Below are 72,089 nucleotides of genomic sequence, written 5' to 3'. Positions count from 1 at the left end.
TGGGAATATATACAGGTGGTTGGGAGAGCAGGGCGGGGAGGGGGGGTGCATGTGGTGAGGATCAAGAACAAATGGCAAATGGGAGGAGTTGGGAGAAAATAGGCTGGGACTGTGGTGCAAGGCAATGCATATCGTAAATGCAATTGCCTCCTGTGCGAGGATTAGCTTGATTCAGTTCAAGGTGGTACACAGGTTACATATGACCCGGGCGAGGATAAGTGGGTTTTTCCAAGGGGTGCAAGAAGTGTGACCAAGGGCCGGTGAATCATGCACACATGTTGTGGGGCTGCGAGAAGCTGGAGGGATACTGAGAAGTGGTGTTTTGGACGTTATCTAAGATCGTGGGGGTGGAGGTCAGACCGGACCCAATGGTGGCGATCTTTGGGGTATCGGAAGTGCCGTAGCTGCTGGAAGGGAAGGGGGCCGATGTTGTGGCCTTCGCTTCTCTAATTGCCTGGCAAAGGATCTTACTAAATTGGAGGTTGGGTATGCCACCGTGACTGGGGGCCTGGCTGGGGAACTTGTAAGATTTTCTCCGGATGGAAAAGATCAAATTTGAGTTGAGGGGGGGTCAGCGGACGGCTTATAATTTAATAAATGTAAAGTCGTAAAATGAAATGCGCAAAATCAATTCAATTGAGCAGAAAATCTTTTACCTGGTTGGATTTGCTGCAATTCTCAGGTGAAGAATTTACCCCATCAATTTCTGCCTGATTACCTTCCTATATTAAAGGCACTATGAAAATGCAAGTTATTGTTAAATTTTGCTGGCTATCTAGAATCCACCATATCAGCTGTTGTACTGAGGTTGTTGTGAGTATTGGGACAAGGGGAGGTTTGGAGGTGGGGAGTGATCCGGTGAATAACCCCAGCACGTTAGCAATTTAATTGCTGTGGGATTGGACCGAGCAGCTGAAGGTTTAATGCTGCGTTTCTCCTTAATATCAAATGCTTTGCAGAATAACAAAGGTTGCCATTGTTACAGTCAGGAAGCACAAATCATACGCATTTATAATTGCCACTTTTCTGTGTCTCCTTTCAGGTTTAACCGAAAGCCAAGTGCAGTGCTTTGCCAAGAGTCGTGGAATATCTGAATATTCTGCAAGTAATAAATCTTCTATTACTTCAGTGCAGTGAAACAAGTTCTGCATATTTGCCACTTGACCCCTGCTTTTCCCTTGTGATATCACTTCTGGAGACAGTACAGGTCCACTCCAGCACACAGCTTCCCACTCAGGTAATATTTTACACGTGTCTCATCCACTGCTTTACTGAGGTACAATGATTACAGTCTGTTAGGACAGTTTAGGCTTAATTGCTTTAAATGGACTAATTTGGACAATATGAGGCAGAATATTCCCTCAGCTATTTTGAAATTATAATTTCCCAACACAAACAGATACCACGCTGCACAGTTCTAATTCATTTTAATGCATATATTGCTGCTTGAAAATCTATACACGTGTTTCTTTAACCCTTTCAACATCATTTGCAGTTTTTGAAAAGTTTACATTGAGTTTGAGCCAAATAGCAGATTTCTCTATTTTTTGTGGACATGTGTTCCTCTGCTAGTTATGAGCTATAAATTGCTGAAGGTAGAATTTTTGCACAGTGGGCCCGTGTTCACTGGGAATTCTATTAAGACTGACGAAACTAATTTCCTTTAGCACCTTGGACAGCTATCAAAGTGAAAGGACTTTCATCCTATTCCAAATCCCAGAGGTGAAAGGACTACATTTTAATCCCCGCACCTCGGCATTATGCAGTCCATGACTGTAAATTTATAATCCTCAGTACCATAAAGTAAACCACAAAAACATACAGCATCACCAATCATTTCTTAACAGGGAAACTAAACTCCAGAGGTCAAGTAATTCCTCCCTTGCTATTATTATGAATCTTCTCTTTAATTGCCATGAATTTTTCTCATCTGTTAGTTAAACCTTTGGTCCTGCAGTCCTTGTTCAGTTATTAAGTCCACCTCAGTTGTCACAATAGCTTGTTCCTGCTCAGGATTGTGGGTAAGTAATATAAGTCAGGATTTTTAGTTGTCATACAAAACTCCCATGACTATAGTTTAATTACCTGATATTTTTCTATGGCCTGGAATTTCCTTGATCTCATTTACAGTGAAATTACAATGAAATTTATGCTGGTCCCTATGCCAACTTGGCTGACAGGACCATATGCCGAAATTACCAATTGAGCTTATTTGTTTACACCAGAATGCAAAAACTGACATAAGACAATTGAGAATGAAACACAGGAAAATAAGTCTCAATGTATGACAGGCAGGAGTGAGTGGGAGTGCTGGAGGCAGGGCAGTGGGCTGCAGGGTTCCATAGCTACTGACAGCACATTAGTTAAGTATAGTTCAGCTGGAAATAAAAAATTGTTTTTTAAACATAATTAACCTTTACTTTCTCTTTTGGCTTTTTCCATGTTGCATGTGATCACCAAATTGCCCATGTGAAACAGCCTTCATACCAACCACCATATTTTGTTGGGTCATTTTACAGCTAAATCCCTTCCTGTTCATCATTTATCCCCATTTATCAGGGCTGGAGACCAGTACCAATACAAGCTGGCTTGCCAGCACCTGAGTCTGTTTTTTCTAAGTGGTTAACACTGTTGCTTCACAGCACCAGCGTCCCAGGGTCGATCCCTGACTTGGGTCACTGTCTGTGCGCCGTCTGTATGTTCTCCCTCTATCTGCGTGGGTTTCTTCCGGGTGCTCCAGTTTCCTCCCACAAGTCTCAAAAGACGTGCTTATTCGGTGAATTGGACATTCTGAATTCTCCCTCAGTGTATCAGAACAGGCGCCGTAGTGTGGCGACGAGGGACTTTTCACAGTAACTTCATGGCAGTGTTACTGTAAGCCTACTTGTGACAATAATAATAAATATTATTATTAAAGAAATATAATTAACAAATTCCAGAAATTTTGAGACTTTTCCAAGGCCAGTAACTTCTGAGTAAGGGCAATATCAGGTGACTTTGGGCTGCTGTGCCTGAACATTATTGATATTAGGGCAGAAAACCATTTTTTTATTGTTCATGGGTTGTGGGTATCATTGGGCCAGCATTTATGCCTGTAGGTATTTTTTTAAACATATTTTTATTCACATTTTCCTTCAAAATTTACACCCTCCCCTCTCCCCCCCCCCCCCCCCCCCCCCAACAAGCAGTAAACGGTAACAAATACAAAGTCAATACCCTTAACATCAACAATGATCCCATCCTCCCACCATCCCAACCAACGGCCCACCTGTCAATATATGCATCAAATAAAACAAACCTTCCCACGGTGGAAAGAAAACAAAGGAGAAAAAGAAAAAGGAGTCCAGAATCACCCATGGTCACCATTAAACCTATAGAATTCCCCCCCCCCCCCCCCCCATCCCCGACACTCAATGCCATCCAACCTCCAAAAGAGTACTGTAAATGACACCCAAGAGTTGTAAATCCCCCCCTCAACTTCTCCCCTCCACTTCCTCTTGTAAAACTCCTCCCCCCAACCTCGGTTCCTTCCCCCCAACTTTCCACCCCGGCTAGACTCATCGGACCCTGTGCTGCCAGGCTCCGATGGCCGTAGCCCCACCCCCCTACCTCACCCCCGTTCACTGGCCGGATTAAACCGGCCAGCGTGGAGGCCCCCGCCTGGGCCTCTTTCCCCCTTGCCTGGCCCCAGGAAAACCCAGAAGTCCCCTTTAGCACACAAACCCCGCGTACACACCCACACCCCAAAGAACCCTCATTATGACTGAAAGTCCCATTTCTTCCCTTGCCCAAATATACACAACATCGGCTCCTGTAGCCCTTATACCAGCACGCAATGAAACAAAAAGAAAAAACGCAATCATGAGGCTACATCGGTACATGACCATTTCTCAATTCTGCCACAGTCCTTCTGCCTTTGCAAACTCCTCCGCTGCTTCCGCCGTCCCAAAATAAAAGTCCTTGAACTTGTAGGTCACCCTCAGCTTCTTGGATATACAATGCCACTCTGCACCTTGCTAATGTACAGTGCCCTCTTCACCCAGTTGAAGGCAGCCCGCCTCCTTGCCAGCTCCACCGGAAAGTCCTTGTATACGCGTATACCAGCTCCAGCCCACTGCACCACCCGCTTCTGCTTAGCCCAGCACAGGACCTCCTCCTTTACACTGTACCGACGGAAGCACAGAGTCACTACTCTTGGCGGCTCACTCGCCTTTGGTACAGGCCTGCACGACCGATGAGCCCGATCCAGTTGCTATCGGGGGGGGGGGGGGGGGGGGGGGGGGGGATTCTCTCCCTCCCCCAATAGTTTCGCCACCATTGTGGCAAAATACTGAGTTGGCCTCGGTCCTTTCACTCCTTCGGGCAGCCCCACAATACTCAGATTCTGTCACCTGGATCTGTTTTTCAGGTCTCCCATTTTGCCTCACAGATCCTTGTTGATCTCTATCACCTCCTTCCCCATCAAGGTAAGTTGATCACTGTGCTGCAGTAATGTCTCTTCCACTACCTTCAGCACCTCTCCTTGCTCCTGCACCTCCGCCACTGCGCTCGCCACCGCTGTCCTCACCGGGTTAATCGCCTCCTCCACCAGCACTTTCAAAACCGCTCCCATCTCCTTCCTCATTGCCTCCATGTGTTTTGTGAACTGCCTTTCAAATTCCACGGCCATCACCGTAGTTATTGCTTCAGCTGTAAGCAATGCGGCCTCCCCTGGTGGTCCAGCCTCCATTTTCTTTACCGACCCCACGGTGACCTTTCCACTCCCCGATGGACTTTCACAGCTTTTTTCACAGCTGTTTTTTTACTGATCCTCGACATATCCCTTCCCTGTGCTTTCTCCCGGCTTTTACTGCCTTTGCTGCCCCTAGGACCGGGCGTTAACCCCCGACAATGCCGTTCCCGAATGGGAGCCCTCCAACGTGCGGCTGCCTCCCGCCCGCCGTCACTGGAAGTCACCCATGCCTGTGGGTATTTAAGAGTCAACCGCACTGCTGTGGAACTGGAGTCACATGTAGGCCAGATCAGCTATCATTCAAATTTTTAATTCCAGATTTTTATGTAATTCAAATTTCACCTTTGGCCAGGGTGGGATTTGAACCCCGGTCTCAAGGTCTTGCTCTGAGTCACTCGATTACTAGTCTAGTGACAATACCATCAGGCCGGCGGCACTGTGGTGCAGTGGTTAGCATTGCTGCCTCAAGGCACTGATGACCCAGGTTCGATCCCGGGCTAGGGTCACTGTCCATGTGGAGTTTGCACATTCTTCCCGTATCTGCGTGGGTCTCACCCCCACAAACCAAAAAGATGTGCAGGGTAGGTGGATGTACCACGTTAAATTGCCCCTGAATTGGAAAAAAGAATTGAGTCCTCTAAATTTTTTCAAATACCATCACTCCTCCCCTGTGTAAGATGCACTTTGACATGGGGATGGAGTTATGTTTAATGAGCAACAGGTAGTTGTATAGAAGTGGCAGGATTGATTGTGGAAAAATATGACGTGTAATGATTCACCATAAATCAGTGACGCATGAATTTCCTGGCTGAAAATTGCCACAATACCATCCTCACTTTGTTGTTATGCTGAAAAAGTGCACAGGCGTTCTGGACTTGCATAACCTATTTTGTAGGACTGGCAAATTTTCCACCCATTGACTATTTTAGCACAGTGGGCTTGTAATGCAGAACAATGCCAACAGCTCGGGTTCAATTCCCGTACCGGCCTCCCCGAACAGGCGCCGGAATGTGGCGACTAGGGGCTTTTCACAGTAACTTCATTGAAGCCTACTGTGACAATAAGCAATTATTATTATTATGAGGCAAGAAGTCTCAGTTCAAGCTTTAAAGTTAACCTGGGTGATGTTATTACCAGTTCATATATTCAGATGTAGATTTAACATGGTGGTAATTGTTTTATGTTTGTTTGACCAATTGAGCCAATTATTAGGGTGGGGAGCAGCCCATCCAATTAACACCAGTCACGCAACATATTCTGATTTGTTGCAAGATGTGCTAAATCAACACTATAAATCACACTAAATTCAGCTTTTTAACAACACTGACAGACTAAAACCAATACAAATCTAGACAACTTGTTAAATATCTTGACAGATAGGCCAATAAAGAAAATAAGCGTGCATTGCATACTGAGGTAGATGGAGTTGGCGTGATGACGAATATTCTTGCACACTGTTGTCTGATGCAATATGTGAGACGGAGAGCCTCTATTTATTGCATTACAGTGAATGTAGATATTGGAAATAAATATAAGTGCAATATTTAGGAACCTGGGGCTGGATTCTCCGCCAACCGGTGGGACAGGCCGTACCGGCGCTGAAGAGTTGCGTGAACCACTCTGGTGTTGGGCTCCCCAGAAGGGGGCGAAATCCTACGCAGGGGGATTCTTCTCCACGTCAGCCATGGCGGACCGTTACACCGACCGTCGCGGAGGGAAAGACTGCCCCTAAGGCATAGGCCCGCACGCAGATCGGTGGGCCTCGCTCGCAGGCCAGGCCACCGTGGGGGCCCCCCTGGGGCCAGATCCCCCCATGCCCCCCCCCCCCCCCGAGGACTCCGCAGGCCACCCTCAAAGCCAGGCCCCGCTGGTACAGACCTGGTGTAATATACGCTGGCGGGACCCGGCCGAAAACAGGCGGCTACTCGGCCCATCGTGGGGCTGAGAATTGCCGGGGAGGCCACTGCCAACGGCACCTGAGCTGCACGGCGGATTCCCGCCCCCACCGAAAGACAGACGCTGGAGAATCCAGGGCAGGATTCACGCCGGCCCCTGGCAATTCTCCGTCCCGGCGGGGGTTCGGAGAATCCCACCCAAGATTAAGTTATACTCCTCCGTGTGCCTGTTCCACCATTCATTTAGATCGTGGTTGATCAGTACCTGAAGCCTGTGTATCTGTTTATGATCCATATACCGAACAAAAATCTATTAATCTTAGTCCTGAAAATCTCATTTCGCCGATCGTCCACCGCCTTTTCAGGGAGAAATTCCCTGATTTCCATTATCCTTTTGGTGAAAATGTATTTCCTAATTGCTCTCCTCTGTGACCTTGCTCTAGTTTTAAGATTATTTATGTACAGAAAATAATTTCTCTGTTACAACTAGTGTAAGCCAAGATGCCATTGACGTGAATATATTCAAGATAGCAGAAGCCACAGGCCAAAAGAGGACCATCTGTGATTGAACTGTCCAGAAATGGCTGCATTTAAAACAAATGTGCCGACGGCATCCACTTAATGTATGAAATTGGATTCGAAAAAAAACCCACATAACCAGGAGGTAAACAAAGAAAAAAACAGAAGTGGGAACAATAAATCCCAACCAGCATGAAATCAATAAGGTAACATAATGTTTAATTTAGACTTTAAAAGTAATCTACATATCAATTTCCTTGCATGTGTTTTCAGTCCGCACACAGGTACAAACTTCTTCAACAAGGCCAAAGCTGCCACTTTACAAAGCTGCCAACCTAACTGTTGAACATACTGGAGGAAACCATTGTCTGGCTGACTTGTCCCCTGGCCTGTTGATTCAACCTCAATCACTGGGACAGTATGATCCAGGGAGAGTCATTGAAAAGTCTGGCTGGTTTGCCCGTTAGCAGTCTCTTATAGTAATGGATGGAAAATATTCCTGAGCCCACCACAATTCTTCAAGCTTCTGCTCATTGGTTTGGTGGGATTATCTCCATGTGAAGCTGTCAGCGTTTTGGAAACAAAAAGTACGCTGATTAATGAACAGCATTCGATGCCAAATGTCTATTTGATTCCACAGGTGCAGCACAAAGTGGAAAATCCAGTGGCAAAGATCATGTGACCACAGGGAACCTAAAGGATTGCTGTGATTTGAATTTGGTAGGAATGGGAATTTAGAAAGGATTGCTTTCAAAGCACAATCACATCACGGCAGTGTGGTGAATCATAATAGCATGATTCACACTGTTATCACACATGTTGTACCATGCCTCTGTAAGCTCGGCACACGAGCAGTTGCGCGGCTCTGCCCCTAGGGGGAGGTGTACTGGGAATGTACGGAAGTTTGTACTGGGCTCCACCCTTGGCTCCGCCCATGACTCCTCCCCCCACTGGTTGTATAAAGTTTGGCAGTCGGAGCCTGCCTGCCAGTTCATCTAGAGTTCATCTCGTCACAGGCAGGCTCTGTTGTAAGACGATTAAAACCACTGTTCACTTCTAACCACGTGTTGCGTGAATTGATGGTCTCATCAGGCAGTCTAGGATTTGTAAGGAGTAATCTGGAAGATGAGATGAAAACAAACCTTTCGAAGATACTGATCCTGTCAAACCAAAGCAGGTAAATCCAGCATCACATACAAAATCTGAACTAAAAACTGAAGTGTGTCATTAGCATTGTACCTTGGATCTGTTCTTTGCTGTCCCTCACCCTCCCACCAGCCCCTCACTCTCCCTCACCCACCCACCAAATCCCACACTCTCCCTCACCCTCCCACCCAGCCCCACACTATCCCTCACCCTCCCACCCAGACCCACTTTCTCCCTCACCCACCAAATCCCACACTCTACCACACCCTCCCACCCAGCCCCACACTATCCCTCACCCTCCCACCCAGACCCACTCTCTCCCTCACCCACCCACCCAGCCCCACACTCTCCCTCACCCTCCGGCCCAGCCCAGCACTCTCTCTCACCCTCCCACCAAACCCCACCGCACACTCCCTGACCCTCCAGCCCAGCCCCACACTCTCCCTCACCCTCCCACCAAATCCCACACTCTCCCACACCCTCCCACCCAGCCCCACACTATCCCTCACCCTCCCACCCAGACCCACTCTCTCCCTCACCCACCCACCAAATCCCACACTCTCCCACACCCTCCCACCCAGCCCCACACTCTCCCTCACCCTCCCACCAAATCCCACACTCTCCCACACCCTCCCACCCAGCCCCACACTATCCCTCACCATCCCACCCAGACCCACTCTCTCCCTCACCCACCCACCAAATCCCACACTCTCCCTCACCCTCCCACCCAGCCCCACACTATCATTACCCTCCCACCCAGACCCACTCTCTCCCTCACCCACCCACCCAGCCCCACATTCTCCCTCACCCTCCGACCCAGCCCAACACTCTCTCTCACCCTCCCACCAAACCCCACTGCACACTCCCTGACCCTCCAGCCCAGCCCCACACGCTCCCTCACCCTCCGACCCAGCCCCACGCTCTCCCTCACCCTCCCACCAGGCCCCACACTCTCCCTCACTCTCCAGCCCAGCCCCACCGCACACTCCCTCACCCGCCCACCGAGCCCCACTCTCTCCCTCACCCTCCCACCCAGCCCTACTCTCTCCCTCACACTCCCACCCAGCCCCACCGCACAGTCCCTCACCCTCAAGCCCAGCCCACATGCTCCCTCACCCGCCCACCCAGCCCCACACTCTCCCTCACCCTCCCACCCAGCCCCACCGCACAGTCCCTCACCCTCAAGCCCAGTCTCACACACTCCCTCACCCGCCCACCAGGCCCCACACTATCCCTCACTCTCCAGCCCAGCCCCACCACACACTCCCTCACCCTTCCACCCAGCCCCACTCTCTCCCTCACCCTCCGACCCAGCTCCACTCTCTCTCTCACCCTCCCACCCAGCCTCACTCTCCCTCACTCTCCAGCCCAGCCCCACACTCTGCCTCACCCTCCCACCCAGTCCCTCCGCACACTCCCTCACCCTCCGACCCAGCCCCACGCTCTCCCTCACCCTCCCACCCAGCCCCACGCTCTCCCTCACCCTCCCACCCAGCCCCACACTCTCCCTCACCTTCCGACCCAGCCCCACTCTCTCCCTTACCCTTCCACCCAGCCCCACTCTCTCCCTCACCCTCCCACCCAGCCCCACACTCTCCCCCACCCTCCCACCAAACCCCACATTCTCCCTCACCCTCCGATCCAGCCCCACACTCTCCCTCACCCTCCGACCCAGCCCCACACTCTCCCTCACCCTCCCACCCAGCCCCACACTCTCCCTCACCCTCCCACCCAGCCCCACTCTCTCCTTAACCCCCCTACCCAGCCCCACACTCTCCCTCACCCTCCCACCCAGCCCCACACTCTCCCTCACCCTCCCACCCAGCCCCACACTCTCCCTCACCCTCCCACCAGGCCCCACACTCTCCCTCACTCTCCAGCCCAGCCCCACCACTCTCTCCCTCACCCTCCCACCGAGCCCCACTCTCTCCCTCACCCTCCCACCCAGCCCCACTCTCTCTCTCACCCTCTTACCCAGCCCCACCGCACAGTCCCTCACCCTCAAGCCCAGCCCCACACGCTCCCTCACCCGCCCACCCAGCCCCACTCTCTCCCTCACCCTCCGACCCAGCCCAACACTCTCTCTCACCCTCCCACCAAACCCCACTGCACACTCCCTGACCCTCCAGCCCAGCCCCACACGCTCCCTCACCCTCCGACCCAGCCCCACGCTCTCCCTCACCCTCCCACCAGGCCCCACACTCTCCCTCACTCTCCAGCCCAGCCCCACCGCACACTCCCTCACCCGCCCACCGAGCCCCACTCTCTCCCTCACCCTCCCACCCAGCCCTACTCTCTCCCTCACACTCCCACCCAGCCCCACCGCACAGTCCCTCACCCTCAAGCCCAGCCCCACATGCTCCCTCACCCGCCCACCCAGCCCCACACTCTCCCTCACCCTCCCACCCAGCCCCACCGCACAGTCCCTCACCCTCAAGCCCAGTCTCACACGCTCCCTCACCCGCCCACCAGGCCCCACACTATCCCTCACTCTCCAGCCCAGCCCCACCACACACTCCCTCACCCTTCCACCCAGCCCCACTCTCTCCCTCACCCTCCGACCCAGCTCCACTCTCTCTCTCACCCTCCCACCCAGCCTCACTCTCCCTCACTCTCCAGCCCAGCCCCACACTCTGCCTCACCCTCCCACCCAGTCCCTCCGCACACTCCCTCACCCTCCGACCCAGCCCCACGCTCTCCCTCACCCTCCGACCCAGCCCCACACACTCCCTCACCCTCCGACCCAGCCCCACACTCTCCCTCACCCTCCCACCCAGCCCCACACTCTCCCTCACCCTCTGACCCAGCCCCACACTCTCCCTCACACTCCCACCCAGCCCCACGCTCTCCCTCACCCTCCCACCCAGCCCCACACTCTCCCTCACCTTCCGACCCAGCCCCACTCTCTCCCTTACCCTTCCACCCAGCCCCACTCTCTCCCTCACCCTCCCACCCAGCCCCACACTCTCCCTCACCCTCCCACCCAGCCCCACACTCTCCCTCACTCTCCAGCCCAGCCCCACACTCTCCCTCACCCTCCCACCCAGCCCCACTCTCTCCCTAACCCTCCCATCCAGCCCCACACTCTCCCTCACCCTCCCACCCAGCCCCACTCTCTCCCTCACCCTCCCACCCAGCCCCACACTCTCCCTCACTCTCCAGCCCAGCCCCACACACTCCCTCACCCTCCCACCCAGCCCCACTCTCTCCCTAACCCTCCCATCCAGCCCCACACTCTCCCTCACCCTCCCACCCAGCCCCACACTCTCCCCCACCCTCCCACCAAACCCCACATTCTCCCTCACCCTCCGATCCAGCCCCACACTCTCCCTCACCCTCCGACCCAGCCCCACACTCTCCCTCACCCTCCCACCCAGCCCCACACTCTCCCTCACCCTCCCACCCAGCCCCACTCTCTCCTTAACCCCCCTATCCAGCCCCACACTCTCCCTCACCCTCCCACCCAGCCCCACACTCTCCCTCACCCTCCCACCCAGCCCCACACTCTCCCTCACCCTCCCACCCAGCCCCACACTCTCCCTCACCCTCCCACCAGGCCCCACACTCTCCCTCACTCTCCAGCCCAGCCCCACCACTCTCTCCCTCACCCTCCCACCGAGCCCCACTCTCTCCCTCACCCTCCCACCCAGCCCCACTCTCTCTCTCACCCTCTTACCCAGCCCCACCGCACAGTCCCTCACCCTCAAGCCCAGCCCCACACGCTCCCTCACCCGCCCACCCAGCCCCACTCTCTCCCTCACCCTCCGACCCAGCTCCACTCTCTCTCTCACCCTCCCACCCAGCCTCACTCTCTCCCTCACTCTCCAGCCCAGCCCCACTCTCTCTCTCACCCTCTTACCCAGCCCCACCGCACAGTCCCGCACCCTCAAGCCCAGCCCCACATGCTCCCTCACCCGCCCACCCAGCCCCACACTGTCCCTCACCCTCCGACCCAGCCCCACACTATCCCTCACCCTCCCACCCAGCCCCACACTCTCCCTCACCCTCCCACCCAGCCCCACACTCTGCCTCACCCTCCCACCCAGTCCCTCCGCACATTCCCTCACCCTCCGACCCAGCCCCACACTCTCCCTCACCCTCCCACCCAGCCCCACACTCTCCCTGACTCTCCCACCCAGCCCCACATTCTCCCTCACCCTCCCACCCAGCCCCACACTGTCTCACCTCCAGCCACACCCCCACATTCTCCCTCACCCTCCCACCCAGCCACACCCCCTCACTGGACAATATCCGCAATTGGGCTGACAAGTGGTAAGCATCTTCAAGCCACATTAGTTCCAGGCATCGCCCCTTGACCTTCAATGGCATTACATCACTGAAACCCCCACTATCAACGTCCTGGGGGTTACCATTGACCACAAACTGAACTGGACAAGCCATATAAATACTGTGGCTACAAGAGCAGGTCAGGTGCTCACAATCCTTTGGTGAGTAACTCACGTCCTGGCTCTCTAAAGCCTGTCCACCACTTACAAGGCACAAGTCAGGAGTGTGATGGAATAATCCTCACTTGCCTGGCTGAATGAAGCTCAAACAACACTTGAAAAGCTCAACACCAGCCAGGCCGAAAACCAGGACTGGAACTCCTCCCACAAACTCCCTCTACCACCGGTGCACAGTAGCAGCAGCGTTTACCATCTACAAGATGGATTATAAGAACTTACCAAGGCTCCTTCGGCAGCACCTTCCAAACCAATGACCACTACCATCTAGATACCTGTGGACACCACCACCTTGAAGTTCCTCTCCAAGTCACTCCTGATCTGTACTTGGAAATATAAAGCCATTCCTTCACTATCACTGGGTTGAAATCCTGGAACTCCCTCCCTAATAGCATGTACCTACACCAAATGGACTGCAGTGATTCAAGAAGGCAGCCCGTTACCACCTTCTCAAGGTCAATTAGGGATGGGTAGCAAATACTGCCCTAGCTAGTGAAGCACACATCCAGTAACAATTAATAAATAATTCAAAACTCTCCCTCAACCTTCCACCCAATATCCCCCACACTCTTCCTCACCTTCAAGCCAAGTTCCCTCCAACACTCACCCTCCAGCTCAGTCCCCCAACATTCTCCCCTTCCCTCGAGCCCAGTACCCCTCAAACTGTCCCTCACCCTCCTACCCAGTCACACCTGACAATCTCCCTCACCTTCTATCCCAGTACGCTCCCACAAACCCCATCACCCTCTGACTTATCCACCCTCACACTGTCCCTCACCCTCCCACCCAGTCACACCCCATACCATTGCTCACCCGCCCACCCAGTCCCCCCCACACTGTCCCTCACCCACCCACCCAGTCACACCCCATACCCTTGCTCACCCGCCCACCCAGTCCCCCTCCCACACTGTCCCTCACCCACCCACCCAGTCACACCCCACACTCTGATACGACCATCAATTCACACGCGACGGAGAGTTGAGTGAACAGTGGTTTTAATCAGCTAGAACTGTGCCTGCCTTCGAATGCTCTGTACTGATTTCCGCCTACAGGCTGCAGATCTATATACCTCCCTCGAGAGGCACCAACATAATACAATGTAATGTAATGTAATACAATGGTGAATGGTAGCAGTTAAACATTCAGCACATTCAACCCCTGTTAAAAACTGAAGTCCATCAGGGGTGAAGTGGGCTCACAGATCGAGTCTGTCTGGCGCCTTGACCATCCGCTACAATCGCCTGAGCTCTGGTTTCGCTGCAGGCACGGGTGTTGACTCCGGGAGCGTGTCTTCTGGATCTTTCTCTCTAGAGGTCATCAATGGCAGAAAGGGGGTAGGCCATGTCGGGGCGGGGCGGTGTTCGGCGTAGGATGGGGCGGGGGGGGGGGGTGCAGGTGATGTTCACAGCGGAACCAGTGGGTGCCAGGTCCCGGAGGGAGACTGTATCTTGTCGGTTGTCGTGGTGCACACCACATAGGCATACTGGGGGTTGGCGTGAAGGAGCTAGACCCTCTTGACCAGGGGGTCGGACTTAGGGCTTCTTATGTGTTTTCGGAGGAGGACAGGTCCCGGTGACGTCGGCCAGGATGGAAACGAGACCCCGGAGGTGGATTTCCTGGGGAAAACAAATAGGCAGTCATGATGGGTCTCGTTCGTGGCTGTGCAAAGGAGGGACCTAATGGAGTGGAGCGCGTCGGGGAGGACCTCCTGCCAGTGGGAAACTGGAAGATTCCTAGATTGTAGGGCCAGAAGGACGGCCTTCCATACCATTGCATTCTCCCTCTCCACCTGTCCGTTTCCCCGGGGATTGTAACTGGTAGTCCAGCTCGAGGTCATGTCCTTACCGAGCAGGAGCTCCGGTCACTGTGGACGTAAGTGGGGAAACCGAACAAGGTGAAGATACTACGCAGGGCCTTAATGACAGTGGCCGCGGTCATGTTGGGGCATGGGATTGCAAAGGGGAAACGGGAGTACTCATCAACGACGTTAAGAAAATACGCGTTGTGGTCAGTGAAGGGGAGGGGCCCTATGAAATCGATGCTGAGGCGCTCAAAGGGCCGGGATGCCTTCACCAGGTGAACCTTATCTGGTCGATAGAATTGCGGCTTAACTCCACGCAGATTTGGCAGTCCCTGGTCATGGCCCTGACCTCCTCGGTGGAGTAGGGCAGGGTGCGGGCCTTGATGAAGTGGAGAAGCCGGGTGACCCTGGGTAACAGAGGTCATTGTGGATGGGACAGGGCATCTGGGGTCTCGTTAAGCTTCCCTGGACGATATACAATATTGTAGTTAAAGGTGGAGAGTTCGATCCTCCACCTCAAGATTTTTCCGTTTCTGATCTTGCCCCGCTGTGTATTGATGAACATGAAGGCTACCGACCGTTGGTCAGTGACGAGGGTGAACCTCCTACCAGCAAGGTAGTGCCTCCAATGCCGCACAGCTCCACAATGGCTTGAGCTTCTTTTTCGACTGAGGCGTGTCGAATCTTGGAGGCATTGAGGGTACGGGAAAAAAAAAGCTACGGGCCTGCCTGCCTGGTTAAGGGTAGCGACCAGGGCGACCTCTGACGCATCGCTCTCCACCTGGAAGGGGATGGACTCGTCCACCGCGCGCATCGCGGCTTTGGCAATATCTGCCTTGATGCGGATGAAGGCCTAGCGGGTCTCAGCCATCAGGGGGAAGATGGTAGCTTTGATCAGTAGGCGGGGTTTGTCCGCATAGTTGGGGACCCACCGGGCGTAATAGGAAAAGAACCCAAGGCACCTCTTCAGGATCTTGGGGCAGTGGGGGAGAGGGAGTTCCAGGAGGGGGCACATGCAGTTGGGGTCGGGCACTAGGACTCCGTTTTCCATGACATAGCCGAGGATGTCCAGTCGGGTTGTGCGGAAAACACATTTCTCCTTGTTATAGGTGAGATAGAGGGCTTGGGTGGTTTGGAGAAACTTCTGAAGGTTGGCGTCGTGGTCCTGCTGATCGTGGCCGCAGATCATGACATTGTCCAAGTACGGAAAAGTGGCCCGCAGCCCGCACTGATCCACCATTCGGTCCATGGCTCTTTGGAAGACCGAGACCCCATTGGTGATGCCAAAGGGGAGCCGGAGGAAGTGGAAGAGTTGACCGTCTGCCTCAAAGGCCGTGTAGTGGCGATCTGCCGGGCAGATTGGGAGCTGGTGGTATGCGGACTTCAGATCTACCATGGAGGACACCCGGTAAGGTGCAATCTGATTCACCATGTCCGTTATCCGGGAAGGGGTACGCATCGAGTTGCGTGTACCGGTTTATGGTTTGGCTGTCGTCTACAACCATCTGGTTCTTTTCCCCGGTCCTGACGACTGCCACTTGAGCCCTCCAGGGGCTATTACTGGCCTCGATGAACCCCTCCCTTAAGAACCACTGGACCTCTGACTTGATAAAAGTCCTGTCCTGGGCACTGTACGCCTGTTCCTAGTGGCGACGGGTTTACAGTCGGCGGTGAGGTTCGCAAAGAGCGGGAGAGGAGCGACCTTAAGAGTCGCGAGGCTACATGCAGTGAGAGGGGGTAAGGGCCCGCCGAACTTCAGGGTCAGGCTCCTGAGGTTGCACTGGAAGTCCAGTCCCAACAGGAGGGGAGCGCAGAGGTCGGGGAGGACATATAGTTTGAAATTGACGTACTCGGCGCCCTATATCGCGAGGTTCGCGACACAGTACCCCCGGATCTGCACCGAATATGATCCGGAAGTGAGGGAGATCGTTTGGGATGCGGGGGAAATTTGGAGAGAACAGCGCCTTACTGTGTCTGGATGTACAAAGCTCTCCGTGCTCCCAGAGTCAAACAGGCAGGGCCGAGTTCCTGTGGTGCTTGGGCCATGACTGGTTGATGGTGACAGCACGAGCTGCGGGTCGCCGACGTGGTCGGAGGTGGTGGGGTGGTCCCAAGATGGCTGCCCCCGTCGGTCGCACGTGTCAGGCGGCGTTGGAGATGTCAGCCAAGGTGGCGGCCCCCGTCGGTCGCACGTGTCGGGTGGCTTTGAAGTTGGTGGCCAAGATGGCGGCCCCCATGTGTCGCATGTGTTGGGTAGGGTTAAAGATGGCTGCCACCACGGACAGCACGAGGCTGATGATGCGTCCGAAGGGGGCGGTACCAGCAGATACGCAGCTATGCTGCGGGGTCTGCGGGCCTGTGAGTCTGAAAGTCAGGCCTGTGATTTAGAAGATTTGGATCTGGCCAGGCAGACTTTGACAAAGTGACCCTTCTTGCCGCAGTCGCTACAGTCGGGCAACGCTGCCTGAGGTGCTGGTTCTGGCCGCAGAAATAGCAGGGCAGCTCCCCAGGTTGGGCGGGCAGCTGCGCTGCACAGGCCTAGGGCACCCTCTGATTGGGTGTCCACGAGGGGATCGCGTAGTCGGAGAGGAAAGCATTGAGGCTCTGAAACACTACTTCTAAGGAGGTGGATAGTTTTACCATCTCTTCTAGATTGGGGGCGCCCTTTTCGAGCAAGCGCTGTCTGACGGAGTTGGTCCGGACTCTAGCCACATAGGTTTCCCGGCTGGCGAGTTCCATGTGCTGCGAGGCCGTGACATCCTTGTAGTTGCAGTTTCTTGCGAGTACCTTTAGGCCGCGTAGGTATTCCTCCAGCGATTCCCCGGGGCATTGACGATGAGTGGTGAGGAGATGCCACGTGAACACTTAGTTCACCGGCCTCACATACTGCCTTTTCAGGATCGCGACCGCGTCTGCGTACGTGGTCGCTTCCTCGATCTGCACGGAGATTCTGTGTCTCATCCGGGTGTGGAGAAGACTCAGTTTCTGTTCCTCGGTAACGGTGGGCGAGGAGGAGGCGGCGAGGTAAGCCTCAAAACAGCGGAGCCAGTGCGAAAAAATTTGTTTGGCTTCAGCTGCCTGTGGGTCAAGTTCCAGTCGATCAGGTTTGAGGGCTGCTTCCATAGCAATACTGTAGCTGATTTAATTGATGCGACAATCAATTCACACGAGACGGAGAGTTGAAGTGAACAGGGGTTTTAATCAGCTAGAACTGTGCCTGCCTGCGACTGCTCTGTACTGAGTGCCGCCTACAGGCTGCAGATTTATATACCTCCCCCAAGGGGGGCGGAGCCATAGGCGGAGCCCACAAGGGCATCAACATAATACAATGTAATGTAATACAATGGTGAATGGTAGCAGTTAAAAATTCACCACACACTCCTTTCACCCTCATACCCAGTCCCAACTATACTGTCCCTCAGCCTCCAACCCATTCACCCTCCCACACTCCCCCTCACCCTCACAACCAATCCCCCTCACATGCAGCATTCCAGTCTAATTTTCCACACACGTAGTGAGATAATGGGTAAGCGGGAGGTTTGCAGAGTATAATGGCAGCTGGATATTGTACCTGCTGTTAATTCTATCCATGGTGAGGTGGGCAGGAAAAGAACCAGCGCTGTGACTTAAATGGGTGGGTGTTATAACCCGACCAGAGACCACGGGGTGTGCAACCTCAGAGTGCCTGTGGCCTCACCTGAGTATGATCCCCTGAGATGAGGGGACTGAGCCACCCCCTTCAGCCACGAGCCTCTGGGACATAAATTCCACGGTCCAAGTGTGGGCCGGGCTTGGGAGAAGCTTTGGGGAGTAGGAGGTGTAATATAAGAGGTAAAATTAAGTTGAGTTTTTCTACAGTCATCGCTGGCCTGTAACTTTACAGCGGGTAAGGAGAGGCAGGCGGAACAGGTTGTATATATTAGTCCTGTTCCTCAGCTTTTTACATAATTGAAGGCCTACGATAGTATGACAGCACATTCAATTAATTTAGCATCATTATAAGATCATAAGGAATAGGATGCCATGTATTTGAAAATATACAGAAGAGGTCTGCCAAGCACACTCCCATGAAGTTGTTACCCTTTCCAGAAACATTAGCAATGTTAATTAAGTACCTCAGGTTCCTTTGAAAGCTTCAAGTCCTATTAAAATACTTCCGTGTACTGTAAAACTCACTATTTGAGAGGAAGATATTTTTGCAGCTAACTTAGAAAATCTTCCCCCTCTGTGTTTATGAAGCCACTGAGCTTATGGAGGAGTAGCCAATTTTGCATTGAAATATTTTGACTGCATTATGTAATATAATTAGGGGGTGCTATAAACAAAAGCAGTAAGCACAAAAAGCTGTATGCAAATAAAACTGAAATAACTCTGATTGTGAAATGTTACCAATCTAATAATATTTACAGAGATTTTAATTAGCAGTTTCTTTTAGGTGTTGTTAAACTTCTTTCCAAAAACTATTGAAGTTACACTTCATTTTTGCACTTTCAGAGGGAATCACGTTTAAAAATATTGTTGAATGTATGACACTGACTTAAGTTTAAAGGATGAGCTACTGCTCTTCAAAATTTGTTGAAGATTTAAATCGGCAGTTGACAGTTTATGCTCCAACTCCCTGCTGGCATCAGGATCGTGGTTCGTGCTCCGTGCAAGCGAGGGGATGCGCATGGGTCATTAAGATCCAGTGTAGGGGGACTGGGTGGGAGGGTGAGGGATAGTGTGGGGCTGAAATGAGATGTGGTTGGGGGGGGGGGGCTGAATTACGATGTGGTTTGGGGGGGGGGGCTGAATTACGATGTGGTAGGGGTGGCCAGCCGAGAGACCTCGTTGTCAGACCGCCTGTTCAAAATGGTGGCTCAATAGCGGGATTCCCTAGGGAATCCCTTGCAATCCTTGCCGTGCATAAATTTGCATGGCGAAGGATTGGGAATCATAGAACATAGAACATAGAACAGTACAGCACAGAACAGGCCCTTCGGCCCTCAATGTTGTGCTGAGCCATGATCACCCTACTCAAACCCACGTTTCCGCCCTATACCCGTAACCCAACAACCCCCCCTTAACCTTACTTTTATTAGGACACTATGGGCAATTTAGCATGGCCAATCCACCTATCCCGCACATCTTTGGACTGTGGGAGGAAACCGGAGCACCCCGGAGGAAACCCACACACACAGGGGGAGGACGTGTAGACTCCACACAGACAGTGACCCAGCCGGGAATCGAACCTGGGACCCTGGAGCTGTGAAGCATTTATGCTAACCACCATGCTACCCTGCTGCCCTTTTTTATAAATATTCAAAGAAGACTCATTTCCTCATTTTCACTCCCAGTGGGAGCGTAAATCAGGTTCAGTTCAGCTCCTACGGGAATTCTCCGCCGTCGGGATTCTCCGTTTTTCCGGCAGCCAAGGGTTTTCCTGACGTCATGGGGCTGCCCCACAATGGGAAACCCTATTCGCCAGCCGGTGAAATGCAGAATCCTGACGACGTCCCACTACAGAAATCTGGCGCAGCGGGACGGAGAAACATGTCCAATTTCTCCAAAATGGAGAATTGCGCCCAGGAAATAAAAAACAAAAATTCTGGAGATAATTAGCAGATCAGGCAACACCTGCGGAGAAACATAGTTATTGGTGGTGGGTAACTTCAATCCTCAAAAAAAGGATGGGTTGGGGGTCACGTGAAAATTTTAAAATGTTTAAATCTCAAACCTGCCTCGAACCTTCCCAATTCTCACTTGAACATTGTGGCACAGGTTTTGATGAGGCTTCACTTACTCAGTGAGTGGCTTGGAGATAGTCAGTGTTTTGTTTTTCTTAAAATATTTATTTATACTGTTTACAAAGGCCTCATGGTAAGTATAATAGAATTATAGAATCCCTACAGTGCTGAAAGAGGCAATTCGGCCCATTGAGTCTGCACTGACCCTCTGAAAGAGCACCTAACCTAGGTCCACAACCCCACCCCATCCCCGTAACCTCACCTAACCTTTTGGACTCTCATGGGCAATTCAGCAAGACCAATCCACCTGATTTGCACATCTTTGGACTGTGGGAGGAAACCGGAGTCCACAGAGATAACCCACGCAGACACAAGAGAATGTGTAAATACCACAAAGACAGTCACTCAAGATCAGATTCGAGTCTGGGTCCCTGGTGTTGTGCGGCAGCAATGCTAACCACTGTGTGCCACTGTGCCGCCCATAGTATATAGTTCTTTGGAAACAGAGGCCTGGATTTTCATTCTTGAGGTGGGTGCGGGGAGCCAAAAAAATTCCCCAATCAGCCCACCTGTCTCGGAGGAAAATTCCAGCCAACGCGGGGTTTACATAGCTGGGGACCCTCTGGGGGCTGGAGTCAGGACAGCCAACCTGGAAAGAAGTGTGTGTGTGAGAGGGCAGCCATAGGGGCTGGTGGTACTGAGATGGAATGTCTAAGATGCCCATTTCAGTGCCATTGGGCTTTATCCCAGTGAAAAAAAGTCAAACACCCTCCTGTTCTCATTCCTCACACACACTTCATGCTTCAAATACTCTTGATGTCCCACCCATGCCATCTCATGCCCTGATCTTCCCCCTATGTGAGCTCATACCACCCATGCCAGGCTCTGCCTGTTCAGTCACACACTATGTTCCCTTCATGTTCCCTAAGCTCGGCCTGTCAATTCCAAGCCCAATGACACACTGTGTATTTCTGGAACCAATGAATACCACAGTATAAAATGGGATGCATAACAAAACGCTTTGAAAAAATGTCATCCTTTGATCACTTTCCCCTATGCTTGAAAGAAAAGTCTGGAGCAGTTAATACAAGTGTCAATCATCCAGGCCCTTTGGAGTTCAAAAATCATAAACCACAAACACTTTGAAAGCACCTGAGCTGTCAATTGAACAATTTTACTCTGGGGAGCAGGTGTTCTCATATTGTAATAGCTGCACAGGGTTAAAGAGCTGGCTTTTAAAGCAGACCAAGGCAGGCCAGCAGCACGGTTCAATTCCCGTACCAGCCTTCCCGAACAGGTGCCGGAATGTGGCAACTAGGGGCTTTTCACAGTAACTTCATTTGAAGCCTACTTGTGACAATAAGTGATTTTCATTTCATAGCGAAGTGCAGAGAATGAGGCTTGGCTGAGCAGCAAGAAATTAGAATCAGGATCTGATCCCTGCATTCAATGTCACTATGTTGGACTTTCAATTGACTCAGTGAAAATCCAGGCCAACCTGTTTTCTTAGATTTTCTTGGTCATCTGACCCTGATGTCATGTTTAATTCATCATTAACATAATTGTTGCCTTAACTTTTGACTCTACAGAAAGGATTCAGGCAGCTAACTAACTCTAAATGAGGTTTATCAAATGAAGTATTATAATAAGACTGGGACCTCACATTTAATCCATTCAGTGAAGGTAAGGACAGCTTCGGGAAAAAGCAAAGTGCTTTTGCAGCACTGCTTGTGGGTCCAAATGATCAGGAGTGCTTCCTCCCAGTCCACCAAGCTATCCTATCCCTGCTAGTGGAACTCTACCTCACCCAAAGACACCACCCCCACCCCTGCACACTGCCCCTCAAGCCCGCAAACCCAAGGTCAGGGATTGGGGCTAACTACACCATTCCTCCCCCCGCCAGCGCCCCTCTCCCAAGCCCACCAGATAATCAAGGACAATGCTCCTGGTCATTGACCTTGCATCAGAATTGACAAAAGCTAGAGATGAAATTAGGTGTAAGCAATTATAGAGGCGGAAAAATGTTGAGTGGGGGTGTAGGATGCAAAAGAATGGAAATATTTCAGATATGGCGGAAGTTAGGAATGAGTGCATGACAAAGGAGATGATGCTGCAAGGAAAAAAGAGATGGTAATGGAGAAAGTGAAGGAACAAAATATAGCTCTGAAGAAGGAGATGTAAATGGCAATAGCAGAAATGTTACAATCAGCTGTTATCTAACAAAAAAATGGGAGCAGAGTTTATAATCTGAAATTGCTGAATTCAATGTTGACTCCAGAAGGCTGCCTCATCAAAAGTTGAGGTGTTGCTTCTCAACTTTCTGTTGATCTTCATTGGATGAGTATAGAAAGATGAGGACACAGAGGATAGAATGGGATTGAGGTCGGGAATTCTAATGATAAACAACCAGCTCGAGATCATTCTTGGAGACTGACCATTAGGGATGGGCAACAAATGCTGGCCTAGCCAGCGAAGCCCACATACCATAAAAATTAATTTTTAAAAAGATGCAATCAGTAAAGCAATCACCCAATCTGTCTCAGCCAATATCTATCATACACCCACTATTCACCACTATCTATTCTAAATCCACTGATTCCCAGATCTACATTTCCTGGTATCCTGCTCCTGGTAAGGACTCAATTTCATTCTCCCAGTTTCTCTGCTTCTTTTGCAAATGTTCTGATGACACCACCATCTATACAAAGGCTTTATTTCTTCAGTGTCCTCCTTTTACTTCAATTTCTATCTTCTATGGCTATCAGAGCCCTCAACCTTATCCGTTCAGTTTCAGACATTTCTTCCCTTGTACCTCCTCTTCCCTTCTGAACTGTGATAAGATTCCCTTTGCCCTCAGTTTTGACCTGACCAACATCTGCCATTTCCATTGCCTCCAACGTGAAGCCAACATCTTCCCATATTCTTCCGTTTCAACATTTCAATTGCACTGTTCCTTTCACTATACCCTGCTACACTTTTCAATTACTCCCAACAGTCTCAGCCCTTATCATGGTACCTTCCCATGTAAGCATGGGAGATACAACATCTGCCCTCTTAAATTCTTCCCTCTCACCACCCAAATCCCCAAGCACTCCCACTAGCTGAAATAGCGATTTACTAATATATCTTTCAATTTAATATACTGTTATTTGCTGCTCATGATCATGTGTCCTCTGTTAATAAGAGCCAAGCCAGTTGGCGAAACTGAAATCACGACACAGACCTTTTTGTAACAGAGAAAGTTTATTGACTTATTCAGTCTCACAAATCTCCTCCCACTCAACCCAGTATTTCGGCTAGCCCTATCTATATGTGCTGAAAGACAATTCGGGCCCATCACCTGTTTCTCTTAAGCTTAATAATGTAATTTAAATGACATTGACAAACTTTAACAATGGGCGCAATCTACCGGCCGCGTTATGCCTGAAAGGCAGTGTGGCATGGTCAGTAGATGCCGGGAGATCTCTCTTCCGGGATCTACCCAACTCGCCATGCCTCGTGAAATCTAACACGATCTCATAGAAGATACATAGAAGATAGGAGCAGCAGGAGGCCTTTTGGCCCTTAGAGCCTGCTCTGTGAGATAATTGAAATAGCGTCCCATCTCGTGGTATGTCACGTCAGAATCCCACCCATTGTGAACAGGGTCACTATTTCTGCATATTAGAGCAAGACTGCTTGTCTCATTTTAATATACACACCCCTGATCTACCAGAGGCATTGGAATCTAACCTCTTCACCTTGGACACCTCGACTGGTCTCCACAAACGGGACCATGGAATCATAGAATTTCCAGTGCAGAAGGAGATCATTCAGCCCATCGAGTCTGCACCGGCCCTTGAAAAGAGCACCCTACTTACACCCAGGCCTCCACCCTATCCCAGTAACCCAACCTAACCTCTTTGGAACAGTTCAGCATGCCAATCCACCTAACCTAACATCTTTGGACTGTGGGAGGAAACCGGGGCACCCAGAGGAAACCCACTCAGCCATGGGGAGAAAATGCAAACTCCACACAGTCACCCGAGGCCGGAATTGAACCCGGGATCCTGGAGCTGTGAGGCAGCAGTGCTAACCAGCTGTGCCACTATGCCGCCCCCGATGGAATGGAATTTGCAGGAGTCTCCCAGGGGATTTGAAGCCCCAGGTGCTTGCCCTCTGGGCAGGGTAGCACCCTGGCACTTCTTGTGCCATCTGGGCATATTGGTACTGCCACCTTGGAACCCTGGCAGTGCCACCTGGGTGCGAGCCTGACACTGTCAAGGTGCCTGGCTGGCATTACCAGCTGGCAGTGGCACTGCCAGAGTGCCATTTTTCCCCACGCCAGGGAGTGGGCCTGCGGGTGCCCTACCCATGTGAAGTGCGATATGGGGGGCCCGAGGACGCTTTTATACGGGAGATGAGGACGTAATTTAAAAATGGCATCCCGATCTCTTCCTGCACTGAGGAGTTCTGGCGAGCGGAGCCACTCAGTGCAGGAAACGAGATATAAGTGCGGCGTCAGCGGGATGTTCCCCTTTGAGACCCCGAATTGAAATAGCATCCTAATAGATAGCATGGTGTTTCTCGGCGCTGGTCACGAGACACTGTTTACCAATTCTAATGGCAGGTCATTGACCTGAAATGTTATCCTTATTCTCTCTCTACAGACGCTATCTGAGATGCTGAGTATTTTCAGCATTTCCGCTTTTTATTCATATTTTCTACTCATATGAGCACAACCTCCGGAATGCTGAACTGACTGTTGTCACCCTTGCAGTGTACAGTTGTTCGGTGTTGTACTATGTATGTCTGTTGAATGTTGACTGCTCACAATGATTAGTTAGCTGTGGATGTGGTTATTAGAGAGTGATTGAACTGAGGCTACATTCTGTAAGCATGGGAGTGGACATTTTAAAGCTTCTGCACACACAACAAGTGGTGTATCACCCCTGCATGTCTCCAAGGCATTAAATGCAGCAGCCATTCCTTACCACTGACCGGAGTCTCACGTCAGTAGTAGGAAAACTATTGGAGAAAATTCTGAAAGGGAGGATCTATCTCCATTTGGAGAGGCAGGTTTGATCAGGAATAGTCAGCATGGCTTTGTCAGAGGGAGGACTTGCCGAACAAATTTGATTGTTTTTTTTCAACATGGTCACCAGGTGTGTAGTTGAGGGTAGTGTAGTTAATGTAGTTTACATGGATTTCAGCAAAGACTTTTACAAGGTCCCACATGGGAGTCTTATAAAGACGGCAAATGCAGATGGAATCCAGGGTAACTTGATGAGGTGGATTCAAAATTGGCTTAGCTGTAGGAGACAGAGGGTGATGGCACATGACTGCTTTAGTGACTGGAAGCCAGTGTCCAGTAGTGTACCACAGGGATCTGTGCTGAGCCCCCTATTGTTTGTCATTTATATAAATGACATAGATGACAATGTGGGGAGTAGGGTCAGTAAGTTTATAGATGACACAAATATTTGTCAGGTGGTTAACAGTGAGACTGAGTGTTTTGGGTTACGGGAAGAAATAGATGGGGTGGCCAAATGGGCAAAAAAGTGGCTGATGGAATTTAACCCTGAAACCCTGTGACGTGATGCACTTTGAAAGGAGTAATTTGATGAGGAATTATTTAATGAATGGCCTGACACTGGGCAGTTCCGAGGAACAAAGGGACCTTGAAGTGTTTGTCTATAGATCCCTGAAGGCAGAAGAGCAGGTTAATAGGGTGGTGAAAAAGACAAATGGGACACTTGCCTTTATCAATCAAGGCATAGATTACAGAATCAGGGAGGTCATGATGGAGTTGTATAGAACATTGGTGAGGCCACAGCTGGAGTGCTGTGTCCTCTCTGGTCGCCACATTATAGGAAGGATGTGATTGCATTGGAGGGGGTGCAGAGGGGATTCACCAGGATGTTGCCTGGGATGGAACATTAAAGTTATGATGAGAGGTTGGATAGACTTGGGTTGTTTTTGCTGGAGCAGGGAAGGCTGAGGGGCGACCTGATCAAGGTGTACAAGATTATTAGGGACATGGACAGGGTGGAAACAGCTGTTCCCCTTGATTGAAGGGTCTGTTACGAGGCAGACAAGTTCAAGGCGAGGGGTAGGAGGTTTAGGGGGGATTTGAGGAAAACTCTATTTACCCAGAGGGTGGTGACGGTGTGGAATATATTGCCTGGGAGGGTGGTAGAGGCGGGTTGCCTCACACCCTTTAAAAAATAACTGCATGGACACTTGGCACATCATAACAATGGGCCAAGTGTTATCATAGCGATGGGCCAAGTGCTGGCAAATGAGATTAGGTAGGCAGGTTAGGTGGCTTTCATGCATTGGTACAGACTCAATGGGCCGAAGGGCCTCTTCTGCACTGTATTTTCTGTGTTTTCCTTCTGAAGCACCCGGAGTAGATTGGTCACCCAAACCCTAGTGAACAATCATCCTGTTCCTTTTCTATTTTCTATGTGAAGATGTTAATCCTGAGTGGACATAAGGAAATATTACAGCTTGCCTTGCTGCTGAATAACTCTTGGAAAACAGGTGCAATGCAAAGGAAAATTTGGTGTAAATGTTTTTGTGCTAATCTGTCCAGACGAGCATTAAACACAAATTTCTTCAAAGTTATTAACATAACTGTGATGGCTCGAGGCAATATCAGGTAGAAAGTAGTATTGAAGAGCAAAGTGTTTATTAAGAACTAATAAGGGTAACTTGTGTACAGGCAGAGTCAATAATATAAGTGTTAACACTCTGGCTCCTGGGTCCACTCTGAACAGAACCCCACTCTCTGGGACCAGCACTAATCTCTCATTGGTCGGGGTGCAAGCACTCCTGCATGATAATCACCAAGCCAGTCATGTGGACCACAAGGATGCACCCCTTAAAGGGGCCACACTACCAGAATAACCTACAGGCAAATGGATTTCAGACGTCTCTGCATTCAAACCTCCTCCAATGTAGCACAGTACATGGCCCAAAGGAAAACTGCTCCTAGACAAACCTGCATTACTAATCCCAAACCTACAGTTTTAGATGTCTCAAAGAACCAATTGGTATTGACAAGGAAGATTTTAATTTTTGGAACTATCAATCAAAAAATAGCTTTGCTGCTTCTAGACTTGTTGCTTAGCGAAGGAGGCAGTGTTCAGTACTGTGCTACCACCCCATGATCCCGTCTGCTCCTCCTCTGCCCTCCACCCCCTTTTGTAATTAACTCATTTAAAGGGCAACAAGGTGAAACAATCACCAGTCTATCAGTGTCAGAAGTCGTTTGCCTGGGCATCCACTGAGCCACTGACGACTGTTTCCTCATCACAGGTTAGGAATTCCCCCGACCCTCAAATCTTGTCCCTGCTCTGTGCTACATAAATAATAAAACAAGACGTATGGCAGCCAATCCATGATCTTCCCCGTATTCCTGCACCCAGTATTCGTCAGACAGACCCTAGTTCTTCTTGTTTCTCCACCTGGTTTCTACCTTCTTTCCAGCTCCCTCTCAAGCCCACTGCAGAGGTGCCGGGATTGCTGCTTTGCTTTTCGTCTCCCAGTGATGGTGCCACAGTCACAAACAAATTCACAGGGGTGCTGGCACTAAAAGACCTCTGAAGTACAAACTTCTTTTTGGTATCCCATGGAATTTCCATTTCATCTCTGCCCCTTTAAAATTTCTGCTGCCTTTACAGGCAGGATGTCTTCTCAGTTGCTCCATTGTACCTAAAGGAGTCTGCATTCTCCATGCCAGTGAAGGCCTGCGGGACTGTGGACCAATGCAACCAATTTCAGCTCGCCTGTCTTGGCCTGAAGGCTTCCAGCCTGTAACAAGGTCCAGAGATAATCCTGATGAAACAGGCGTCACAATGTTAGGCCTGAGCAATCCTCAGCATCTGCATCACAGACAAAAGAAGAAAATGGGAGAATATTGGTCAAAAATGCAGTCAACAAAAGTGTGCATTAGTAGAGGGATTTTGAAACAACTTGCCTCCCCGACATGCAACTGCCAGCAGACTTTGTTTGCTGCACTGTTCAAATATGTAAGGAAATTCAACTTTAGAATTAAGCATCTTAAATGTGTTCTCAAAAAGAGATATGACACTGAAGGGAGGCTGATAGCTATCTTGGTACTGCATTAAATAAATGTGGGCATTGCGTTAATTCAGGAAGCATATGGTGAGATTGTATTTGCCGTTGTGGATTGCCCACGGTGTTATACCAGTTGAGTGGTATAAATAGTACTGAATGTAGAAACAGTTTGTGAAGTCACCATTATAGAGAACTTCCTTTTGCAAACAGTAGAATGGGGAAAAAGGAAAAGAACCTTTCTTCACACAGCTACAAGATGCAATATTTAACACCCCAGAGTCAGCCAATTTGAATTCTCTGTTCCTGATTATGAATAACAGTTAATCCCCATAAGGTAGTGAAACTGTGGTCACAAGATTTGGGTGTGTAGCATCCATATCTGTGGTGCTACAGATGCTGCTTTGGGTCCAAAATGTCATTTCACACATGTGCACACTACTGGTCCTGGCCACGCACATGTCATTCTGATGAGTTAGTTGGCCCTAGGAGCATGCATCAGAGGTTTACACAGGAGCTAGATTGTGATATTAGTCAGTGAATGATGCTGATTTGATGTCAGTAGTGCCATTTTCAACTTCAGTGCTCCTGCATGTGCCCCCTTAACCTCAGATAACTGAATGTGCATTCAGCTTTCAGAAGGAACAGCCGCCAGGGCTACTTAAAGATGCAGTCAGATTAGTTGCAGATTGATTTCTAAAGACTGTTGCTGAGTTAGTGGAAGTTTTTGCAGGCTTGTACTGTCATTTACTATTTGGCAGGTCTACAGGGAGTGGTGTGGCATCTGGAGAAGGACTTGGTACTCTCTGAAGGGTTGCTGTCACATCATTTGTTCTCAGACTGGCTTCCATCTTTCTTAGACTGCAACATGACTGGAAGAATGATCAGAGGTTGCACAGACCGGGGCAAGTTGTTTGAAGAGAGAGGAGGAGGAAGAAGGGGAAGAGCTCTCAGCTGGAATCTTTATCCAGCCAGGGCCTTCAGGGGGCAATTTTCCAACCTCAATCTAAATGATGAGCAGTTTGGGTGAATCTCAATTTCACTGAAGATGTGCCATCGCTGTAGGCAGAACTTCAGAGTGGGGTGTGGACAGAAATGCTTCTGGCCATAAAGGTGACTATGTTCATGAACTTCCTTGCACACAAATGTTTCAAAGCTGGAGCAGGGGGGCAATTCTAGCATTCAGAATTTTGCTGAGAGGGAGATTACTAGGACACCATCTGTGATTAGACGTAAGTTCATCACCTTTTCTCTTTCCAGAGAGAAGCAGGCAGAGCATGCACATCGCTTCATCAGGAAAGTGGGTTCTATTATGGAGTCTCATCATGGGCATTACGGCTCTTAACTCTCCTCTCAGTACCTGAATGGGTAGGTGTGTGTGTCAGTGTGAGTTACTGTGTTTCTTCATCATCAGCCTCTTCTATCGTGACTAGTTATTGCTCCAGGGAGTCGGTTAGCTCGTTTGGCTATATTGCTGGTTCGTGATGCGGACCGATGCTAACAGCACAGGTTCAATTCCCATACTGGCTGAGGTTATTCATGAAGGCCCTACCTTCTCAACCTTGATGACCACCCCAGGTTAAAGCGCCACCAGTCAGCTCTCAAATGGGAGAGCAGCCTACCATCCTCCGGGCCTGTGGCGACCTTTACTTTTGCACCAGTGCCTGGCCAGGTGAAAGGAAAATAGCATAAGGGTAAGGATGTGGTGAGGGAAGTGAGTGGAAATGTAAAAGGTGTATCCTTATACCATCTGCAGGGTGTAAAACAGAAGAGAATCTCATATAATTCCTACAGTGCACCAATCCTCTGAAAGAGAACCCAACCTTGGCCCACTCCACTCCCCTGCCCTATCCCTGTAATCCCATAACCCCACTAAGGGACAATTAGCATGGCCAATACACCTAACCTGCACATCTTTTGACTGTGGGAGGAAACCAGAGCACCCGGAGGAAACCCACACGGAGAAAGTACAATTTCCACAGACACCCGAGGCTGGAATTGAACCCAGGTTCCTGATGCTGTGAGGCAGCATTGTGATCAACTGTGCCACCATGCCACCCTCAAGACGTTATGGGATGAGAGGGAAGTGGAATGTTTGAAGGAGGATTAAGTATGAGTATACCATCAACTTTGACTGCCTTGGACCATGGCTTCAGTGATGCCCACTCCACTAATGGCGACCATCATGGTGAGGACAGGCAGATGTGCCTGTGCCCAGCTGGTTGGCTCAATTAAGCACCATGTTTACCTCTTGAGGAAAGTCTGTCAGTGAGCATGGTGCAATGTATTTGACTGATGTACCTGATATTGTTGGGTAGTTGGTAGTGTGTGCAAGCTGTGGAGTGTGGGTGTGAGGTTTGCAGCAACGTTGAGTGTATGAGGGGGAGGTGAGGTGCACGTCACTGTTGATGGAAAACGTTGATAGGTGAGTGAAGGTGTTGTGGTGAATTGTGCAATGTGTGAGGCTCGTTGTTCAATAGTGAGGATATGGTATTTGAGAATTCACTGAGTCTGACCACTCACATGAGGCCAGTGCGCATCATTCTGCAGTGCTGACGGTCTCGAGGCTGCACTGAAACATTAGAAGTGATGGCTACCTGCTCCCACTGCCTTTCCAAGGTTTGTCTGGAGACTCTCCTGATCTCTTTCCTCCTGTTCACCTCTTCCAGCAAGGCCTCCAGTGCTGAGTCAGAATCCTGGAGCATGCTCCCTGCTCTGATGCACCAGAGTCCTCCTTCTCCAAATCTGCAAACTTGCCCAGCTGTTTCTAGCACCTGCTGTAGACAAAATGCCGCTCGCCTTTAAGAACATAGAACATAGAACAGCACAGCACAGAACAGGCCCTTCGGCCCTCGATGTTGTGCCGAACAATGATCACCCTACTTAAACCCACGTAACCCGTATACCCATAACCCAACAATCCCCCCATTAACCTTACACTACGGGCAATTTAGCATGGCCAATCCACCTAACCCGCACATCTTTGGACTGTGGGAGGAAACCGGAGCACCCGGAGGAAACCCACGCACACACGGGGAGGACGTGCAGACTCCACACAGACAGTGACCCAGCCGAGAATCGAACCTGGGACCCTGGAGCTGTGAAGCATTGATGCTAACCACCATGCTACCGTGAGGAAGTGCCATTTAACTTGTGGCGCTAACCTCACCCGAACTTGAATCTCCTGCTGTGGCAAGTGTTGTAATATGTCCTTAAGAGGCTGAACCTGAGTCTATATACAGCACTGGAAGGGAATTGATGGCTGTACTGTGTGTTCCAATTTTAGTTTCACTTTTGCTTTCAGCAGTAGAGCAGACACAGCTCCTCCTAATGATTCCAAGCTCTGCAACAATGTTCTCAAGTGTCTAGTTAATAAATTAAATTAATAAATGAACCTATAATATGTTAACCCAATCCCTTGCGAGTGATTGGTGCCTTGTGTCTTATAAAACAAATAAGCTCAAGGATTTATATCATTATAAGAATATGACAAGCAGCTACTCAACAGCATGTTCAGCATTCGGCTACATTCTTTTATTATTTAAATGAGCAACCAGCACCAAGTTTGTATTCTACCGGCATCATGAGGAATAGACATGGGTTACGTCCTGATCTGTGCACCCAATTTCGGAACTCTCAAGTTTTGCCCCACTGACTATTTAAATAATACTCTCTTGTGGAACTTCAAGAAACATTTAAAAATCCCGGGCGGAATTCTCCTCCTCGCGACGCCGCAAATGCGAACTGCGATCGGGCAGAGAATCAAAGCTGACTGTTCTGCGCCTGACGCCGAATTGGATGCCAAGTTCCAGACCCTCACTGGTGGTGATAACCAGGTTCACGTCACGTGCCGGCGCCGCATGCAAATTTGGTATTTGCATGCATTTAATTGTATGTAGCGCTTTTGACCCACAATGCTCCAGGCCTCCACGATGCTCCGCCTCTCTCAGGAAGAAGTCACACAAAAGCAGTTTATGACAGGTAATTACACTCGGGGACTGCGCATCATGGCTGCTGAAGGGGAGAGAGAAGGTAAGCAAAGTTTGATTTTTTTAAAAAATTGTAGTGCTTTCTAGGGGCTGGCTGCCAGGACTGGGGGGTGTAGCCAGGGGCAGCATGTTGACATCTCTCTGGATTCGAGGTGTTCCCGTCGGGATCGGGGCGGCCTGGCTCAGACCGCCATTGCTGCAGTATTTGTTTTAAACACCCATTTGGTATAAGTTACTGGCCCCTGGCTGCTCACTCTGCTGACTGCTCACTGTGTCCTGTAAATGTTTACAGAGCCTCTGGTCATTTTGGAGCCCACCCATACCGCCTCTTTGGAAACCCTCAGACTCCAGCTGACCCATCACCGGGATGGGCGTGGCCGAGCTCAATCAGAGTGTTATGGGAGTAGCATTTTTAGAACCCCAAAATTTATCATGGAGTTCAACCAACCTCTCCCTTTAATGTATTGTTACTTTTGAAGCACACGGCTTGGTCTCCCAGTGTGGTATTACAATTATGGACACGTGGGTTTTTAAACACAAAACAATGTTTATTCCATGAATTCAACTTAACCTTTCTAAATAAACATTGGATTCCCTTAACACCCCTTACTTCAAAGATAACCCCGAAAATAATACAACACTAAATAATCCCTCAAAATGTTCCTTCAAACCTCCAAAAGACTTAACACCTTTAAACAGAAACACATCAGGTTAAATCACCCAAATGATTCAGAGATAGTCTTTCCTGGCAGAGATCATGACAGATCCAGCTCACTGAAAACACAGACACACCCAAGCTCTTTTTCTTCATGCAGCTCGCAGCAAACCAGCCAGGCACTTTTCAGCTGCTCTCTCAAACTGAAACTAAAAGCAGAAGTGAGCTCAACTCAGCTACCCCCATCCTCTGACATCCCTTCAGTAATATGAGCTGCTCCATTTCTTAAAGATACATTGCTTAAACATCCATTTCTTAAAGGTACTCTCACATGACAAGAGACACACCAGGTGCTGACACTCCTCAGTTGACTCAGCAGGTACGCAGTACCTCTGCAGGTGAACGGCAGAGCTCACCCCAAACAAAGGACACATGTGCCTTAGCTTTTGGCACATTCCCTGGAACACTGCCTCCCCTGAGGGCAGAGGCCAGTGACGCTATCAGCTAGCCCACCCCTTAGGACCCCAGCTGTTTCCAAACCCTGCCTGTCCACTGCACCCTTCCTCCCATCCATCCTGCTCCTGGACAGATTGTCACAACATGTGTGTCACACCCAGGACCCACATCACACTGCAGATATGTTTCCCTACCTCACCCTCATCTGTAGGACCTACCCACACACAAATCTCTAAGCATGGAGGTGATTGTTGACCGTCTCCACCATACAGCCACTCTATTGGCGGGTTAACACATGGCCCATCCAATGAGGACACCCACAGTAGACCCCACTGGGGAGAATGGACAGGGGCCAGAGAGCCAACTCTTCACGTGTTGCGGCAGCCACTGGTACCCCTGTTGATGCTCCCCAGTGCCACTCACCACTGGGGACAGGGGTACAGTGGGGAAGGCCATATATTGCTGGGAACAACTGATGGGTGGGGTGAGTAGGAGGAAATATGTGGACGGTGGAGATGAAGTGCAACTCAGGGTCACCATGCAGCTTAATGGATCTGGATGAGCAAAGAAATACTCATCTTGCTAACATTTCTTCTCCTTTCCCCCCTGCAGAGAATGAATTTTGGAGTGCAGTCAGGAATGCGTGCTATTTACCTGGCTGCAGCTGCCATTGCGGATGCACAGAGGCTGGGGGCACAGGGTCTGGTCTGGAGGACCTTGCACAAGAAGACCCTGCCCAAAGGAGCAGGGAAGTGAGACTCCAGTACCAGCCGTCCAACAGGTCGAGGAGGAGGAGTGAAGGAGGCGCCTCATCAGGCCATGTGTATATCGCAGTGCCAGCCATTTGAGGAGATGCCAGATCATCTGTTCTGGATGATGACACACCTGGCAATGTGGGGGTATGGAGGATATCTGCTCCTCGTCGCTGTCAAGATGATGGTCGCCCTGAAACCTTGTGCCTCTGGGTCTTTACAAGGTCTGAGCAGACATTTGTGCACGTGTGCATCGATACTGTGAGAGATGCCCTTTGCGTTCGGGCAGCCGAATATATAAACTTTAATCTGGACCAAGCCCACGAGGAAGGCCGGGCAGCAGAATTTACCGCCATCGCTGGCATGCCCCAGGTCCATAAAACAGAACATTACAGCACAGTACAGGCCCTTCGACCCTCGATGTTGCGCCGACCTGTGAAACCACTCTAAAGCCCATCTACACTATTCCCTTATCATCCATATGCCTATCCAATGACCATTTAAATGCCCTTAATGTTGGCGAGTCCACTACTGTTGCAGGCATGGCATTCCACGCCCTTGCTACTGGGGTTTCTGATCCAAACTGCTAAATCACCCTGAATCCCATGCCTCCATATTTTCTGCAATAGCCTAGCGTGGGGAACCTTATCAAACGCTTTACTGAAATCCATATACACCACATCAACTACTTTACCCTCGTCCACCTGTTTGGTCACCTTCTCAAAGAACTCAATAAGATTTGTGAGGCACGACCTACCATTCACAAAACCGTGTTGACTATTTCTAGTCAAATTATTCTTTTCTCGATGGTTATAAATCCTATCTCTTATAAACTTTTCCAAGACTTTTCCCACAACAGAAGTAAGGCTCACTGCTCTATAGTTACCGGGGTTGTCTGTACTACCCTTCTTGAACAAGGAGACAACATTTGCTGTCCTCCAGTCTTCTGGCACTATTCCTGTAGACAACAACATAAAGATCAAAGCCAAAGGCTCAGAAATCTCCTCCCTAGCTTCCCAGAGAATCCTAGGATAAATTCCATCCTGCCCAGGGAACTTATCTATTTTCACACTTTCCAGAATTGCTAACACCTCCGCCTTATGAACCTCAAGCCCTTCTCTTCTAATAGCCTGTATCTCAGTTTTCTCCTCGACAACACTGTCTTTTTCCTGCGTGAATACTGACGAAAAATATTCATTTAGCACCTCTCCTATCTCCTCGGACTCCACGCACAACTTCCCACTACTGTCCTTGACTGGCCCTACTCTTACCTTAGTCATTCTTTTATTCCTGACATACCTATAGAAAGATTTAGGGTTATCCTTGATCCTACCTGCCAAAGACTTCTCAAGTCCCCTCCTGGCTCTTCTTCTCTCTCTCTTTAGTCCTTCGTAGCTAACTTTTAACTCTCGAGCGCCCTAACTGAACCTTCACGTCTCATCTTTACATTAGCCTCCTTCTTCCTCTTGACAAGTGATTCAACTTCTTCAGTAAACCATGGTTCCCTCGCTCGACCACTTCCTCCCTGCCTGACAGGTACATACTTATCAAGGACACGCAGTAGCTGTTCCTTGTACAAGTTCCACATTTCAATTGTGCCCATCCCCTGCAATTTCCCTCCCCATCCGATGCATCCTAAGTCTTGCCTCATCGCATCATAATTGCCTTTGCTCCAGCTATAACTCTTGCCCTGCGGTATATACTTATCCCTTTCCATCGCTAAAGTAAACGTAACTGAATTATGGTCACTATCACCAAAGTGCTCACCTATCTCCAAATCTAGCACCTGTCCTGGTTCATTACCCAGTACCAAATTCAATGTGGCCTCGCCTCTTGTTGGCCTGTCTACATACTGTGTCAGGAAACCCTCCTGCACACATTGGACAAAAACTGACCCATCTAAAGTACTCGATCTATAGTGTTTCCAGTCAATATTTGGAAAGTTGAAGTCTCCCATAACAACTACCCTGTTACTTTCGCTCCTATCCAGAATCATCTTTGCAATCCTTTCCTCTACATCTCTGGAACTTTTCGGAGGCCTATACAAAACTCCCAACAGGGTGACCTCTCCTTTCTTGTTTCTAACCTCAGCGCATACTACCTCAATAGACGAGTCCTCATCAAACGTCCTTTCTGCCACCGTAATACTGTCCTTGACTAACAATGCCACCCCTCCTCCTCTTTTACCATCTTCCCTGAGCTTACTGAAATATCTAAACCCCGGAACCTGCAACATGCCAGTCCAGAGGGTCCACCCTACCCCCCACCCCGTTCCAAGTGCTGCCCTCTTCCCCATAGCCGCTCACATCCTCTCCTGTCCCTCCTCCCTTCACACCATCCCACCTCCCAGCTCCCCCTCACCCCTACGAGGGTTCGACCAGCATCACTACGGGGTGCTGGCCCTCAGCAGGCAGTATCAGAAGGTCTTGTCCGTGGGACAGAGGATGATGACTCACTGTTGGATGAACTCTGCTGCCCCTCGTGGTTTGACAATGTCGAACCCCTGCCTTCAGGATCACCGTGCACTGTTCGCCTGGGTGATGCCTGCCTGTGTTCTGCCCATTCCATCTCACGGGCCCATATATTATTTGGGGTTGTGGGGTATGTGCAGGCGCCGGGGGTGGGGGATGTGGTTCTGGAGATGGTGAGCGGTGATGTGATACTCACTGGGTAAGCTGTTCTACAAGATGACCTCACAGGTCTGGCCCCTTTCCTTGCCCCCTCTGAGGGTGACCCAGGTGAATTTCCTTTTCCTGGAGGTCCTACCCCATGCCATCCTCCAACACCTACATCCCACACGACCAATCTCTCACACCTCCGCACTTGGCACACCCTCTACACCCTTCAGACAAAGGATTGAGACAGGTCAGAATGTTTGTGAAAAGATGTTTAATAGTAACTACATACATTATTGCGCCCTGAACCCTACCTCTAACCTATGTGCTGCACCCACTGCAAACATCACTGGTGTCTAACTTCCTTTTTTTATATGGCCTACCGCTCCTCTAGGTGTGACCCCAAGCAGCACATCAGCCATGGCGACAGCCTGCAGTGTATCACACCCTCTGACCTGAGATGCCTTTGGCATCCGTTCTCTGGGGAGCCTGGATCTGGATGGGCTCAGCCAAATCTCGGGTGTGACAGGTGATGAGGTTCTTCCCACTGCGCATCTGATGCTAGTGTCAGTTGGGGGGTATTCAAAAGCACTGAGGTGTCCCAGCACCTTCCCTGCGGGAGGCACTAACATGGCCCCCACACTTCCTCCTCTCTCGGGATGCTCGATGGCTCCCAGGCTAATCCCTGGGGCAGAGATGAGGCTTGAGTGAGCTCCAGAGGCTCCAATGTAATCTGGCGCTGCCAGTTCTGGAGGCCCATTCTTGTCTCAACCAGGGTCTCAATGCCCTCAACCATGGAGCACAGAGACTGGGACACATCCCTTCACAAGTGAGTCTTGTCCCTCTTGCCTCGATCATGTCCCTCAGTGACTAAGTCATGCCCTTCTGCAACTGGCCCAGGTCAATGCTCTTGATGCCCTCTCAGGCATGACCCTTTGTGACTGGGTCAAGCTCTAGAGCACTGCAGCAAAGTCCATGTGGGCCTATTATATGGCTGTCTATGACTGGGCTCCACTGTCCTGAGCCTCAGCTATTTACTGCACAAATTGTCCCAAGCTTTGGAAGTCTTGACCTGTGGCTGTGACTTTTGACACAAGGCTTCAACTACGGACGCCACCTGTTCAGTGTCGGCCTGCGCACCATGCATTATTGGCACAATCCCCTGCACCTGAAGGCAGTTGGACACTTCTAGCTGTGCCTGCAGACACTGGAGCGTTACTGACACCCCGTCCTGTAGATCCTGGCTCTGTGTCTGCATCTCCACCAACAACAGGATCATCCTTTCCAAAAACGCAATACCTGTCTGGACTACAACTGGTTCCTGGGATTGGGCAGCCCTCCAAGTATCTGCTCCCTTGGGATTTCCTACCTCCACCCGATGTGCTGCAGTGTGTGTGATGTACACACCGGAAGGTGACACAGGAGCATGTTCACTAAAATGCTCCACCGAGGTGATAGAGGGGAACAGATAGTGGCATGATCTAACCGATTGGGAACAGAGTTCCGTAACGAGCACGTTTAGCCAGGAGTTTCCTGGCGCTCGCAGCACTGAGAAACACCATCTTATCTACAGGGACCCTAGTTTTATTCAGGAACTCCCCGCAGCAAGGAACTCCCCGCACTTAGTCCCTTTTCTTGCACTGAGGAACTCCGGTCGCAGAAACACCTCAGTGCCAGAGAAGATCGGGCCGTCATTTTTAAATGGCACCCAAATCACCATTTAGGTGTCCTCGGCACCCTCCCCTGCACTCCACCATCCCCTGAAAAACACCCATGGGCCTGATCCCTGGCAAGTGAAATGCCAGCTTGGCACTGCCAGCCTAGTAGTGCCCCTGCCAGATGGGCACATTGGCTATGCCATGCTGGCATCCAGATGGCACTGCCAGGGTGCCAGGCCAGCGTTAGCTATTCCAGGGTGCCACCTTGCCTAGAGGGCAAGAGCCTGTGGGCCTCCGATCCCCTGGCAGACCCCTACTAGTACAGTTCCATCTGGATGTCTCACTCTAATATACAGATTGCAAAATAGTGATCACTCCCAAGATGCGCGAGAATCAGATTGTGATGTCTCGCAAGATCACGTTGGATCTCGCGAGACATGACGAGCCGGGGAGATCTCAGAAGAGGGATCTCTGTCTTTTAGGCGCAACGCGGCCAATAGATAGTGCCCTTAGTCTCCCAAACAGAGGATTTTGTCCCCCATCTTAGTATTCCAATCCCAACATGAATTTGCATCTTCCTCTCTCTATAACCTCCCCCTGCCCTTCAACTCTCTAAGAATTCTACATTTCCCCAGTTGTCCCAGCTAAGGTAAGACTAGAAAGGGTTTCAAAACCATTGAGATAAGATGGAGTTAAGATACAATCAACCAATATCTAATTGAATGATGGAACAGACTGAATGGTTTACTTATGTTCCTATATTTGTCTTGTGCATCCTGCGCTCCTCCACTGACAACCCTGCCAATACCTGCCAACACAGTAAGATGTAGAATTCCCGCCCTTAACCCCCCTGTCTCTCCATCTCACTCTGTTCTACTACAATGGTCTTAAAACCTACCTTTCGACCAAGCTTTCAGTCATCTTGTCTACTATCTCCTTATATAGTTCAGTGGCAAACTTTGTCTCATAACTGACCTCTAGCGCATCAAAGGATTTTTTACTATGTGGAAGGTACTAAAAATAAACGCTAGTTGCTGTGACTGTACTTTAATCAATTTATTAAAACTATGCTCAGAGAACAATTTAAATTCTTATTACTGTTTAATTGACAGGTAATTAGTTTATTTGTCTCCAATTTCTTCTTTCCTCTCCTGACTGTGCTGAATCATACTGTGATGTGGTTCAATGACTGCTCCCCAGTCGTCATCCAAGTCACCATGTGTAAATCTACATGGTATTGGCAAGCTACCTCACCAAGTGAGCAGTATAGCCCTCTCATCCCTTGATGGCAACATAAATGAACTTTTCTACAGGAGTCGCTATATGTTAGTCAGGACTATAAAGCATGGATGATCTTTCCTCCCTATTCGAGGGCCCTGAGACCCTTTCGCACAAACAAGGAATGAAACCTGGGGTCTTCCTAGTTTATACTGTTCGCTTTCTCATTGGGTCATTTTCCCAGTGAATGACCATCAAATCTTTTAGCCCACGCCGGGTCTGAGAATCACCGGGCCAGGCTCGATTTGCACGATGCCGCCCGACGCCGGTCCACCGATTCTCCGGTGGCCGGAGAATCGACACCATTGGCGCTGGCACGGTCGGTGCGGTGCCGGTCGGGGTCCGCTCTACACGGCACCCCCCCCCCCCACTGATTCTCCGCATGGGATGGGCTGAGTGGCCACCCAAAAATCCCAAGTCCCGCCGGCACCGTTCACATCTGGTCTTACCCGGCGGGACTTCAGCATTCATTCTGTCTTCAGCGGCCTGGTTGGGGGGGGGGGGGGGGTCCAGCCCTGGGGGGGGCCTCCACCATGGCCTGGCCCACGATCGAGGCCTACCGATCGGCGGGACAGTCTCTCATGATGGGGGCCTCTTTTGCTCCGCGTTGGCCCCTGCTGCCCTACGCCATGTTGCGTCGGGGTCGACGCGGAGAAGGGAGTTACCGTGCATGCGTGCATTTGCGCCGGTTGCAGTGTGCATGTGCAGACCTGCAGCGCCCATTTGACACGTGGGTTGCTCCAGTGCCATGGCCTCCTGTGGGACAGAGGATCGTTACACATAGCGGTCCGATGACGCCGTCGTTAAACTCTCCAGTTTTTACAACGGCGTCGACACTCTACCTTCAGATGGGAGAATCCCGCCCCAGGTTCAACTGTGATGTTCCTCAAGGTCAAATAACCTCCCTGTCAAGGCTTAACACATGAATAAAACATTTAGGTATCAGAATAGAACCAATTTCCCAGAACTTTACCTCAACAATAAGTTATTTTGCGGCTTCAGAGAAGATGGGGAATAAAATTGAGAGAAAATAAAATATTTTTCTCAAGAGGCAAAGAAGGAGGTTATTTGCAGGGTCCTAAGCTGTTTATGGGCATGTTCTTTACCAATTTCACCAATGACGCAGAGTGTGAAACATAGAACCACAAAGTATTCTTTCATCAGGCATTGTCTGGTTCTCTGTTGTAATCGGCTGGGATACGGGTAACAACATCGATAAACATGGATCACCTAGTACCTAAATCAAATAGCTGTGTGCTTGCTGGCTTTGTACAAGTTTCCAATGACTCTGTTGTGCTCACTGACAAACACTCCCCGGTAATTGTCAGGGATCCTTATTCAAAGTGTGGACCCCAATGGAAATTAATTGCTTGTGTGCAGTCTGAACCACATCATAAATGTCATGTCGAAGTTGCAGGGAGTGAGGCAGCATTGACAGCTCTATCCTCACTGTATCATTTAACTACCGGTAAAACATTCTGCGACAGAAGTGCTCTTCATTAATAATTTACTCTGCAGTATACAATGAGCCTTGCCAATGATGCCAGGGGAACAGCCACCTTCCTGTTTTAATGACACGAGCAGTGAAGGGGGAGGGTGACTTGCTCACATCAGCATTCACGGCACATCTGGGCATGTCAGTGTATGAAGATATCAAGGCTTGAGTCGACAGGACAAAGGGGAGAAGAAAAAGGTGTCACCCAGAAAACCTTGCTTTTAATGCTTTGCAGAATAATGCATTGGCGATGACAGTTCATTCCCTTAGTTTCTACATTAAAGCTGAAATGATCGACATGGAAGCCAAACAGCTGATTTTTTTTTACCTGTTAACAAGAAGAGGGCAGTGGCTGAATGAAGACAGTGTACAAACTCGAGAAAACCAACCAAAACAAAATACTGCCTAAAGATCTGCTTCGAAAAGCAAACTTTTCAACCCTTCGCTTCGCTTCTCTTTTGTTCAATTTTTCTCAAATGGTCAAACTGACATCAATAATAATCGCTTATTGTCACAAGTAGGCTTCAATTAAGTTGCTGTGAAAAGCCCCTAGTCGCCACATTCCGACGCCTGTTTGGGGAGGCTGGTATGGGAATTGAACCCCCGCTGCTGGGCTTGTTCTGCATTACAAGCTAGATAGTCGCAGTTCTGATGTAATTAAGAACATGGCAGTATCCAATACCACAATGTAGCATGGTAGCACAGTGGGTAGCACTGTTGCTTCACAGTGCCAGGATCCCAGGTTCGATTCCTGATGGGTCACTGTCTGTGCGGAGCCTGCACATTCTCCCAGTGTCTGCGTGGGTTTCCTCCGGAGGCTCTTGTTTCCTCCCACAAGCCCGAAAGACGTGCTGTTAGGTAATTTAGACATTCTGAATTCTCCCTCAGTGTACCCAAACAATGGCCACAATGTGGCGACTAGGGGTTTTTCACAGTAACTTCATTGCAGTGTTAATGTAAGCCTACTTGTGGCAATAAAATATTATTATTATTACAAATAATCAATGTCCTGTCTAACTTATATTTAACAGTTTGCTTCAACTAGAGTTAGGCACAGAAAAATCTCCTTCAAGTTGCTGTAGCTTATAAAAATGTACTTCTGAATTTCAGACAATATACATGTGTACTTGTAGCTGGGGTGACAGGAGTTGAGACACAACGAAGGCAGGTCTGAAATGGGCTGGAAGGGAGCTTGGTAATTTATACTGACAATCAGGAATCTTACGATCACCTCTCCGACTCAATTGTCATTTAAACTCAGTTACCCTCAGAATAAAAAGGTGAGAAATTCATTCCTCATCCTTAACACAGCAGCACTGACAGCACCAGACAAGGGGTTGTTCAGTTGTCCCCAGTTTTGCAACTTGGGGAGTGCCATGGGGAGGTATCAAGGTTAAAAGGTATCAAGGTCAGCATGGTAGCATTGTGGATAGCACAATTGCTTCACAGCTCCAGGGTCCCAGGTTCGATTCCCGGCTTGGGTCACTGTCTGCGGAGTCTGCACATCCTCCCCGTGTGTGCGTGGGTTTCCTCCGGGTGCTCCGGTTTCCTCCCACAGTCCAAAGATGTGCAGGTTAGGTGGATTGGCCATGCTAAATTGCCTTTAGCGTCCAAAATTGCTCTTAGTGTTGGGTGGGATTACTGGGTTATGGGGATCGGGTGGAGGTGTTGACCTCGGGTCGGGTGCTCATTCCAAGAGCCGGTGCAGACTCGATGGGCCAAATGGCCTCCTTCTGCACTGTAAATTCTATGATAAAAGTATGAAGGGGGACTACAGCTCCAACCTCCCCACGCAAAGTGCTACATTATTACAGTAATATTGTGATAAATGCATTGATTACACCAGAATGGCCCTGCAGCAGAATGTGAGGCTAGTTCCTCCACCACTTTTCTGACAGCGCAGAAGAGGGACTGTATCAGCAGCAACTTGTGAGATTGGGTAAAATACATATCTTCTGTTGGGCTGATGCAAGTAAGTTGGGGTGAAACCTGGGGCTGAATTTAGTGCAGCCTGCTGGAGTGGGTTAGGTGGAGAGAAGATCTGCATAACCGCGGGGAAGGCCGTGCATCCCATTCCTGCCAGAGGGAAAACCTGACTCCCATTCAGTCAGCGGTGGGAATGGTTGATGCTGACAAACCTGCTGACTGGCTAATTAGGCTCATTATTGAGTCACATAAAGGTCATTATTCCTCATTCCACTGGAATTTTCTGGTAGCTCAGGGATCCATCCGAACTTGGATGGGTTTCCCGTGCCTCCTGAAGGTCACCCAGTAAACTCTGTTGGATTTCTTTAGTGTCCTCCTTGTCCACTGAGAGCCACCCTCCTTGCTCTTGCATCCTAACCTCTTTCTCAGTGATGCCCCCCGCATACCCACCTACCCCCCCTCCCCCTCTCCCGGAAACCTCCCACTCATCTCTCTCCAAAGATGCCGCAATGTTATCTGGTGAATCCCTAACTTTACTGCTGGCAATGGAGCATTGTTAGCCTCTAATTGGCTGGCAGTTACCAATTGATGGGATTTCCACTACTGGAGTCCTAGGTCCCAAGGAAGGCCCGGTGTTGCCCTTTAAATTGGTCAAGCCTCCTCCTCCGAAGCAACAGACATTTGCCACTCGTTCAGCACCCGGACATCGAGGACAATAAATCCAGCCCGTGTCAAATGGAAGTTCATTCTAACTTCACCTTGGAGGCTATATTAGGATTATAAAACAGGTACCCGGAGTCTCAAAAATGGGGATTGGCGGGGATTATGGTCTGCTTATGAAAAATCAACAGTAAGTGAGAATAAGGAGTACCTCACAGCCATTTCATGTTGATCCAGCCACTGCGAACATAGGCTGGTCTAGTCCTTTAAGGCAGGGTAAAGTTACATCGACAATGAAAATGGTTATTTAATTAAAACAATCCTACAGTAGCAGCACAAACAAAAAATATTCCATTCTGGTGGCAGTGAAAAAGGGTTAGCACCAGAATTAAAAGACTGCCTTCAATTGCTTCAACTCGGAAGAGCTGAGGATCATTTTTGTTGAATGCCACTGCATGCCCAAAAGATGCAATCGTATTTCAACAGCACAAGCTACGTCACTCGAGCGTGGAAAGATGTCCCGCACAGTTTCACAGAGGTGATGATGCTGATTTAATCTCCTCAGCAAATTATGTAAATAAGCATTCTTCAGCCTTACAGTTGCCCTTCTAAGAAACAAAAAATTATCATGCGCCCCTTAAATGGTAGCGAACTACAAACAGGATGATTTGCCAAATTGCTAGATTTTAGAACTGACTCCCTGGCAATGTTCCTGCTAACTACTGGTGTCTTGCAGCAAGATTACACAAGGTCGAATGACTTTTCAACAAACTTCCACATGGTGCACTAAATGTTTGGGAAGCCTCGGCATCAGTCATGCACAGAGGAAAGCAACTATTTCACAACATAATACCACATTTAAATCAGGTGGGAACAGGGTACATTGTGTGCAGGAATTTTGCATTAAGCTTTGTTATTGCTTGCCGTATGTTTATCTGGTTAGTTGGCAGATTAAAAAGCAAATAGTTATGAAGTCCTTAGTTATAGGTAAATAAATCTGAAATTGTTGCAGGACGTGTGCAGATCACTCTTTAACAACTTCTCCTCCCATGAGTGATGTTGCATTCTTTGTAAGACTTTTCCATGGAGTAAGCAATGTATTGTTGTCGAGTGCCTCTAAATTGGATTCCTTCCGTTGCATCGCATGGGACAAAGTGGTCGCCCCCAGCGATGACCATGAATAGCGATCAACCGCAATTTAATTTCACCGGGATTAAACTGCAGTGAGACAAAATATGAATTTGCCTCCATGGTTACAAGAGTCAACATTATCAAACCTGTGCTTTGCATTTCCGTTTGGGCCAATGTCGACGGTGCAAATTATTTTGTGTATAATTTTCCTCAGGCAAAACCTTTCGCACCAGCTCCAAAATCAAGCCAGATGGAATTCTGCTTTGGAGTTACTGTGCTGTCCTTTAAGGCGAGGAGACAATACAATATTTATGGACGCTGGGGACAGGTTAAATAACTGACTTGATTTACGGGGGAATTGCAAGGCCACCGTGAATTTTATGTTTATTTTGAAGTTTCACAAATGCAATCTTCTTGATCTGGAGCTTGCATTCTTTAAATTCTTCAGCCTGTGGACTTAGATTTTGATCACACTCAAATTGATTGGTCTCTGAATAGGAAATTCGAGCCACATGCGACAATAAAAAGTGGCATAATATTAAAGGTTTACTTTATTTGTCTTAATAAGAAAGTTCATGGCTACATTTGTTCTGATAATAATAGAAAACCTGAAAAGATGACTTGATGGGGAACGGTATGTATGGCTGCAGCAATCCATTGTTATTTATATGCATAATCAGTGGATTAGCATGTTGGCTCTCAAAGTGTTCTGTCATGGAATGGTAGAACATAGATTTATATTCACCATCCATCACCTGGGGTACATGCAGGTTTCTGCTATCAGAGGGAAATGATGAACTGAGGCAAGAAGCTACCAAATATGGAGAGAGAAAGCCGTAAGTAAATATACAGTTATACCTCTGTGTGTATCCTACTAACATCAAAGGTCCTGGAGTGAATCTCCTGTTCACCCTCCACTGAAAATTGCAAATGAAATAGGAGAATTAGAAATGTGGTTGCCCAAGAAAAATGCTGAATAAAATTGTTAATGGGAGTTTATCTGATAATTAGAACAACTGTTAATACTGGCAATCTGAAATCAAAACAATGAGTTGGGCTTCGAGCCCCTTGGTGGGTAACGGGAGTCAGGAAAATTCAGGAGGGAGTGGCCTGCAAAGATTAGATTTTCATTGTGGGCACGGCAGGTGCGGGCTGCAGTTAGGGCAGCTGACCTGGAAAAATGTTCAGAGGATGCCACAGGGGCTGTCGGGTGCAGAGGTGGGCTGTTAAAAAGGCCCACCTCGGTATTGTGGGACTTTGTCCCAGTTATAATAGAAACAGAAAGACCCTCCAGCCCTCACCCTTCACACACCCACAACCGCCACACTTTCCCCCTGCACCATCTATGCTAAATCAACCCCCAATGGCCTCTCTTGACCCCCTCATCCCTCATGCCAAGGTTTTTCCCACTCACCCCTATGGCCCATTACGCCTCTATGCCAAGGTATGCCCCACCAAAAAAACTACATGGCCCCTCGTGGCCCCATGCCAAACTATGACACTTCCATGCCCATTTCACCCAGTATCCACTGTATAGAAAAAAGAACGCTATAGTGACAGTAAGATGTATGTTTAAAAACATGCTTTAAAAACAGTCATTCACTAATAACTTTCCAGCTTCTTATCAAAACTCATTTTAACGCTGGCCCAGTAAAAGTCAATCATCCAGACTTTTTAAAGTATCAATAACAGAAATTGCAAGCATTTGAAATCACTTTATCTACAGGTCAATTGATGTCTGGGATCCCAGCTTTGCTGAGAGCCTAGAAACAAATTAGCCTGTTGAAACAGCTGAGCCCCAAGGAAAACTGACAGCTGTGGCTCTCTGATCTATGCTGTCAATTTAACAATATTTAGTCATATGTTTGCTGAAATTTTAGCTATTGAAACCTTCAAGGGTCTGGAAGATTGACACTTTTATTGAGCAAGAAGGTTTTTTTAGGAAGTCAAAAGTTATTAATGAAAGACTGTTTCTTTTTAGTTTTATTCACACATTCTACTGTCTCACAATAGCATGGGGGCATACCCCTGCAGGAGAGCCATGATGTGACCTTTTGAACTTGTCTTTTAAAAAGTTCTCTCATGCAGGCCACAGTTCACGACACATCTGAGCTGAAATGAACTAAGTTTTTTTGAAAAGGCGGCCTGACTCCATGAAAAGTGCTGAGGATTACAACATGCCTATTGTCACAATGGAGCCAGCCAGATCCGAAGCTCAAGGTGCGGACTTGTGACCCAAACAAACCCGCACCCTTTAAAGGCACTCCCGAAAATCAGAAATCCCGGGAATGGGGACGTGGATCCCATACCGGGATCTACTATCATTTTTAAAGGGCTCTCGCATCATCCCAACTTGGCAAAAATCCAACCTAATGTTAGTAAAGTACAGAAGGGAAGGCAAAGCAGCATCTAAAAAGGAAACGTAAATTGATTGAGATTTGATCTTGCATTAGAAAGCCACCATTCTTTCACTGAAGTTGCATATTTCTCGCATTTCTGGGTTTTGAAAAGTGTGAAGAAAGGGTTTTCTTTTGTCATCGCCTCATCTCCTTTCACAGAATGGAGACCTTGCTGGGATTCTTTCGGCACAGGTTACCCTCCAGCACCTCGCCCTCGTGACCACTATTCACCTGTGAAACTGAACAGTGATTGCCAGCATGCTATTCAACAATGGAATATCTCTGCTGAGCCTAATCCTTTTCTCACCCATTTTCCACGCAGCATATTCCCAACAGGAGCCACTCGGCAGCAATAAGGTGCAGGAGCCCTGGTAGAATGTTACCTCTCTGCCCAAGGGACACGGAGGCCATGTGCAGGCAGCTAATAAGATTAGCTAACTCGGCATAGGGAAGAAGTCGCACAACTTCCTTGTTTCCATGAAGAAGCTCATACAGCTATATTGCTTCTGTTTCATTTCTAAAAGTATTTCCTTGTCATGTCAGCAGGTGCCAGGCCCCTTTAGATTAATGAGAGAGTACACATTTAGCAAATGAAATTGGACCTCAAGAATGGGTTAATGCAGTTTAAAATTCACCACTGGCTATTCTAGCATTGTTAGGCACAAGCAAATACTTTAATTCCTGTAATGTGACAGGACTGTATCGGGCTGCCAGCTTACTTTGCAGCTGAATTTATTTTCATCTCGTAGAGCGCTGATAAAAATGTCACAGTGTGCTGCTTTAGCTGCCCTGAGTGCATGCCCATCTACAGCTGCAGGGATTAATTTGGACTGCAGGCCAAAAACACCATAAGGAAAGCAGGCTGTAACCTCCACAACCCCAGCTCCTTCTGTGCAGCTCATTTTCCTGCAAAATGATGAAACGTGACCCCCTCAGGGATTCTGAGCCTGATGTGTGTTTTTTCCACCTCTTCTCCCCTTGACCAATGCAAGCCGAACTCCTGAATTTTTCATGAAATAGATAATATCCCCTTATGCAAGATAATGGCGCACTTTAGCATAAAAAAAACTTTGAATAGTGGCACTCTAATTCTTTGCAAAAGAAAATGACTTTAGCACTGAGATAATTTGGGGGATTTTTTTTTTGTGTGACAAAATAAAATGTGAAGCTTCATTAAGCACCCGACACGCTCACAGAAGCATTTATTCAGATATAGCCTACCTGACGAGCTGAAAGCCGGAGCTAAGATCAAGAGGAAGGAATTAATGCTGAGGTCTGCTTTGAAATTCAACACTAAAAAGATCTGACATGCTACGATCTGCCGGACTGTAAGAAGAATGCCGCCTGTGTGGAGAAAGGTTGTCTGGCTCGGTGCCAAGGCATAAATCTGTCAAGCCCATTTGTGGCGCGAGGGTGGGCAGTGCTGAAGATGTCCTGAATGTTAAGAAAAGACAAATAACCTCGGATGGTGTTTGAACATTGATTGATATTACTGCCAAAAACAAGAAAATAAATATGCAGGTGATGGATAAACACCTTTTGAGTGAAGGTAGAATCCCGTGGGCATAACCGGTGCCAGCCGCAGAAGAGCTGTGGGTGGCCGGAGGTTAGCCATTTCATGCCGGCTCAGTAAAGCAGGTTTAATCGTTTCCAATATTTTCTGTTAAAAAGGATGCTTAATGAGCCAGTTTCACAAGCCCAGAGAAACTGATTATTATCTGTGAATACCTACAGAGTTGGGTATTTTCCAAGAAGATATTTTATGTTGTGAAGAGGCAGTGTCGCCAGTAGATGCCACTGTTGGTCTTTTTCAGATATATCCAGGCCACTGGACTTGGCATTTTCAATTGTCTCTACGTTGCTTTTCAATTTATCGCTCATTTTTTTGTTCCAACGATCATTTTTCGTTGAGAGAAAGTATTTCACCATACATTTCTAGTACATCCATGCATCTAATCACACCTGTGTAATAAGCAGGATGAAAGAGGAAGCTAGAAGTGTTAACTTTAAAAAGAAGGCAAGAGTGAAATTCCACCAAGTTGCAAACACCATGTGAACCGTATGATTGGATCATGGATTTAATTCCCCAATCATTAAACTAAACATAAAAGACTTAATTCTAAAAGAATTGTGTTCATTTTCTCACCATTTCAAGACAGGTAGATCACTATGTGCAGTTGAGTTATTGAACGCTCATTACGACAACTGATTGATGACAGCTTATCTGAAAGACATGTGACAATAATTGTATCATTGCAAAATGCCTCCAATGGCAGTTATTGATTTATTGTTATCTGCAGTAACAGTATATTTAAATGCAAAGTGTTCAATGTATTTTGGGGGCATTGTCCATGTGTTATTTTAAAGATAACCCTTATGTGCAAGACACATCTTTTTTTAAATCTTTTGTGCTTTGATTAATAGATCACTTCTCTTTTTATGGCTTTCAGTGTTTGGCTGAGTAACTTTGACATTTGTGTTTCGCTTCTCCATCTGAACGTTAAGTTGTCACCATGAGGGAAGAATGCAAAATATTTGCCCGAATCTTTTATATGATCGCTTTCCCGCCCAGGAACATAACATTGTTCTCTACAATTCAAGCTGCAGGTTTTTCAGGATTTGAAGACATTTTTACCTGTGTTCTTTAAGAAAATGTTGACCCCCCACTTTCTTTTGTGAGCATTTTGCCTCCCCAATCACCCAATTAGCTGAAGGCATTGAAAGCAACTTATTGGGTTACAGTTTCACAGTCACGTCACCAGTCACCAGTTCTTTAAAATTACCATTATTCTTGCTTGACCATTGATAATTGGTAGCAGCAAGCTGTACAATCTTGGTGGGAATCACAGCTTAAACTGATCATGTCCTCACACAATATCCACATGTACACATTGGAATCTAATCGGCAGTGGTCGGGTGCAAGAACCTGATCGATTTCCTCTTGCCTCTCTCAGCGGTATTGAGATTAATTGTCCAATTGCTACAGCAAGGATCAGTGAATTCAGCATGGAACAGAGGCCAAGTTGGGCCTTACTTAATTTCTATGGCATAACTTCTCTTTGGATACTCCTCTGAAAGAAAATGTCACTATAGCTACTGCTCAACTTGTAACATTGTGCTTAAAGCTGGTGTTACAGGTCCAACGGCAGTTTTAGGAAACTTCTTGATACTCATGTCCATTGGGTTCAATGGATATAAAATCAGGCATTTTCTGTAATCAGTAACTGAGCTGTGAAACCAGTTTTTGCCCCGGGCAACAAGTTGAAAACCTACCCCATAACATCCACAAGGCATAAACTAAGTTTATTGCGACTTGTTTGGGAAATTTTCTGAATGAAACTATTCTGTCATAGCTGAGCTGAGCTGACCTATTTTAGATTTAGGCTTTACAACTCAGCAGGTTATTACTTTTTCTGAAGTTATTCATAGGAGTAGGTTAAAACATTAAAAAAAGAATTCTTATATCCTTTAATTAGGGTACTGATCCACAATACATCAACACTCATGATCCCTTACCTGGTTTATACACTTAACTTGGCAGACTGCTATTTTCTGCTCATCTTCATGTACAGACGTTAATCCTGTTATAGTTTTGTGAACATAATTAGCTTTTGTAGTCATTTATTAACTTTCCATTATCTCAGTTACAGGAACATTCAATTCATAAGCATAAGCATATCTAGGTGTTGGCCTTAGTTATTTGTACTTGTGTGGTACATTCCCCAATAGTTCCTCAATTGTGAAGTCTCTGTGCCCATCTCTGTAGAATCTTGAATGATAAATTCAGGTCTATCCTAATTTTCAATCAAAATGTTTGAGTAGTTGAAGAAGTGATAAATCATTCTGAAACATTATTCTTCATATTTTATGTTTTCCAATTTCCAACAGGAGGAGGGCAAAGTGAAAAAATAATTATGCCCATTTAGCTCACCTCATCATTTAAGTACCAGTGAGCTGCTCGAAATTATTCCCCAGTAACCTTGTAGAAATGGCTTGTCAAAAAAGATGATCCTCGATGGTGTTTGTCATAAAATTGAGTTGTCGAGTTTTTTATAACACTGATTAACAGGAATACAAAAATGAACATTGTATATATAATTGAATGTTCCAGATATGAGTCAACAAGAAAAAGCAGGTCTGTATTGTTAAAGTTAGAAAACAATCATGTTGTTGCCACTTTCAATTAGGAGATTTCCAGAAACACTTCGCTGTTCTTCCAGTGCCATCCATGTCGGTAAAATGGGCTTAAAATAGTTAGGATAATGACCTTTAAGCACCTAATCACAAACAATAATTCCAGTAGAAATGTATTTGCTATACTTGATCAACTAACAGTGGCTTATATGTACATTGCACCCTTAACATAAAAAAACCTCAAAGTACTTCAGAAATGTTTAAGCATAAAGAGCCAAAGGTCAGACTAACGGAGAGTTCAGATAGTGGTTATGTCACTGGAGAAGGTTACAGAGATTGGGGGCTGGTGGGGCAATGGTGCTTTTGAGGGATTCAAGCATGAGGATGAGGAATTTAAATTTGAGGTGCTGGATCACTGGAAACCAATGTAGATCAGTGAGGACGTGATGATGGGTGTGCAGGATTAGATACAGGCAGCAACGTCTTGGGTGTATGTAAGTTTTTAGTGGGTGGGAGACTGGCTGAGAGAGCATTGGAACAGTCAAATCTGGAGTTGACAACAGGATGATTGAGAGTTTGAGCAGCAAATGGGCTGAGGTGGGAAAGAGGCAGGCAATGCTATGGAAGTGGACTAGGCAGTCCTTGTAATGGAAAGGATGTGGATCTGTTCAGTGATGTGCATATAAAATGGCCACTCAAGAAGCATTTCATTTTTCCCCCGTTTGTTAGAAATTATGTCAAATTAACTGGTCTGACCACTAAAAGAAATACTTGACAAGTTTACTGCCTATTACCCATGTTTTCCCTGACTATAGTAAACACCAACCCACGGTAGCATTGTGGATAGCACGATCGCTTCACAGCTCCAGGGTCCCAGGTTCGATTCCGGCTTGGGTCACTGTCTGTGCGGAGTCTGCACATCCTCCCCGTGTGTGCATGGGTTTCCTCCGGGTGCTCCGGTTTCCTCCCACAGTCCAAGGATGTGTAGGTTAGGTGGATTGGACATGATAAATTGCCCTTCGTGTCCAAAATTGCCCTTAGTGTTGGGTGGGGTTTCTGGGTTATGGGGATAGGGTGGAGGTGTTAACCTTGGGTAGGGTGCTCTTTCCAGGAGCCGGTGCAGAATCGATGGGCCGAGTGGCCTCCTTCTGCACTGTAAATTCTATGATTTCTATGATTTCAACCCATAACACACAGTTCGTTTTGTTTTGACACGGAATAATTGAAACTTCAGAGTAAGGTAGAGGCTATCCACAATTTCATCATTACCTATAAGAGTGCAAAAGTACTCTAAAGGGAGGAAGAGTTAATGTTCTACTTACACATATACGTAAAAAGATAAATTTCCATAATGATTTTAAATTATGCTTTTGGGAGGACGTATGCAGAACAGTACTTGTTGTGCTCCTGAGGAAAAAAATGACAGTTATCAATGGCCCCTTAAAAGGCTGTAATTCAGCTGAGGGGTTGGGATGTTGTCATAAATCATATAGTTGAATTTCCCAGTTTAATCACACAATCCACATATTGCCAGGTATGTGTTATTTACAAACTAAAACATGTTGGTCGTGATTCAGCGGACTCAAGTTCAAGTCCGCTGCACGGCACGTTTAGCGGGGTGTGTCTTGGTGGTTGCAATGCTGAGAAACATCCTGCTATCTCTCCACCGAGGCCGCACCTAAAGGGATTCAGCTCACAGATCAGGGCATCATTTTTTCCGACAGTTGTGATCTTCCCCCACACCCTGATCTTTCAGGTCCCCCCTGCTCTTTTGGGACCCCCTCAACCCCAACATTTAAGGGGCCTCACCCTATCCTGAGCCTGGCCCTGGTCCCGATCCCTATCAGTGACAACTTGGCACCTGGGCACCCTGATATTGCCAGCCTGGGAACCTGACAGTGATCCTGGCACCCTGGCAGTGCCATCCAGGAATCCATTGCCACAGTGCCATGCTGTCAATGACAAGGTGGCCAGGGAGAGTGCCAGGGTGCCACCCTATCCAACTACGATGACCCGGGGTCCCCAGTGGTCTGGGAGGCCCCCCCAGGTGATGTTACTCCTGGTCCTCGTTTGTGTGGACAGTACTAAATGGCATCCTGGCGAGGTTTCCCAGACACAGCTGACGATCCTGGGTGCTGGGTGAATCCAGCGTCCGGGTACTTAAATGTACTGTTTGGCTAATTTAAATATTTAGATCTTTATCGGGCCTTGTGAAGCGGAATAAATCAGGTGACTAGCGTGAGGTTTCGTGCCCAGCCCGTTTTGGGGCTTGTGTGCACCTGTTGCACCCGGCGCAATAGGGTCGTTTAATCACGCATCACATTTGACATACAATACAAGTCATGTAACACTGCAAAATGGGGCTGAGATCTAGGTGTGTGTTGCATGCACAACTATTTACAGAGTTAGGGAACTTATATGGAAATAAGGATAACAGTGGATATACACATTTAAATTGTGAAGAACTAAAATATTGCGTACATACAGTTAATGTTCTTTGTAACAGTGTGCCAAAAGAGAAACTTTATAGAGTCTGAATGGACAACATCCTGAAGCATAACACAGTCAATCAACTTTTTAACCATCCCCTCCCCCCCACCTGTGGTTGGCCTGCATACAACTGTTAGATAGGAGTGCTTCAGGAAGTACGCATTCTCATGATGTATTTCTCTCCAAAATACACATGCATGTGAGCTGTCACCGCACTTCACCACAGATAGTCAAAGGTTTAAATTTGGTGTCCATGTGTTTAATTTTGTGAACAGAATATGCCATTGCGCCCAGATTCTCTCCAAATGTCTGCCGAAAGCTGCAGATCCAGGAAATCAAGCTCTATTACACAATGTGGCCGGCATTTCCTTAGCCCATGGTAGTCTATATCCGCCAGAACTACAGTTTATGTTCGGAATGAATGGGAATTAAGGAAAGAAGACTGTCAAAGACTGACAAGCAGTCATCCAGACTCGAAATGTTAGCTCCTTTCTCTCTCCACCGATGCTGTCAGACTTGCTGAGATTGTCCAGTATTTTCTGTGTTTGTACAAGACGATTGGCAACATTAGGCAACTGGAGTGGGTAGAACTGGTAAAAGCGAGTCCCAGCATGAACTGGGAAAGATAATCAAGTATTTGAGATTGCTCCTGCGATTGTTCGATGGTAGAAATGGTAAACGGAGTGACTCCATGAACGGAAGATTGAAGAGGGAAAAGAAGCTCGAATACAGAATGATAACCCTGGAAAACAATAATTATATTTGGCAATGAAGTACAAATACATACCTGCCGTAATCTTCAATTCCTCCATAAGTAATTAGAAAAAATCCCAAATATTTTTGTAATGACCTTGACTTATCCAAATGTTGGAACACTGGACATATTTCAGCTTGGTGTTTGCTAAACCCATGTTTTCTGCTTTTAATGGTTGCTATTTGCCAGAGGCCTATATCTAGGGTTGTTTTGGAGTTGTCACCTTTTGCTCATTTTCGAGGTTGTCATCCATGCACATGGGGAACTTCTCCTAACAATAATCTTCAAAAGATTTATAATGTTTATGACGATTTATATTTTTTGGAGCTGATTGAACTGTGAGAAAATCAAAACATTATCATGGAAATTCTTGGATGGCTGGGATATCTGGCAATGGCTAATATTTTAAAGGAATCGAGGAACCAGTTTTAATTTTACTGTGCAATACTCATTCATATTGCAGCTACAGCCTAACATTGACTGGGAAAGTTCCGTTAAGGTTGTCTGTGTGTACGGTTAAGACATTGGGTACGATTTTCTGGCTGTTTACGGCAGCGGATCTTATGGTCCCGCCAACAGCGAACCTCCATCCGAGGGAAACCCAACGGGAAACCCCATTGACAATGGCAGGGCCAGAGGTTCCCACTGCTGGCCACTGACGCTCCATCTCCCGCCGCTGCAGAACACTCCGTGGAGGAGGAGGAAAACCCCACCCCTTGTTCATGCTCTAAAAATCTTACATACTTAAGTCACAGAATCAAGTTATAGAGTAAGAATTAGAGAGGCTGGTGTAAATGCTCTATAACCTCAACCCTATCATTTTCTATTTGTGAAAATAAATGAATACGTATTTGGAACCAAATCAACACAAATGTTTGTCAATTTGCAAACATTCTGTGTGCAGAAATTTCTCAACCGTAACATCCATTATCCAATCTCTAATAAAGTACCAGGGGCTTCTCCGTGGGCAGGATCCTCCGCTTCACCAGCAGCATACCCATGCCCATGCCATGAACAGGTACAACATAGGGTTGGGTAGCAGAGGTTTGGATGAGTTAAGGTTTCTGGAGGTTGAAGTATGGGGCATTATTTTTGTCATCTTTCCCCTTGACTGATCATTTACCCCACTGACTGATCCCATACCCTCCCAACCGACCATCTACCCTGCCTGACTGATCATCTACCTTCCTTGCTTTGAGATCAGCTAACTCAGCACAGGCACAGGGAACCAAACCTAGCTTTGTATCGCACTTTCCTTTGCACTGATTGACCAAAACATTGAGGAACCTACATTTTAACGTGAGGGTAAATTTCAATGGAGGTTCTGAGACTTTGTGAAGTGCCACTGAAACACAGTAGAAGACGGTGTATAATAGAGATCTTCTGCTGGAGTTAGAGCAGCTGGCCCGGAGAAGTGTAGTGGAAATCAATTTCCTCTCTTTCCTTGAGAAGATTAAAAGTAAAAATGATTAGGCCTTGCATCTTGAAATCGATAGTGCTAAATAACTGATCTTCCCACACATAAACATAGAGGTCGGGATTTTCACAACTGTGGAGATACAGAAGTCCTTTCTCCCAAACATGAGACCCACCAAAACGATTATTTACCATCCCGACTGATTACCTAACCTACTGACTGATCATCTATCCCCCTGACCAATTAGCCACACTCCAGACTGACCAGTTACCCTAATAACCTTATCACCTTCCCTCCAAAACAATTACGGACCTATCCCAATCACTTCCTTCTCGACTGCCAATTATCGATTGCCATTATCGATTTAATTGAGGCCATTGGTGATTTGAAAAAGCGACCTTTTATTCCATTTTTCTTTGCCAGTGAGCTGCCTGTTTGATATTTGCAGTTTAACATGATGATAATAAAGTCCAAAGTCTAATATTAGGTGAGCCTAGGACGTATCCACTTAGATGTGAGGATTGAACCCTGCATTCTCTGCAAGCCCAAAAATGGGCACATTGAATTTTGAGGCTGCTACTGATAACAAGGCATAGTCCCTGTGAGTGATTATTAACAGGACTTGCAGTTTATTTTTACTGACACTCCATGGCCTGATATTAGCTTGATGATCTTCAGAGCTGCAACTCTACTAACCTTCATCAGCAGGATTAGTAGAACTAGAAACCTTCCCGCAGCGTAGGTGACAAAGCGGCTCTGTTAATCCATCAGTTTGGCCTGATGGCCATCCAAACTCATGCATGGATGAGCTCACATCCACTCCTATCTGGAGGCTGCAGTGCTGTTTTTCCCCGTTCAGTGGGATGCAGGTGGAACCTGACGGAACTTACAACACATATGGCAGACAGGCTGGAATGTCAGCCTCCTCCGGATTTTGAGTCAATGGCCACAGGATGTCAGCAGGTAAGCATCTTTATGCGCTCCAAGGCTGCTCAAATTCATTTCACTTGGGATCCTTTACAACCGTCACAAAGTCACCCTGGTCTGGGCTGCATTCCAACTACAGCCTCCAGAGAAGAGAGATGGTGGAGTTCCGAAGTCTACTGTCTTAGCCCAGAACACAATATTTGGGGAAGAGCTGAAGGTCATTTCAAAAAGATCAGTACAAGTTTAAAACAGCATGATCCTGAAATCTTTAACGTTTTTGAATTGAACTGAGAGGAAAACATGATGCAAATTTGCAGACGTATTTCGAATTTGTTTTTGCAATATGATTTTTATTTTGGGTTTCATTGATTCTATGTGTCTTAGCTTCAAACAACAAAACGTGCCTCTGATTTGTGCGGTAGATTTTGATTTGCTTAAATGTGTGTGTGCAGCAGTGATTTTTGACTCAGCACCAGCTACTGCCAGATATGCTTTAGATTTTACACATGTAGTACGAGCAGGAACTATTAATAAAATACAATCACATTCAATTATTTATTTCCTCCGTTTTTCGCCGGATGACACTGAATTTTGCTCAGGTCAATTTTCAATTGTCCACAGCCCTCTGATGTCTGCCATGCCCCAGTGCCCATTGTTCAACTGTGAACCCAGACAGTGAAAGTTAAAAAGCTACTTGGCCAGTGAAGGGGTAAATGACCTAACCAAAGCTGCCCTCACATGACAGATACACACGCACACACACATGAGCCCAAAGGAGTGATCAGGAAAATTGGCTTTTTCGGCAGCACAGTGGCGCAGTGGTTAGCACTGCTGCATCACAGCGCCGAGGACCAGGGTTCGATCCCAGGCCCGGGTCGCTGTCAGTGTGGAGTTTGCACATGGGTCTCATACCCACAACCCTAAGGTGTGCAGGGTAGGTGGTTTGGCCACACTAAATTGGCCCTTAATTGGAAAAACAATTTCTTTAAAGGAATATTGGCTTTTTTTCATTCTCTGGATCAGAGGCACTGAGGCCAATTTTAAGAGCCCTGTTGCTGCTTTGGTCTGGGATTAGCTAACTCAGCACAGATGCTGGGTACCAAAGCTAGCTTTGTATCGCGCTTTCCTTTGCACTGAACGATCGAGACTTTGAGGAATCTATATTTCATCATTTTAATGTGAGGGTAATGGAGATTCTCCCAATTGCCCGCTGTGATTTTGTGAAGGAGCACAGACACACAAGAGAAGACTGTGTATATTAGAGATCTTCTGCTGGAGTTGCAGCAGCTCACCCGCGAAATGCAGTGGAAATTAATTTCTTCTCTTTCTCCTTGAGAAGATTGAAAGAAAAAATTTAGGCCTTGCAGCTTGATATCAACAGTGCTAATAACTGATCTCCCTACACATAAACTTAGAGGTCTGGATTTTCACAACAGTGGAGATACAGAAGTCCTGCCCTCAAACATGGTACTACCATTTTCAGGGGGTGGGTTAGATTGGAATTTGCTCATTTGTGTTTCATGGAGGCAGCTACCCATATAAATCAGCAGCTGCCTCCGCTCATATCTAATTTTGGTGACTCAGGTGTGTGAAATAAAACATGCATTGGTTAGGCCTGGTAGAAGCAGGGTTGAATTGTCTGGAGTCCTTTGGAGAGGTGGGGTTCCCTTTTGGTGAGGTAGGGTACCTCCTTGGATATGGTCCTGGGACACCTTTGGAGTTAGGTCATTTACCACTTGGGAGAAATAAAATGCTCCTTAGGATTGTTAAAAGTTTGCATGAATAGGCATAAAATTGTGTAAACCCATTCATTATCAAATTCATTGAAACTGTCAAAAATATTAAAATGAACTGTCAAAGGCAACTGTCAAAATGCCAAAATTAATTGTCAAATCTCACTGTCAAATCATCAAGGGATTTTAAACTCTGGAGCTTTAATTATTTGAAACAAAATGCCTGGATTTTTTTTTAATATATTGCTTGCTATTTCACTCTGTCTGTTGACATGCAGCTAAAGGCTTCCATTACTGGATTAGTGTTGCATGGCTGCTTTCACAACCTTCAATTATCACAGTAGGGTACTTTCAATTTCACTGCTTGACTAACAGCTCCAACTGCTTATAGAATCCTTTTTTTCCAATTAATGGGCAATTTAACATGACCAATCCACTTACTCTGCATGTCTTTGGGTTGTGGGGGTGAGACTCAAGCAGACATGGGGTGAATGTGCAAACTCCACACGGACATTGACCAGGTCCTCGGCCCCTGAGGCAGCAGTGCTAACCACTGCGCCAACGTGCTGCCCCCGTAGATTCTTATAAGTGTGATTGAAATGGTTTGTGTTTATAAGGGATTAAGCACCTGAAGAAAATGCTTATTTTTATAAGGTTGTAATTGAAGAAATGTAAGTGTAGTGAATGGGATTTTATGAATGAGAGGTTATTTTTAATAAACTCTGCTTTATCTATTTAGAACTTTATTTTGTTTAATCTCAGCATGGTTCTTGAGGTCTGCCCCTGGTAGATACAGGGTAAGTTGGCATGGTAGGTTTAAGGGTAAAGGGTGATGGTAGTAGGGCATGGGTTGGCACGTGTTGGTACCAAGTTAACATAGGAGCTATAAAAGACCATGCGGGTGGGTAGAAGGGAATAGGTTGGCATGGAAGGTCTTAGAGGTCATAGGAGTGCGTAGTGAGGCATGGGTTGGTATGGATGGTATGAGAGGATATGCATGGGGAATATGTTAGGTGTGAGGGTGTGTGAGGGGTGAGGGTTGGCAGGCTGTTTTCTTTTTTTCTTCTCTCTTTCATTTAAAATAAAATCTCACAGTGTTGGAACTCAGGGGTGGATATTCTGCCCAGTCCCCTCGACACCTGGTAGCTTTGGCACTCATTTTGGCGGCAGCAGGGCCTATGTCCAGAGGACACCATGACACCAGAATAAAATTGGGACATGTTCTGCTGTGTTAGGCTTGCGGAGCCCCAGAATGTCCCAACTCTGATCTTTCAATGCAAGTGCAAAACTCCAGGTCAGAGTTTGTGAGGTCCTTTCTTATTTAAGAGGCCAGGTTTATTTAAGCTTTTGTAGTTAATTTTGATATTGGCATCCCAGTATTAAGGAGCTAATGTCAAGCACCTTTGTGCTACATCCCTTGCATGATTCCTGAATGGAAGGAAACTTGGGTCTAAATGTGGAGGTCGGAAGAGTGAATGCACACACAAGTCCTTTCTGGAATTGATCTTTGTTACACAAAGTTAACTCAAGCAGATGGTGAGAGGCTCACAATTTATTTATGAGGTAAGTACTTTAGCTCTTACCTATACATGAAGTAACTTTAATTACAGAGCCCTGCGGGGCACTACAGAAATACATTCACCTTGGTAAGTAGATGCCTGTTAGCAACATGGTAATCCAGTGAGTTTTGCTTGGTGCCTTTTCTGTTTGTCAGTGATAGAATGGAAATTGTTTGCAGCAAGGCAAGTACTTGCCCACAGATTGGGTGTAGTAATTTGCAAAATATCATTTTCAGACTTGGAGTTTCTCTCATTCTGTATTTCAGACAAACAATAATGTCCTTTGTACTTGTTAGACACTGAGATGTTAATTTGAATTCAATTCCATAATGTATTTAAGAATTTCAGTTCTTCTGCAAATGTTGAAGGCATACGAGTGCTGATTACAATGTGCTTATAATTGTGAATATAGGGTAATTTCTCCAGCGCGAACCTTGGCTGGGGGAATAGTAATGGGGAAACCACAGCTAATCTCATTGTAAACTCAGCAATTTCCAGTTTCCCTTTATGGCATAGATGTAGCACAATGTAATTTATACAAGCCATTACTGCACACTTCTGCTGTTTCCATCGAAGATCAGTTAACTACCCCTAAGAATCTGACATAGAAATGATGGGCTGAATGGTCTACTTTGCTGTATAATCTACGAGATCACCATGGGGAAGAGCCATGAGACATTTTTTCTTTCTCACTTTCACAGTTATAGTCAGAATTTCCAATTATACTGCAATAATGCTCAATTTTTAAGAATATTGAGCCACATTTAGGTCAGGATTTTGCAACGACAGAAAGCCACTCCATTGTTGTGAAATGGCAGAAGAGGCCTGAATCAAGAAGTCCTGTCCTGAACAAGGCACCTACCACTTGCTTGGTGGTGGGATTGGTCCCAGGTCAAGATTTGCACATGTGCATTTAGCACAGTGATTAGCACTGTTGCTTCACAGCGCCAGGGTCCCAGGTTCGATTCCTGGCTTGGGTCTGTGCGGAGCTTGCACGTTCTCCTCATATCTGTGTGGGTTTTCTCCTGGTGCTTCGGTTTCCTCCCACAAGCCCCGAAAGATGTGCTGTTAGGTAATTTGGACATTCTGAATTTTCCCTCTGTGCTCCCAAACAGGTGCCAGAATGTGGCGACTAGGGGCTTTTGACAGTAACTTCATTGCAGTGTTAATGTAAGCTTACTAGTGACAATAATAAAGATTATCATTATTATTTCCCAGAGGCAGCTGCCTCCACCCGTTTATTATTTTTCGTGAGAAAGCTGTCTAAAATCTGATATGTGCAGATTAGACCGGGCCTCAGGAGGTCTGAATGTTGTGGATTCATTTGGATAGACAAGGTCCCTTTTTGGAGAGGTAAGTTACCCCTTTAGACATGGTCTTGGTACATTTTGTGGTGGGGTGGAGGGGCAGGTGCCCTTTGGGGGAGGTCAGATGCCCTTTGGTACAGGTAAGGTACCTTTTTGGAGAGATAAGCTGATGTTAGAAATCTGAAGAGTAGGCATGAATGTGCGTAGAAAGTGCATAAACCTATTTGGATTGTGAAGGTAATTGGAACTGTTAAAAAACAACTGTCAAAAATGTCAAGATGAAAGGTCAAAGGGAACTGTCAAGCTGTCAAGGCATTTAACATCTTGTCCTTTAACTCTTTGAAAACTTTCTCCAGAGTGTTACAAATGTTCGTTATTTCATTCTCCTTGTTGACATGAGGTCTTAGAGTTACCAATACTGGATTAGTGCTGCATGACTGATTATAAATGTCCATTGTCACAGCAGAATGCCTGCCATTTCATAGTTTGATTGAAAGCTCCAAGTAGTCATGGATTCTTTGAAATGGGTCTTCGAATTTCAATGCTTGTTTTTATACAAGTTTATGCAATTGAACAAAGTGTTTGTTATAACGAATAATATAAATGACAGAATGTAAAAGTAATAGATGTATGTTTCTGAATGCGAGTGTTCTTTTAAGATAAAGGGCATGGATCAGCGAACTCAAGTTCTAAAGAACTCAAGAACTAAAATGCCAAGAAACACCTCTCCATCCAACGGCACTTTGTCATTTCTTTGGCCTCGGGGAGATTTTCTCCACCAAAGCACTGAGAGGGATTTCCTTCTGGTGAACCGATCTCGCCGTCAGGAAAAGGTCATTGTATATTGGGACGCCATTGTGGAAGGTTGCCCAATCTTTCCCCCCATTTTTCAAGCACCCCATGCTCTTTTGACTGTCCCCATATCCCGTAACCTTGGAGAGTGCCAGGTGGGCACTGTCAGGATGTCAGGCTAGCAGTGTCAAGGTGCCCAGGTGCCAGGGGATGTGCCACCCTGCCCTTTCCCTCGTCTCCAATGGCCCGAGAGACCCCTGCAGATGCTGTTATGACTGGTCCATCATCGTGTGGAGCAGTACTAAATGGCACCCGAGTAAGGTTTCCTAGGTGCGGCCGGTGACTCCCGGGAACCAGGTGAATTCAGCATCCAGGTATTTAAATGAGCGCATATCTGGATCTTGCCCAGTGAGGGCGAGATCCCGATCGTGCTAGGTGGAGTGAGTTGGGGAACTTGCGTTAGGTTTCGCGCCTGGCACAGAACCCAATTTGGAGCTCACACGTGATTTACCTGTTGTGCCCGGATCCGTCCCGGGTGCAACAGGGTCGCTGAATCGCACCCAAAGTCTATGATAGACACTTGGAACTTTATTTCATATCAGCATGTGTCTGTCCATGGTAGATACTGGGTTGAATTGGTATGGTAGGTGTCAGGGCAAATGGTGGTGAATGGGAGGGCATGAGTTTGCACTAAGTTGGTATGAGGGTGATAAAGGGCCTTGGAAGGGTGGGCAGAAGGACATTGGTTGACATGGAGGGTATGATGGGCTATAGGGGGTTGGCAGAGTGTCATAGGCTGGCACGAAAGGTATGAGGAGCCTTGCATGTGGGTGGAGGGCATGAGGTGGCATGAGTTGCCATTAATGGGGAATGGTGGAGTGAGGGGATGAGAAGGTTAAACACTGGATGGATCTTATATGTTTTTTTGTTTGTTTTTAAATAAACCTCTATGCAATTATGGACCAGCAAGGTATGCCTCTTATCCAGCCTGCCTCTGGGCTTGTTCCAGAGTTGTCCAGCCCAACTCCCAGGGAAACCCACTGCCCTGGGAACAAAAGTCGATCTTCCAAGCCATTTTATCCAGGGTCAGATTTTGGAGCTAGGATGTATCTGAGCTCTGCGCTGTCAACCCGGGGTCAAAAATCGAGGCCGGACGGTTGAATGTAATGTTTATTTCTGGTACTGAAGTGCAATTTCCAGTAATTACAGCAACTGTGCAACATCCATGCAGTATTCGGCATAACTTAATTGAATGGGTCTGTTGATTAAACCAACAATAAGGACAATTACTGGGATTGATCTCATGTGATTAAGTAAGGCTAATTTTGCTCATTTTTGAGGGTGAGGTACGATAGTCAATGAGTTACTTAATACTTCATTTATAACATAAACAGGAATACTTTCCATTCTAGTGCAACCTGCTTTGCCAGTGAGAGCATAAGTGCCTTAAGCAGTTCACAAAGGAAGCTAAATACTCACAGACCTGCAATCGTTGGCAGTCTATTTCAAGCTACTTCAGGTGGAAAATGGAATTGTCCAGATCGATCACAACAGGCAGTCATACAAATAAGCCATCAGTCATAATGAAAGTTGTATTCAATATCTCCCACTGGTTTACATTGATAGCTGATCACATTTGCACTCTTTTTAAAATATACACGATTTTTCTATCGAGATGCAACTGTAGGGCCTCATTAATATATGGTAGCATGCCACGCTGATGCATTTTTATTTAATTAAAAATATAATCCTTCTGATTACATTCTGTATGTTTGAAAAGGGCACTAACAATAATGATTTGAATGTGCACACTATGCAACATTTTTGTGCTAATTAATTGGCACCAACCGAGGCACCTTCAACTTGCATAAATTTTGAAAATGAGGACCCAGAGGATAAAACAGTGCCACATGTGCCAAGATGCTCCAGAAAGTAAAAGTGCTGCTCACAAGGGAAGGGGCAATCATGCTGCATGAGCTTTACATCATTTTTAATACGATTTTTGAAAAGGTAACTAGCGAGCTTTGTGGTGAAATAATGGACTGGAAGTAGAAATAGCAAAAATCAATGGTTAATTTAACAAGCCTTCAAATGAATGAAAGGAAATTAAATATATTTCCATTTCCGGATTTAAAAAAAATACAAATACAAATTATTTAGCTCCTGACCTATCCTAATTATTAAACATAATTTTTATAAAAGTAATTATTTTTTTAATATCAGCTTCAGACACAATGAACACATCAGCCGTTCGAGACAAAGAGTGGTCTCCTGTAAAGGACATATTAGAGCTCTGACTGGTGGTAACTTGTGCACTGCATGGAGTATAGTGTTGGGTTTTGCACTGTTGTTCGCAAGTTCTAAACCTATCCGCTGAACTAACTTACCCCAGCCTCCAGAAAGGGTTACCCCGATTAACTTGAGTGCTTTGAAGACTCAACTCCTTGTGGTAGATATTCCAAATCCTCTCTCACAGATTAGATGGTTGACAGTTTGGGTATTTGCTAGCGTATGTGCCTCTGATGGCGATTCCTATCTGGGGAAATCCTCCAGTCACTTCTCAACAATTGGTTATTCCAGGGATATTTGGGCCCAATTTTAACTCATTTAAAATCCACCTGCTTGCACAGAGTTAAAATCAGGCCCAAATGGCCCCAGTGGACTTTCAAAGTCAACACTTTCTCCTTCTTTGAAGTCTTCAAAGTTCTTGACCTTTGCTTCATCAAAAATCACAAAGGCTTCCTCTCTTCTAAAGACATCTGTGTGAATAAATTGTCAAGTGTAAATGAATTCTGCACAAGTGAGCTTCCATTTGGCCCCAAATAGAATCGTGATCACAAATCACGACAAAATGTTTTGGATGTTAGCAGCTCGGTAATAAAACAATAAATATGGGAGAGCTAAGCCTCCTGTCTGTCTGTCACTTTGGAGCAGAATGCCGCAGATTCTGGGATTCTTACCCACCCGAATAAATTTGAAATCAATTTATTAACCTGAATAAAAAGGATTTGCGTACTATTTCTACTCCCCATGCCATAATTACTGCACCATTGCCCCTTTTTTCCCGCTAGATTTTCCTCAAACCCAGTGGTGGTGTCCTCTCTTAGGTTTGGAAACAGTTTTGGAAGCACTTTAAGCTCCTTCCCCAGTCTTCACTAGCCCCTATTTGTAACAATCGCCTTTTCTTACCTTCTGGTTTGGACCCATCATTTAAATCTTGAAAAGCAAAGGACTTGAGCATTTTGGCGATCTATTTGTAGAGAGAAGGTTTGCCAGTTTTAGAGAGTTGGCTGACAAATTTCAGCTACTCAGCCTCTTTCATTATTTTCAGGTTAGTGATTTTTCCCGTAAGGTTTTTTCCTTCCTTTCCTTTGGCTCCACCTTCCCCCTTGCTGAAGAGGATTTTATCCTTCGCTCAGCGTGGCAAGGGGTCTAATTCGGATCTATATGACCATATTCTCTCGTTGGATCCCACCGACTAAACAGAGTGAGGGCAAAATGGGGAAGTGAGCTGGATCCTATACTTACTAGTGAGGTTTGGAGGAAGGTCCTTTACAGGGTTAACTCCACGTCATCATGAATCCACTTGAGCTTAATTCAGTTCAAGATGTAACACAGGATGCACTTGACCAAGGCAAGGATGAATAGGTTCTTCCCAAACATGGAGGACAAGTATGATCGCTGTTTGGATTTGTTTTATTGTCATGTGTACCATGATACAGTGAAAAGTATTGTTCTGCGTACCGTCGAGATAGACCATTCCATACATGAAAAAAAAGGCACACATAAATACACAAAAAAATAGGGCATACATAAATACACAATGTAAATACATGGATACAGGTTCATGTGCCCCAGCTAACCATACACTTATGTATTGGTCCTGCCCCAAACGTTCCTGCTTCTGGGCTTCCTTTTTTAACATATATCAGAAATTCGCCAGGTGGATTTAAATCCATGTCCATTGATAGCCATATCAAGGGATTCAGATTCGCCATCATTTCACTCTGGGTTAGGGACAGATGTTGTCGCTTTTGCCTCACTGATAGCCTAGTGGTGAATATTGCTTAGTTGGATGTCCACCATTTTGCCCAGAGCTGCCTGATTGGGCAATTTAATGTCGTTCCCACACTTAGAGAAAATTAAGTGCACCATCAGGAGGTCATCATGGAGGAGGTTCGACCTGAGATGGCAACCATTAATTTCCTTTTTCAAGGATCTGGACACCCACAGCTGTTAGGGGATTTAGTTATATGTAATTGTGTGTTTTTGTTTTAGATTTGCCTGTCATTTTTGATCTTTTTCTCCTGTGTTTCTATTGGTTGTTTGGTATTTTGGTATTATGTAAAACTTCAGTAAACATATTTTTTTTTTAAAGTGTATATGTATCTTGAATTAATGCAATTATGATAACATTATATTTTTCCCATATAAGATCAAATTACAGGCAGGGTAGATTTGTAGAGCTAAAAGCATAATAAGAGCTCCATATGACATGAGCTTAGTGGATAATAAAGGGGCAGTTATTTAAGTTTCTTCTCTCTGAGGAATCTAAACTATGGAGGGAGGGTGCAGAGCAACCAATTGTTTCCGTTCCTCATTACCTGTCACCTTTTTCAAAAAACCCCTCTGAAATAATGAAAAGAGATTTTACATTGTTAGGGGCGGCAAAGTAGCACAGTGGTTAGCACTGTTGCTTCACAGCTCCAGGATCCCAGGTCGATTCCCAGTTTGGGTCACAGTCAGTGGGCTGGCTGCACGTTCTACTCGTGTCTGCGTGGGTTTCCTCCGGGTGCTCTGGTTTCCTCCCACAGTCCAAAGATGTGCGGGTTAGGTGGATTGACCATGCTAAATTGCCCTTAGTATCCAAAAAAGCTTAGGTAGGGTTACTGGGTTACGGAGATAGGGTGAAGGCATGGGCTTAAGTACGGTGCTTTTTTCAAGGGCCGGTGCAGACTCGATAGGCCAAATGGCCTCCACCTGCACTGTAAATTCTATAAATTCTTAGATTTTGTGACATGGCAGGATTCTTCGGTCTCGCCCATGGCAGGGTCTGTTGCGAGCGAGAATGGAAAATTTGGTGTGCCAGCCAAAACTCCCATTCACTTTCCGCAGCACCGGAAAATGCGAGCCGCAAACTAGGACGGTGGATTTCAGCCTCAGGGTGGGTATTCCGGTCCCGCCGCTTGCATCGGTTTTAACATTATTTGCACCCAATGGGGGTGTGGGGGCCATCGCCATCGGGACTGGAAGATCCCATCAGTGGGACTGGCTGGAAAATCTCAGCATAAGTGCAGTGGCGGCCGACCTTGGAGGCACCTTTTCCATTGGCCAGAATGACGGGATCATGACCACATTCTGCGTTTGGGACCTCATTAATTATGCACAGGCGAGTTCCCCTCCCACTCTCCTGGTGGGCCGGCAGCTGATTTGTCCCCTTGCCGTCAGTTAGCAGGTTTGAGGGTCCAGGCTCCTTATTTAAAGACCAGTCCAGAGCACTGATCTAACTCTCTCCAGCCCACCTGGCTTCATTCGACCATGCAGGATGTCAGAAAACCAGAGGGAAAAAGCAAGCAGCCTCAAGAAGAGGTCTGTTCCTTGATTCAACCGCCTTCCTCCTTAACCCATCACCTGAAAAGCGGTAATGCCTCACTTAGACAACTACCTACCACCCCCAGAGTCTTTGTGCTTCCCCTTCCAATAAACAATGTGGTATCCCTAGTCCCTCTTCCTTACACAGCCCTCCGATCATGGGCGGGATTCTCCAACCAGAGAATCGGAGCCAAAGGCGCTGATGTGGTCGGTGCGACTCAACGCGGTCCCCCCGGCGATTCTCCATGCTCGATGGGCTGAATGCTTGCCAAGTTCGGCCGAGTCCCGCCAGCGCGTTCGTGTGTGGTCCTACCCGACGGAACCTCACCATTCATTCTGCGGGGGCTGTCCTGGTGCGTGGGAGTGGGGACCCGACTCCGGGGGTGGGGCCTCCACGTTGGCCAGGCCGGCGATCGGGGCCTCCCGATCGGCGGGCGGGATTCTCGCGGGGGGGGCAGATGCTCCTCCGCGCCGGGCCCCCGTAGAGCTCCGTCATGTTGCCTTAGGATCGGAGCGGAGAAGGCAACCCATGCACATGCACGGACTCATGCCATCCGTGCTGGCGCCCGTCTCGGCAGCTGGAGCTGCGTGAAGCACTCCAGTGTCGTTCTGGCCCCCTGTGTGGTGCAGAGTAATTATGTGGAATTCACTGTCACTAGATATTTAGGCAACTAATGTCGGCGGATTGAAAGGGAAGCAAGAAAGAAACAGTGTCCTGATGATAGAGAACACTCCAAATTAATTTTGGGCGCACTGAACTTCTAAATAAAACTTATAATTTTAAAAATGGACATATAAGTCAGAGATGGCTGTAGATGGGCCAAATGATGCTGTCGTAAAATGCTCCGGCGTTTACAACAGCATCAATACTTAGCTCCAGGATCGCAGAATCCCGCCCCATATTTCCTCTTTTGCCTTCATCAGGCCACCTCACCCACAGCCTAATCCCGTATTCTGATCAAACATTAGACACTTGTTGTGGTGCTGCATGAGTCTCAGAGTACAGTGCTGTCCCGATAAATACTGGTGTGTGGTTCCAGGGGGAAGGAGACCCCTGTACTATCCAACATCAGGCCCCGTACAAATCCAACACGGTAATGCAGGAGGGTCCCTGGGTCCAGTAGCATGGAGCTGCCCATGAAGACCAGCTTGGCATTGGAATGGAGGGCAGGAACCAGTCTACCCTGGCAGAGTGGTGAACAGCACATCAGGAGCAGCAGTGCATTATGGCTTTGTTGCACTCACCTCAAAATTTATTGTCAATTGAGGACCGTTTTGTGCACGCCACCTTTTAGCAATCGTGTTTTGAATTTATGTAATTTCACGCCAGCATGACACAAGATTGGAAGGCCTGATTGGGTGCCGGCAGACAGCTATTTGAATGAGCATTTATGAGGTGCAAATGGCGTTCATGCCACCAGCCAGCGGGAAACCTGACTGGCCACCGATGGGAGAACTGGAATGTGCTTTTCTGCTGGTGGGTTTGACTCCTAACAGATTCTCCGCTCCAGCCTGCCACCAAATCCACCGCAGGGAGGATGGGAGAATTCCACCCTCTGTTTCCATGGAAAAATACAACATTTTAGTGGCATTTCCTGTCACATGCATAAGTTTCACCGTGCGGAAAAGGGCACTTGGGCCCAATTCTGTCAGCTGGCTTTCTCTCTTTCCAGTCAGAAGTTTGAGGTTTCAAGCTTCATTCCAGCACAGTACAGTATTATGGAGCAGTTCCTTTGTCATTCAGATCAAATGTTAAACCAAACTTGTCTATTTAGGTAACCTAAAAGACAATATTCAAAGAAGAGCAGGCAGATTACCTGAGGTTTTGGACAACATTCCTCCATCAATTAATTCCACTCATCACTCATTTTATTTTCTCAATGAATTATTCCCAGGATATGGACAAAGCTAGCAAATCTGCATTTATTGCATTTATTGCCTAACCCAGCTGCCCTGGGAAGATGGTGATGCACCTTCTCCTTAAACAGTTGAAGTCCTTGCATTGACGCTGCTCACTAATTCTTATGTTCTTATGTCAATGCAATTCAACTTCAGGTCATGTGTTGGGACAACCTTAAACTGTTTCCTCATTGCATCCTAGGAATATTTGCTGTGTTTGAATTTGCCATATGCCGACAAAATCCGTTTTCATCCATTTAACGTCTGAGAGGAGCTGTCCAATTCTCAGTGCTGTCTTGATAATATTTTGATTTCCTACTTTCCAGCACCTTCCAATAGTCTTACCATTTGTTCAGCAAGATTGATTTGTGATGAGTTGGTGAAATCTGTTGACAGTTTTCAAAACTAAAGACAGGAATGGAAAACACAGCTGCACCTCAGACTTTAAGTTCATTGTACAATCTGACATTGTGTTGAGTACCAAGACATTGCTTCAGTCTGCCTAGGTAACAACTTGTCTTCATGATGTGGTAAATATTTCCTGATTGATAATAAGAGTGTTTGACAACACATTTCCCAGGGAGGTAAAGTCTGTTGAACCTTTTATTTCAGTATAACCACTGCTAATGTGCTGGTTGACATACCACCTCTTGTGGTTAGCCTATAATTCTTCACTACTGCTGGGAGATTTTTCAAGATCAGTTGTGTTCTTCAGGCACACAGTCACTATCAAGCAGGATACTATTAATGAGCTCTTCCAACAATTGAACTCAGGCTTAAACTTTTATTTAGACACTAACAGGTCAGTGTATTCATTTGGTGCCTGGACACATCCTCAAGCTGTTCCAAAAGGCACTTCCTAACTAACGAATTACTTTTGAGGTGTTGCCATTGTTAGTGTGTGGGCAAAATTATAGTCAATTTGTGTAGGGGACCACAAAACAGCAAGCTAAAAAGAAAACCCAATCAGCTTCATGTGACTTTCAACAGTATTGCCATTGTTAGATACACCACCATTAACAGCTTAGCAGTCACCATTGACTAGAAGCCAAACCAGACCATCAATAGCAATACCATTGCTGACTACAGACTGGGTACCTGACAATGAGGCTCACTTCCTCATGCGTCAGAACTTGCTGTCTAGAAGATACAAAATCAGAATGTGATGCCATACTCCTCATTTATCTGGATGGGTGCAACCACAACAGCACTCAAGAAGCTCAAACCGAGGGGTGGTATGGTGCCGCAGTGGTTAGCACTGCTGCCTCACAGTGCAGAGGACCCGGGTTCGATCCCAACCCCGGGTCACTGACCTTGTGGAGTTTGCACATTCTTTCCGTGTCTACATGGGTCTCATCCCCACAATCCAAAGATGTGCCGCGTAGGTGGGCTGGCCACGCTAAAAATTGCCCCTTGCTGAAAAAAAAGCTCAAAGCTTTTCAGGTCAGATCAGTCCAGTTGATCAGTATTCCTGCAAGTGACTACGTCCAGGAGGTATGTCATTCATTTAAATATTTAAAATGGCTGCTTGCTGCTTATTTCATTTTTCTTCCTACGTTAATGCTGGTTTAGCACACTGGGCTAAATCGCTGGCTTTTAAAGCGGCCAAGCAGGCCAGCAGCACGGTTCAATTCCCTTACCAGCCTCCTTGAACAGGTGCCGGAATGTGGCAACTAGGGGCTTTTCACAGTAACTTCATTGAAGCCTACTTGTGACAATAAGCGATTTTCATTTCAATTTTCATTTCATGCCAGGTTGAATTACCTAGGTCTCGGGAAACTCAACAGCTAAAGGATAATAATAAGGCAGGTACGGGTGTACAAAATAGGTGAGTGTTTTTCCAGCGATGCTAGAAGACCAGGAGATGCTGGATTGCTTCTACCTCTTCCACCACCACATATCCAAAACCGCCAACCCCCAACCCCAGACCCCCCATATTAACCTGCTCCCTTTCCTCTTCAGCCCAATTTAACTGACACCCATGATCACTGACAACCCATCTCTGGCCCCAATCTCTCTCAATCACCGGTGGTCCTTTGACGCTCCAGACCATGCTGCACCCACCCCTCTCCCTCCCATCTGCAACCTCGGAGCAGGAGATCGATCTGCTCTGTGACTTTCATCTCTT

At 47.3% G+C, this 72,089-nt stretch overlaps 1 long non-coding RNA gene across 1 annotated transcript; it reads right to left on the bottom strand.

Moving 5' to 3' along the window:
- Positions 1–26,935: 26,935 nt before the first annotated feature.
- On the bottom strand, positions 26,936–49,495 carry LOC119977946. Its single transcript, XR_005463334.1, has 3 exons — positions 48,579–49,495; positions 32,257–32,357; positions 26,936–28,150 (listed from the first exon to the last, which is right to left on the bottom strand). It is a non-coding gene; the product is annotated as an uncharacterized LOC119977946 (long non-coding RNA).
- Between the last annotated feature and the right edge of the window lie 22,594 nt (positions 49,496–72,089).

The sequence above is a fragment of the Scyliorhinus canicula genome, chromosome 1 (assembly GCF_902713615.1).
Source record: "Scyliorhinus canicula chromosome 1, sScyCan1.1, whole genome shotgun sequence".
Taxonomy (NCBI): Eukaryota; Metazoa; Chordata; class Chondrichthyes; order Carcharhiniformes; family Scyliorhinidae; genus Scyliorhinus; species Scyliorhinus canicula.
Note: the sequence above shows the minus strand (reverse complement) of the source record. Positions and strands in the feature narration are given on the sequence as shown.